Source organism: Passer domesticus, unplaced genomic scaffold (assembly GCF_036417665.1).
Source record: "Passer domesticus isolate bPasDom1 unplaced genomic scaffold, bPasDom1.hap1 HAP1_SCAFFOLD_130, whole genome shotgun sequence".
In the NCBI taxonomy this organism is placed as follows: Eukaryota; Metazoa; Chordata; class Aves; order Passeriformes; family Passeridae; genus Passer; species Passer domesticus.
In genome coordinates this window covers 59,409-128,039 of record NW_026989922.1, presented here as the reverse complement: position 1 = coordinate 128,039, position 68,631 = coordinate 59,409, and the positions used below count along the sequence as shown (strand labels likewise).

At 47.8% G+C, this 68,631-nt stretch overlaps 4 protein-coding genes and 1 long non-coding RNA gene across 11 annotated transcripts in view; all 5 read left to right on the top strand.

Moving 5' to 3' along the window:
* Positions 1-1,563, top strand: part of LOC135291837 (serine/threonine-protein kinase PAK 3-like) — a 12,697-nt gene extending 11,134 nt beyond the window's left edge. For all 4 annotated transcript variants that reach the window (XM_064406088.1, XM_064406090.1, XM_064406089.1 and 1 more), the window contains one exon: positions 423-1,563. In XM_064406088.1, coding sequence (XP_064262158.1) covers positions 423-467 — 45 coding nt within the window. In that variant the 3' untranslated portion in view covers positions 468-1,563. The remainder of the gene's footprint in view (positions 1-422) is intronic.
* Positions 1,564-9,625: 8,062 nt separating this feature from the next.
* LOC135291836 (serine/threonine-protein kinase PAK 3-like) lies at positions 9,626-22,992 on the top strand. 4 transcript variants are annotated; one of them, XM_064406083.1, is made up of 14 exons: positions 9,626-9,922; positions 10,731-10,862; positions 13,674-13,808; positions 14,086-14,293; positions 14,333-14,421; positions 14,817-15,108; positions 16,021-16,084; positions 16,777-16,825; positions 17,591-17,703; positions 18,373-18,490; positions 19,179-19,278; positions 19,728-19,924; positions 21,243-21,380; positions 22,754-22,992. In XM_064406083.1, the coding sequence occupies exons 3-14, from the start codon at positions 13,716-13,718 to the stop codon at positions 22,835-22,837; spliced, it is 1,545 nt and encodes a 514-aa protein (XP_064262153.1). In that variant the 5' UTR covers positions 9,626-9,922; positions 10,731-10,862; positions 13,674-13,715; the 3' UTR covers positions 22,838-22,992. The 4 variants fall into 4 exon arrangements, with proteins under 4 accessions (XP_064262153.1, XP_064262152.1, XP_064262154.1 ...); XM_064406082.1 differs by having other exon boundaries at positions 9,644-9,922; positions 14,086-14,421; XM_064406084.1 differs by lacking the exon at positions 21,243-21,380 and having other exon boundaries at positions 9,646-9,922; positions 14,086-14,421.
* A 17,172-nt stretch (positions 22,993-40,164) lies between these two features.
* Positions 40,165-44,718, top strand: LOC135291828 (maestro heat-like repeat-containing protein family member 7). The gene is made up of 11 exons (XM_064406079.1): positions 40,165-40,358; positions 40,543-40,691; positions 40,931-41,078; positions 41,293-41,480; positions 41,563-41,700; positions 41,981-42,095; positions 42,266-42,403; positions 42,604-42,780; positions 42,908-43,063; positions 43,222-43,323; positions 44,276-44,718. Exons 1-11 carry the CDS (start codon positions 40,218-40,220, stop codon positions 44,288-44,290), a joined length of 1,467 nt encoding a protein of 488 aa, XP_064262149.1. The 5' UTR covers positions 40,165-40,217; the 3' UTR covers positions 44,291-44,718.
* Positions 44,719-50,341: 5,623 nt separating this feature from the next.
* LOC135291829 (uncharacterized) lies at positions 50,342-52,585 on the top strand. The gene is made up of 3 exons (XR_010354508.1): positions 50,342-51,119; positions 52,029-52,066; positions 52,463-52,585. It is a non-coding gene; the product is annotated as an uncharacterized LOC135291829 (long non-coding RNA).
* A 10,456-nt stretch (positions 52,586-63,041) lies between these two features.
* The window catches only part of LOC135291832 (serine/threonine-protein kinase PAK 3-like), a 7,851-nt gene continuing 2,261 nt past the window's right edge, over positions 63,042-68,631 (top strand). The window contains exons 1-6 of the mRNA XM_064406081.1: positions 63,042-63,506; positions 63,734-63,914; positions 64,870-64,933; positions 66,745-66,793; positions 67,940-68,052; positions 68,576-68,631. The exon at positions 68,576-68,631 is cut by the window's right edge and continues 62 nt beyond it. Of these exons, the coding sequence (XP_064262151.1) occupies positions 63,908-63,914; positions 64,870-64,933; positions 66,745-66,793; positions 67,940-68,052; positions 68,576-68,631 (289 nt within the window). The 5' untranslated portion in view covers positions 63,042-63,506; positions 63,734-63,907. The remainder of the gene's footprint in view (positions 63,507-63,733; positions 63,915-64,869; positions 64,934-66,744; positions 66,794-67,939; positions 68,053-68,575) is intronic.

Here is a 68,631-nt window from a genome sequence, read left to right as displayed (position 1 = left end):
TTTCAGAGCTCTTGGGAGTCTCTTGAGGAATGCCTTATGCCCCACATCTCTCTTGGACACTCAAAGAGCCCATGTCTGTAGAAAAGAGGAGCTTGAATAAGTCTGTTGACTTTCCTGAAAGGAATAAATCCTTAGGACAGCAAGCAGCAATCCCACAGTGATAGCAGGACAAAAATCCCAGCAAGTGACGACACCATGAGGAATGGACTAGTGCAGTTCTGGGCCGTGTTTGCCTGTGACAGCAGCATGCTGGACATGAAGGCAGATGTGCTGCTGGTGCCCTCAGTCCCATGTCTGTGTATTTCTGGGTGCTGGAGGAATCCAGCTCAACCCTGTTAGGAACTCAGTTTGGAAAAGAATGGTTCCTTTTTCCTTTGTCTCTTTTAATTTGGTTTGTTTTGTTTCTTTTTCCCTTTGGGCAGCATCCATTTCTGCAATCAGCGGAGCCTCTCTTAAGCCTCTTCTGACAGCCTGATTGCTGCCATCCCTGCAGCAAGGGAATGCAAGAAGCAAAGGAGATGACAAGGTGTGAGAGTCTGTCCAAAACGTCCCTCATTTTTTGCCTCTCGATCGTCATGAAAGCCAAGACCACCGGGGAAAGGGAAAGATCCTGTTCTGAAAATCCAGGTCTGTCTGGTCCACCAAGCCAGATTATTGCCTACGGGTGTGTTTGCTCAACTCATGGAACACTGCACCCAAGAATGGGCAGTGTGCTCTCCTTCGCCTGCATCACCTAGCAACGCTAGTGCTGGAATTTCTCCACCCTTCTGACTTGGCTGGACTTTCTCTCTGGAATGACCTTTCTGGAGGTCACCACAAAAGGACCCTCCATTCACCGTACATCAACCACCGTGACAGATGGACTGAGATGGGAGAAGGTTCTCCCCTCAAGGACTGAGACGCGCGACCCCTACATGGAAAAGCTCCCCTCTTTTGCCAAAAGGACTAAGACTGAAATCCCCACCGTAGGGTGAGGGAAGGTATGCGTGGGGACCGGAGCAAGTTTTGCAAGCGACCACTGGACCGAGAAGACAATGGTTCCTGCCTACGACATCTGCTGCTGACGACGCCTGTTCCTGATGGACTACTGATGGACTCCTTGTACCCTTTATCAATAGACTATTTTGAAATGGGTCCCCTTCCCCCATTTCAAAAGGACTATAAAAAAGGTTAGACCTGACTGATACCTTTGAGATCTCCCCTGACGTGAAGACGACAGGCCTCTTCGTCGACCGGACTTCGAGGGACTTTGTCATCCGCACATCTGGTAGCTATATACCTCCTTGCCCTCCCTCTCTTCTTTTTCTTTTCCTTACTCTTTTCCCTTTCTTCATTCCCCTTCTCTCTAATGCATCTTCTCTATGGCTATTTAATAAAAGTACATGTATTTTGATTTTACTGCAAATCCCCTTGTCGTGTCAGTTTTTGCACCCTGAGATCAGTGAAAAAGAACCTACACGAATCACGTCCTTAGGACAGATCGTATCATAAATTGGATCTTGGGTCACGGATCTTGGGTTCTGGGGAACGGAGGAGTCTGCAGGTTACGTGTAGTTTGTAACAGGGGAAGGACGTTTCACGGCAGCCGCACCTAAACCATGAAGTTTCCTGAAAGGGGTTGAACGGATTTAGAAAGCAAGGGCTGTGATTCCAATTTCCCGCATACTGCACGAACCAAGGCGGAAAAAGCATTCTCCAAACTCTTTTTGAGGGTTCTGTCTCCAGAATATCACAAAAGACCTCTTGGTGCAAAAGGGGGAAAAAAAAAACCAAACAAAAACTGTTTCTGTTGTAAGAGTGTGTTTAACTGTCTGGGAAGGAAGAGACACCTTGAAGAAACTAAGCAGGGCCTCCCAGATTGATACTGTCTCTTCAAGTGTGTATGTGTGTGTTTAACTGTCTGGGAAGGAAGAGACACCTTGAAGAAACTAAGCAGGGCCTCCCAGATTGATACTGTCTCTTCAACTGTGTGTGAGTGTTTAACTGTCTGGGAAGGAAGAGACACCTTGAAGAAACTAAGCAGGGCCTCCCAGATTGACTCTGTCTCTTCAGCCACCCAGGGAAAAAGTTGAGTGAAGGGAAAACACAGTGTGTGATTGTGTAACCGAAAACACCTCCCTGTTGTGGTCCCTAGTCCCTTCACAAGATGAATGAAGATTTTGGTGCCAAGGCAAAAACTGATTTTTACACACTACTTGCTAAACACAATGCAAAACCTTCACCAGGCGGAGAGGCCTGGGCAAAGAACAATTGGTTTAATTTAGAAAATGTTGTTGGTAGAATATGTTCTCTGCAGCGTGAAACAAAATTTAAACTTGGTAAAGATAAAACCATCCTCTGCTCAGTTTTGGGAGCCTGCCTCACAGCAGCCATAGAAACTCGCTTTAAGCGAAGAAGTGAGGAAAATGCTATAATAGACTCCCTTCAAAACTTAGTTGGAGTTTTGCAAAAACAATTAGATGAAGAAAGAAATGAAAATAATTTATTACGGGCTGCCTTGAGAGAGGTACATGTTAAAAATTCACAGAACTTTGATTCCTCAAAAGAAACAGAGGAGAAGGAAACTTCTCACCTTAATCAAAATTACCCCCAAAAAGAATTAGTTCTGATGAAAAATTTTGGGGAACACTGTTGTTGCAATAGCATGAAACCTCAAATTAAAACAGAATGCAACTATATTAATGATGAGGATTTTGACCCACATATAATCACTAAAGAAACCCCATACACTGCTACTGAATTAACAAAACTTGCAAAGCAGTATGGGCTTCTCTCCCACAAAACTGAAACAAAATCTCTCACTGGGAAAGTTCAAACACATTTGTCAGAACAAGAAGCCGGTGGGTACTGGGGATATGGAGTGTTCTTACCAACGGGAGACAGACGCATCCCATGGTCCCTAATTCAGCATATAGCTTATTGGACAGAGGGGCTTAACCCCTCGGAAAGGGGAAACCTTTTAACCATAGCTGGTACCCCTGACCAACTCCTGGAAAACATTCACAAAGCTGCCTGCTTGCAAATAATGCATGAAAGAAAACCAACTACAAGCTATGAGTCACCAATGCAATCACCCGTAAAGTCTAAAATTATGACCTCTTTAATTCAAAGGTTTACAGAAACACTTAAACCTATAGCAATTTTCCCTCAAAAACCCATAGCAGCTATGTCCCCTATAGAAACACCAGATAAACTTCTTAGTAACCAGAATAACCCATTTGTTCCCTCTTATGACTTGCCGAGAAAAGGGATAAAATGGGATTGGAGTCTTTCTCAAGAGAAAGCACTGCAATCGCTGATTTTTGAAGCAACAGCTCACCAAGCACTGGACCCTATCCATCCTACAGATCCCTTTCAGGTAGAGTGGGGATTTGCCTCCTCAGGGTTATCAGTACACATTGGGCAGCGGGGTCCCGAGGGTCCGACAAGGCCTGTTGGTTTTTATTCCCATGGTTTCAAAGATGCTGAGAGAAGATACTCTACCTGGGAAAGAGGTTTGTCTGTGGTTGGCTTAACTCTCACAGGAGTAGAAAAAAACTTAGCAATACAAGAAACTGAGAGCTTGGGTAGCAGCCAAAACAAGCTTGCCTCTGTGATTAAAGCAACCCCTCCTTTCTTCCCCACTTCTGCTAACAGAGAGGGAGAAGGCAGTGCTCAGGTAGAGGAACCGTTAACCATTTGTAGTATTTTCCAGTGTAAGGGACAGAATTATTTTCTTGTCGGTATTAACATCAAGTCCTATGCCGCACTTGTATTTGTGTTGTTTCAGGCCGATGCTTTTAAAAGAGCTACAGGAAATAATACTGTTAAAGCAATACAGGGATGGTTTGGAATTTTCCTAACCCCACAGGAAATTCAGTCTGATAATGTTTCTCACTTTACGGTCAAAAGTGCGCAGGATTGGGCAAAAGGTGAAGGGATTGAATGGACTTCTCACACCCCTTACAATAGATGGGGGGCAAATGGGTGTCCTAAAATCACTGCTTTTTGCCTGACAGCTCCAAGCATAATTCCTTCACTACACGACCAGATGATTTCAAGAACCCAGCACATTACCCTGGACAACCTGTTTTTGGTGGCCACCCCCTATTGTAGGGGAAGTACCACTGGCGTTAAAAACCTCTCTGACAATCCCATTATTCTAACTCTTTCTGCCTCTTCGTGGCAGATTCTGTTGTGCTTATTTTTTACAGAAGAACTCCGTGGGACATGAAGACCTGAGAAACCATGATAACACTAGCATTATACAACAAATATAATGTTTTCCTTTCCCTTTATGATAACACAAAGTGATAATATTACACTTAACATGTAAATTAAGTAAACTTGAACAAATTGGCCGCTATGAGTGAAAATCTGACCAAATTACAGCAACCACTGTAATCATCCTTAACACATCAGTGGCTGCTATCAAACATACTACCAAATTGGGAAAAGGTAAATGTAAACAACCACAAATTGGTGATTGATGCACTCAATGCCACACAAAATAATGTTTCTTTGTCTCTCAGCTGTATTCAGGCTCAATTGTGGATGCAGTCAGTTGCTGCCTCAATTATAAAAGAAGGTGAAGAAGGCACTTTTCCCACTGAAATTTGAAAAGTAATCTGGGACAGTGCTACGGACTTTGAAAGAGAATTCCAATCCTGGTGGAATTTGGTGAATTTCACTTATAACCCCATTTCAAACACGGCAACAGCTTTTGTGTTAACCATACGTAGTGCTTCAGTACATTTGGGTTTTCCTATTATAGCATTAGGGATAAATCATGACGGAGCTATCCTCTATCCTTCGGAGCATAAGGAATGGGCCCGTCAGATTAACAACAAATGGCAAACTGTCAATCTGGAATCTTGTATTGTCCGTGAACAACAAGGGTTCATCTGTGAAAGCAATGCAATCATAGCCCAGGACATCTGTCTGGACAGAGAGCAGAATATCTGTCACTTTGAAATACATCCTAACAAGACTTCTGAAACGGTTCTCATATACATAGGCAATGGATGTGCATGCTTCAGAACTGCCTGTGATCTTGTATTTGTAGAAAATGTAGTAGTGGATACTAGGAATCATTCAAATTCCTGTGCTTGTAATTTTACCAGAATTGTAGGATGTGATTTCTCTTATGTAGCTCCAGTTACCTCTCACCAGCTTTTGCAATCTAATTACACCCTGATTCACAAATTAATACCTACTCCAATTGGGATGAACCTCACTTTGGTAAAGCAGTTGCTGCTCCACCAAGACTTGGCTGAGATTCTAGGAAAGATCAAGAAAGATGGGCAGAAGACCCTAGTAACTGTTCATCACAATGTAAAATAAATACACCGTGTCATGGGAAAGAGTAAAGAGAGATGCCGAGCACAAGTGGTGGGATACTCTTTTTGGGTGGTCACCAACTGCCACAAGTGTCCTGAACACCATGTGTCATCCTATTGTTGTCCTTTTGATCCTGGTTTCGATTGGTTTTGTTTTGTCAGCAATCTTGTTTGTCATGAATTGGAGAATGATGAAACGGTTCACAAGACTGACGTCCATAATTAATGCACACAATTTGGCTGATGTCCTTTTTCTATGGACGTCCCCAAGACAATTGACACAAGACGACTATGAATCAGTAGATGTGTTTGGAAATACCTTTTTATCTTCCATTTTGTGACTTTGTTAAATTTATATTCATTTGATTATTGCTTTTACTTTTGACCATTTGTGATTTTATTTTGATTATTTGATTACCATTTGTGATTTTTCAATTATTTAAGATAATAATTTGTGATTTTGTTCCAATTATTATTTTGATCATTTTCAATTATTATTTAATTATTTGCTAAAAAAGTTGTTTTGATTTTGTTTTGCTAATTGCTTCTCTTTTTCGCCCTTCTTTTATTTCTTCTTATCTTTTTTTTAATCTCTTTTCCTCTCCCTCTGTCATACTGTCCCTATTTTCTGAGGTATGCTACCAGCGTGAAGGAGACTTGAAGACCTGCTGATGAAGATCCTTTCAAGACAATCGTGAGTCACAGGGTCGTGTGAGAGTCTGTCCGAAACTTCCCTCATTTTTTGCCTCTCGATCGTCATGAAAGCCAAGACCACCAGGGAAAGGGAAAGATCCTGTTCTGAAAATCCAGGTCTGTCTGGTCCACCAAGCCAGATTATTGCCTACGGGTGTGTTTGCTCAACTCATGGAACACTGCACCCAAGAATGGGCAGTGTGCTCTCCTTCGCCTGCATCACCTAGCAACGCTAGTGCTGGAATTTCTCCACCCTTCTGACTTGGCTGGACTTTCTCTCTGGAATGACCTTTCTGGAGGTCACCACAAAAGGACCCTCCATTCACCGTACATCAACCACCGTGACAGATGGACTGAGATGGGAGAAGGTTCTCCCCTCAAGGACTGAGACGCATGACCCCTACATGGAAAAGCTCCCCTCTTTTGCCAAAAGGACTAAGACTGAAATCCCCACCGTAGGGTGAGGGAAGGTATGCGTGGGGACCGGAGCAAGTTTTGCAAGCGACCACTGGACCGAGAAGACAATGGTTCCTGCCTACGACATCTGCTGCTGACGACACCTGTTCCTGATGGACTACTGATGGACTCCTTGTACCCTTTATCAATAGACTATTTTGAAATGGGTCCCCTTCCCCCATTTCAAAAGGACTATAAAAAAGGTTAGACCTGACTGATACCTTTGAGATCTCCCCTGACGTGAAGACGACAGGCCTCTTCGTCGACCGGACTTCGAGGGACTTTGTCATCTGCATGTCTGGTAGCTATATACCTCCTTGCCCTCCCTCTCTTCTTTTTCTTTTCTTTATTCTTTTCCCTTTCTTCATTCCCCTCTCTCTAACGCATCTTCTCTATGGCTATTTAATAAAAGTACATGTATTTTGATTTTACTGCAAATCCCCTTGTCATGTCAGTTTTTGCACCCTGAGATCAGTGAAAAAGAACCTCCAGGAATCACGTCCTTAGGACGGATCGTGTCACCTCCTGAACCCCCATTCTAAAACCCCCAAACTTCTACCCTTTCACCCTGAGACAAATTATTATTCTGCTTAAACTCTCGTGACTTGTAGCTCTTCACGTAACATTGGTAATTTTCTCCATGGGTCAAAATCAAAGACACCTCAAAGGCACAGGTGTCTTTGCCTTCGTGCCAGGGTCTGTGAGCCCCCTGCCAGGGGCTCGAGCCACCCAGAGCTGCCAGAGGGATGTCCTGGGTTCCGACAAGGGGGGACTTTCCATCTTTAAGAACGAATGGCCAATTCAGAAGAGAACGTAGAGCCTTATTCCCTGACTGGCAAGGAAGGGAATTATCGCCCGCCAGGGGCTGTGTACAAATCAGGAACAGGACAGGACTGCTGAGGAACGCTCCATCCTTTTAATGACCTAATTGTCGGCAAAAGATCTTCCCATATATATCAATTTAAAAACTTTGGTTTTTATTTTCATTAAAATTTCACCTTTGAAAGTCCAATAGAGGGGATCTGTAACATAAGAAAACAAAACCCATGATTTTTCAAAAAAGCTCTACGAAACCAACAACTGGCACATTTATGAATAGCATAAAATCAGAGTTTGCAGGTTCCACTGATGAACAAGGAACGTCAGGCGTGACCTGTGATCCTTGTGTTTGGCTCACGTCTGCGTACTTGAATGAATTGTCATAATTGCTTTTAATAAGGGAGAGTACATTGGCTATTTTAGGCTTGGAAATTTTCCTTTGGTTTGAAGAGGAAAGTAATAAAGTCTCTTTGGCCACCATTGATTTCACTGCCACTAGGGCAGAGTTATTATTATCGTGGTGGGCGTTTTTATCAAGACTCCAAGGCCCCTTGCCATTATGATTGTGGTCTATTTTAGATGGATTCTGCACGCTGAGGTTTGAGTAGCTCCAAATCTGTGTCTCATGTTTCTAACTGACATCTTTCAAAAGCAGAATGAGCTCTCTCCCTCTGGCTTGTCAGCGTTAGAGCTTGGTTCCGCATGAACCACACTGGATAATGTTCATCTGATGTCTGGCCAAATTCCACTGTAATTCCTTGGCCTGAGGAATATCAGGAAGACCTGCTGAGCTCCATGAACACTGTCAGCTGCATGGAAGAGAACGTCCTTGACTTTACTGAAGAAACTGGAGCTCAGCTTAGGTTAGATGCTCTTGAGCAGGAGAAAGGCTGGAATCGTTCTCTCGAGGCCTGTGTGCCCAGAGGGACTGAGTTCTGGGGAGCAGCTGGCTGTTTCTGCACATGGATGTCAGGGGATTGCCAGGCAGCTCAAGCCTTAACACAGGCAAACACTCCCCAACTCTTCTCAGGCAACACTTTGCTTTGGGTTTCAAATTGTTCCCACTTGTCTGTCTGTGAAGATGCCCCTAAAACCACAAGGCAAGCCTCTCAGAACTGGTGTTACATTTCCAGCAATGAAGAAAAGAAACCCAAAGCCAACAAAGTTTCTAAAACAATGATTTTTAGAGAGGAACTTAATTCCCTGTGCAGTGTCTTCTCACTGGGAAACATGCTGGAAGCCTGGGAATGAGGGTGTAAATGGCTCAGAGTCTCTTCTGCTTCTTTTCCAGTGCTGCTGAAACACCTAGTGACCGTGTTTTTTCTCATAGCCCAAGCCATGTTCTCCTCATCACCAAGCCAGAGCCTGGTGATATGGAGAGCCTGCCAAAACCCCCTGTTTGTTTCCTGGCACTTTCTGGGATGGGCCTACCATTAATGCATTGACTTGAGTAGCCAAATGAGCAGAGAGTGACCATAGGGATGGCACCTCTCCTTCTTCTGACCATGGAAAGTTTTCTTTTGCTGCATAAGAGAAGCTGAAATTTTCCGACTGCTGAGAGACAGAGCTGCAGGTGTTTCCTGTGTGCCCAAGCAGGCATTTTCATCCCAACACATTTCTGCAGGCATCTTAATGTGTCTGTGTGGAATTTGAGATTTAAATGTTTGTTTCCTTACCTGAGGAATACCTGGTGGATTTCCTTTCTTTCCTTCCAATTACCATGGTTTTCAAGAACAAAGGAGAGAACTTGATGAGTTTTGTTTTATGGCAGCTCTGCTTAAGGGACCAAGAAGCATGGCAGAGATGTCTTTCTTGTACTAATCCTTGGAAATAGCAGAGTTAGTATAGCAAAGTCCCTCTTCCAAAAAGCCTATCAAGCTGGTGTGAATTCTCAGAGAATCAAACGTGCTTTGCTGATGTAGTTCCCACTTGTTAGGTCAGTCAATGAAATCAGCTGCCAAGTCAAGATCTGCAGGATGTTGGAAAAGATGTGGGGTTTGGGTTTTTTGTAGGTGAAGGAAAGTCATCTCTGGGTCTCTGCCAGGGCAGAAACTGCCACTGCAGAGTGGAGCTTAAACAATGGGCTCAGGGAGAGCAGTTACAGATGGGCAAAGCAGCAGGTGGAGCCTCCCTGTTTCCTTTTTCCCCAGCCTCAAATCCTGATAGGCACAGGAGGGAAACAAAAGCTGCAGGAGCCCAACCTGTTTTCACCTTGCTTGTGTGACTTCTGGGCAACTGTTTACAGCAAGTTAATGAGAATTACTGCATGCAACTGATTTTTTTTTTTTTAAACCACCTGAAGGAGAGGATTTTAGAAGCTATTTTAAGTGTTTACTAGAACAGGAGTATTGAGTGTTAATGAAGAATTTGTATTTTCTTGATCATGTTTGTATTCTTTTGCTGGCTAAAGAGGTTGAAGTGTAGGAACAAGCAAGAACATTGTCCTGATGTCTTGGTGGCTGTGTGAATGAAATGTGTCTCCTGGAGCGATGTTGTGAAAGGGAAAATAAGCTCTGTTTGGATTGACCTCTTGTGTGGGATTCACCAGCTCTGGAACTTTTCTCACAGCATCTGATTCATTTTCCCTGCCCACTACAGGTCACATAAAACATGTACTCAGCGGAGCTGCTCCTGAGGTGAGTGAGAAAGGAAGATTTCATGTTCCTCCTATTTAAAAAGTCAGGAGGAAGCTGTCACCTTGGCTAGTAGCAGAAGAGTATAGAGGGCCAGAAACGACGGCCAAAAGAAAATCCAGAGAGAAAAGCCCAAAGAAAATAAAAATAATTCCCATGATTAAAAAAAAAAAAAAAAGAAAAAAAAAAAGAAAAAAGAAAAAAAAAGTGGATAGTTCCTAATTTCAATCTCAGAAATCTGAAGAAGGAGAACTCAAGAATATCCATAGATGCCCATATGACAGTGCTCAGCACAAGGGCTGTTGCCCTGCCAAACCTGCCCTCAGTGCATCCAAGTGCTTTAGACACTGGAGTGGCTCACTTGCATCCTGGGGCTTGTAGGTGTTTTTGGTACGCCAGGAGGAGAAGCCCTGTTTTTTTCTCTTTCTCCAGCCAGCAATGGGGCTTCTGCACAACATTTCCAGCCCTTTTCCAGTCCTGGATGGGATTCTGCCCAGTTCTGGTTTTCCCTGTCTGCAGCAGCAATAGCAACAACGTTGCTGGCTCTTTGCTACTTGTCCATTTCTGAGCTTGCAAGAAATATAAGCTCTGTTTTGCAGATACAATGTTGCTTGCTGATAGCAGACAAGAAGGAATATCCAATTCATAGCCATATAGTGTTGAACTGGCCCATTTTAATGGGGATGGAGAGAATGCCATTGCTAACACAGTTGATAAGTTCTCCTTAGAAGATGTGGCTGTAGATGCCAGGAGAAATGAGGTTAGAAATGGTAGGTAACTGGCTGTCCCTCATGCTTCTCTCTTGCCACAGGAGACAAATGCAACAGCCATCTCTCCCCTGGCTCCCTCTGCTCCTGGAGAAGAAGGCAAAGAGGAGCAAAGGGAGCAAGACGACCACGAGACTCCAGCCGTGGTCACAGCCCAGCCTGATCATCCCAAGAGAGTAAGTGCCAGTTGTGGGTGCTGCTGTCTTTAGGGCAAGGCAGAGGTGCAAGTTTCTGAGCAGCCAGCACTTGCTGTTGCTGGCCGAGGAGGCGGAGTGCTGGAGTCCTGCAGGACGTAGCCATTTCCTGCAGGCAGTGCCAGCTGGAAATTGGCCTTTGCCCTGTCATGTCGAGGCACCGAAGAGCTGGGGGCTCTGGATGGGCTTTTGGCTGCCTGGCTCAGTGAAGCTCTGTCTCTGGGCTTCTGCAGTGCATTGGCCAAGGGCACAGGTGGTGGTGCTGGCAGTCCCAGGGTTTTGTTCCTTTGATTTTCCCTAGTGGAAAAGTGTTTGGCTTGTGGAAGTGTTCTGCAGTTTTCTTGAGCAGTTCTTCACTTATACAGACTATTTTGGTCCAGCTGTCTTTTGCCTTTTGATAAGCTGCAAGGAGATGAGTGTGCTGCCCGTGAAGCTGTGGGGGGCCATTCCTGTCCCGTGTGGCCAAGGAAAGGAAGCGCGTAGTTGTGAAGGCTTCTGGTGAGGCAAAAGGCAGAATGGGCGAGTTTCTGGGCATCACTTTTTCAGTGAAGTCTGCAGCTTTGGCAAGTGCCTTGGAGTCTGGGGTGGGGGTGAAGGTGCAAGTCCTTGAGTGCTGTTTTGTGTCGCTCAGAACAGGAAGGACATGTTGAAATGTTGGATGCAGTATTTGCAGTCAGATGGGCAACTTTGTGTCTAGGGAGCTGCATGGGCCAAAAGGAGCCAGGGCTGCTGCCGGTCCAGAGCAGCTGAGCAAGAGCCAGCCTGTGGCCAGGTGGCCAAGAAGGCCAAGGGCATGGTGGGCTGTGTGAGCAGCAGAGGGGCAGCAGGAGCAGGGCAGTGAGCGCCGGCCTGTGCTGGGCAGCGCTGCGGCCGCAGCTGCAGTGAGTGCTGTGTGCAGTTGTGGGCCCTGTGAAGCAGCAAGTCCTTGAGGGGCTGGAGCGTGTGCACAGAAGGAGACGGGAGCTGGGCAAGGGTGTGGAGCATAAGCCCAGGGAGGAGGTGCTGAGGGAGCTTTAGTCTGCACAAAGGGAGGCTGGTGAGCGACATTCAGATTTTGCTCACTCAATCAGAATATTTTAGCCACTTTTGGAATTTACTTTTTTTTCCTTTTTTTAAATTGTTAATTTTTCTTTTCTTGGAGGATGAGGCTTGTTCATTTTCTTTTTTTCTCTACCATGCTACTTTTCCTCATTATTTTCTGCCCTTTTACAGTACTTGTAGTGGGTCGGCTAGAATTTTAATTTCCAATGTGTCACTTCTGGGGAATTAAGTAGTTTTTCATGAGATGACATCATTCCGTACAAAGAGCTTGCTGCCGATGGATCTGTTGTGGTTCCAGGCCGGCCAGTATGGCATTAGAGATCACTTTCAGGTTATCAATGTCTGTTCCTTTTTGCAGCCCAGGGAATCAGAGTGTGTTTTGTTTGGGAATTGAGCAGGGTATCAATGGCCTTTCATTCCAACTGGTCCTCAGAGATCAGAGGAGCAGGGAGGGGCTGTGCTTTATTTCTGATTACAGCCACTTTAGCAGCACCATTGTGGTTGAGTCCAAGAGAAGAACTTTCTCCAGCACAGATGCACACAGTGCAGTTCCCAGTGCAATCTCTGGGTCAGACCAATTTCCATAAGGACCTACACACTCCAGGTTCCTCAGGGATGTGGTTTCTTGAAGCAACAGAACAGACACATCAGGATTGTTGCTGACTGGGGGCACTGGCTACCAAGTGTTGATGTGTGTAACAACAGGGAGGACAGTAATAACAGATTATAGTAGTGAGATCTATCTCTCTCTCTTTCTCTCTCTCTCTCTCTCTCTCTCTCTCATTAACATTTAATAACTGAATTTTCCCATCTCTGGTCCAAGGATGTCGGAGGTGCAAAGCTCACCTAAAGCATCCCTTTCAGGAGAGGATTAGTGACATATTCTGTCGACCGATTCTGAGCAGGCAGAGATGTTTCCCCCTCCAGGCATGGTGTTTTTCTCCTCAGAGCTGTTTTCCTCCTCTGGTCTTTTCTGCCCTGAAGTCCCCACTTAATTCTTCAAATTTCTGTCTGTCCTAGAGAGGTGGAACAATTCCATGGTTCAGTGGTGTTTGGTGACTCTGCTCATACATGCATTACATGACACATGGTTTCCTTCACTGGCATCCCCATGGGTGTGTAAGTGCATTTGTTAATGGGGCCTTATGAGAGTCTCTGTTACTGCTGGTCACAATTCTCAGCTGACAAAAGAGGGAGAAGAAACACCTTGGTCCTCTTCCATATACTGAGGTGGCCATAGAGGCTCTTTGACATCCATCAGAGGATCTTTGCAGGCATCCTTATCTCCTGAATGACAGGATTTCTAACAAGAGTGTAGATGTCAGAAAGGCAGGAATGCTGCTGCAGGCCTGAGGAGAACGTGAACTGCAGAAGTGTCTCTCCCAAGGGCTGAGCTCAGCCAGGAAGCCACCTGCAGAGCCAGGATGGAGCTGTGGGACAGGGCTGGGTGTCAGTCACTACTGAAAGACAAGAGGACATGGCAGGAGCAGAGGGAGGCCCTCACCAGAGCCTTGAGGAATGCCACACCTTCCCTGTCAGCTGCCTGACAGGCTGTTGGAGCTTCAGTGCCAGATGGCCCCTGATTGTAGTGCCAGGCTCACTTTGGAATCTGTGCCTCCCCTCGGGCAGGGAATGACCCAGGAGAGCAGCAGCACAGAGCTTTGGGAATGTGTGAGCCCATCAGCCTTTGAGTCTTGGCCCACAAATATCGTATGGCAAGTCGAAAGCCATCTTCTCTTGCTTTCTGTGCAGGTCTTTGTAGAGAAACAGCAGGAGCAGACTGCTTTATCAGAGATGCCATGCCAGGCTCAGGGAGAGCTGTTTCCAGCCCGAGAGCAGGAAGAGCAGCTCAGGCAGCAGGTGGAAGAGGCACAGCAGAATGGCCAGGTAAGCCTGACTGGCCAGGTGACAGAGGGAAGGGCAGGAAGAGGGGCATAAAACAGAGCTCTTGGGCGTGAGGAGGCCAGGAGTACAACAGGCACTGAAAGCACAGAGCCTTGGAATCTGCAGAGATCAGCACTGGGACAGGAGGTTTGCAGTGGAAGCAGAGGTGGGTAGGGAAGCAGAAAGAAGTGGCTAAATAGATGTACTTTTGAGGCTGCAAGAGGAAAAAGCTGAGCCTGATGGCAGCTGCCAGTCACTTGCTGTGCATTTGTGTGTACAGAACATCAAGTCAGAGCCCCAGGCAGAGCTGCCTGAAGCTCAGAGTGCCATCATGGCAGTGAAGAGGAGGAACAAAGATGAGATGAGAAGAATTCAAGAGGAGATGAATCGCCATCAGCACAGGAGCGATCAACAAAACCAGGTAAGTGAAAGAGTGGCAGCCACTCCACTCATGAAACTTCCCATGCATTGTTGTTTACAGACCATCAAGGAAGATGTGGAGGCAGAGCTGCAGGAATCTGAGGACAGGAACAAGGCAAGGGAGAAGAGGCTGGAGGAAGAAATGAAAATCATCAGAGAGAAACTTAACCGCCTCCCTCAGGCTCTACAAAATGAAGTGAGTGAAGGAGGGACAGCCAGTGCAGTCACCAAACTGGTGTTTTCTGCCCTTCTTGCTTTTCCACTGCAGAGCAGCAGGGAATGGGGCCGTGCCTCTGAGTGCCATCCTGCTCTAGTGTAGATCACAGTCACTCTGAAGGACATTTCCTGCAGTGCTGAATCTCAGCTGCTGCCCTGGGCAGTGGGAGTTTTCCTTTGGCCTTTTGGCCAGCAGTCATCCAAATTGATTCTTGCTGGCCTGTTCCTGCAGTGGAGCATGGTGACCCAGATGGAGGACGGAATCCCTGTCTGTATCCCTTGTAAATCGGTTCTTTCCCTTTCCTCACAGTCAATGACTCTTGGCTGACAGGGACAAGCTGTAGTCTCTGACTGCTTTGTTCTCTTTGACTTGAGGTGCAAGTGTCGACACCTCACCTGGCAGCCTGCAAAGACTTCCAGCAAACAACTGGCAATGAAGGGCCCCAAGGTTGGTGTGAGGCACAGGAACTGTCCCCACCAGAAGTGCGACAGGTTCAGCACATCATGGGCTCTGGCATTAAACCTGCTGCTGCAGCAGCATTACCTGGAGGAAGATATACTGTTGAATCTTGGAAATCAAGCTCGGACAGTTCGTTCATCACCAGTTCTGACAACAGCATGGCTGCTCCAAAATGGGAGATTGAGGAGAAATATCTGCAGATACTGGGTATGTCTGGTGTATTTCTCATATGAGGGACAGTGTACTCTGTGCACTTTTTCATACCTGATTCCCACTCTTTCCCATGACTCTTAGAATCCTACTCATTGGCCCAAGCCCTGCTCAGATCACTCTCTAGGAAAACACATCAAGTCCTTTGTGATTCTGCAGCACAACCCCATCAATCTGCTTCTTGCCCACAACAGCTGCCAGTGCTGTGCTCTCAGATAAGACCTGGTGGGGCTGAGAGCAGAGCCCAGTGGATTCTGGGTCTGCCATCACCTGTTGGGACAAGAAGGGCATTGATCTGCACCTCGCTGTGTCTGATCTCAAAGCCCATCCTGCTGTGTCCTGAATGGGGGCAACAGCTTGTACGGGGCTCAGGCTGCCTGTGGCGTCTTCCCACTGCTTGTCAGTGCTCACGCTTGGGCTTTGCCAACCTTGTTGTGGTAGCTGCCCTGTCCCTGAGGGCTGGTGGGACTGCAGAGGCTGGAGCCTTCCTTAGATGGGAGAGGGGCGTCTTTGAGCTCAGCCTGCTCATAAAGGGTGAGGGTCCTCATGCTGAAAGCCCTGTCAGGATTGGTTATAGCTTGAGCTGCTGTGGTTTACAAACAGAAAGGCATTATTTTGGCAAACTGCTGAAAGATTGAGAAGATGTCCTCCTCTCCTGGGAATGCATCTCCCTGTGCTTTGTTTCCTGTCAAGAGAACTCTTCAAAGGACTGGACAAAGTCAGTCTCTGTGCCAGACATCTGCACTGCAGGGCTGCCTGTCCTGTTGCTGTTGTGGTTGTTGTGGTTGTTGTTGTTACCCAGCTGACCACAAAGGACTCAGAGCCCCAGAGAGTGGGGCTGCCTTTTGTATATCCTGGAAGCTGGCATCTCTGCTTTAAAGTGAGCATCTTGCACTTTGTTTCCCTCAGGGAGAATGGTGACCATGGAAAATCCCACAATGAAATACACGGAACTGGAACACATTGGCAGCAGGTGAGTCCAACTGCAGTTACTTCTGCACAGCCATGGGCCAGAAGTTTTTCTGGTGGAATGTCTATCCAGCATGAAGTCAGGCCAGCTGCAAACATGTTCACACCCTTTGGATAGATTGTCCCATCTTTTAGCGCTGCTCAGAATTTGTGAGTGTGCTCAGAAGGCTTTGTCAGAGACATCTCCGTGCTGCCGAGGTCTTGCCTGCATCAAGGGACAGAACCTGGAATATCTTCTCTCTCAAGTATAGGACAGCATTGTGTTAGTTTCTTTAGCGTTTTTGTATGTCTCAAAATCATACTGACACACTAATGAACAAAGAAGAATCCTGCTTGCATGAAAGAGCAACCTACCCCCTATCAAAGCTGTCAGGTTACAGTTCTCAGGAACATTTATTTCCTATGGTTTGCTGAAGGAAGTACTCTGTGGTTAGGATAGGAACCACACAGTTTAGAAACTGAAACCCAAGATGAAAGAACAAACTCCCTTTAGGAGCTGAGGCAGTGAACCCCAATGCTTCAAGAACAGGCCCAGTGCCCATGCACTTGAGAGGAAAATGCATCATCTGCCTTCTGGCAGAGCCCTCCTGCATCCTGCAGGTTTTGGGCATTTACAGGAGACATCTCCTTTGTGGGCTGGCTTTCACTCCAAGAGCTAAACAGCTTCTCCTTTCTCTGCTTCTGTTTTGTTTCTAGGTCTTTTGGAGATGTGGTTAGAGCACTCGACAATGCCACATGGGGAGAGGTAAATGTCAACAGCCCCCAGAGATTCTGCTGCACTCGAGGGCTTTCCCCTCTGCTGTGAGCTGTGGCTGGAGCTTTGGGTAGAGCTGTGCTGAAAAGGCACAAGAAGCACAGACTGGTGCCAGCCTGCAAAATACATCTGGGGCTTTGTCCTTCTCAGCTGCCAGAAGGAAGGCACGGAGGGCAGCGGTTCCTTTCAGAGAAGGACGCGCTCACTCGCTCTCCATGGCTAAAACAAAGGTGGTGCCTTAGAGCACCTCACTGCCCTTTGGGGCTACAGCTTCAGAGTCCTGAATTCTCATTTCTGGCTGCCAGCAAATACATCTGAAAGTTCCTGGCAGTTCCTTAGCCACCTGCAGTGCTGCACTTGGGAACTGCACATAGGGAGAGATCTGCAAGGCATCCCTAAAAGCCCTAAGCTCTGCCCATAGCCCAAGATGTATCCACAGAGTATCAAGGCCTGGATTACTTCTTCTGAATCCCATCCAAAGCAGCAGAGAGTGTGGTCAGAGGTTTGTGGCTGATAGTTGACACACCACTGATACCAAGTTGTCAAGGCAACATCAGTGGCCCCACATGTCCTGTAACTGCCCTCCAAGGGAGCAGAGAAATGGGCTGTTGGAATGTCAGTTCCTAATTACTGCAGTGCTAATCACAAGGCAGTTTGGCACAGCTCAGCTGTGTCATTGCAAAATCCCTCACTCCATATCTGTTGTGGTCTCTTGCCACCAACTTCTCAAGTTATTGGTTTTCAATGTCTCTTTAGGTGGCTATAAAGAAAATAAAGCTTCGAGGACTGAAAAGGAAGCAGCTAACCGTTAATGAAATCATGATCATGAAGAGGCATAGGAGTCCCAGTGTTGTGAATTATTTAGACAGGTGAGAGGTCATGGTCTTATCCCGTGAATGTGCATTTGCATAGAGCAAACATGAGAGGTTAAAAACTCACTTTGGTCAGGGGCAGAAAGTGGAGCTGTTAATTATTTATTAATATTTCTCTTCTCATCTCCAATAGATGAGGCAAGAGTGCATCTTGTCTGCATGAGTCTTCCCTGGCACACATAGTTTGAAAATTATTCAAAAATATTCAAAACCTGGATCAGCTGTATCTTACTAAGTCAATACCCTCAAAGATCACTGTCTCCACAGTTTTTCAGGATTGATTTTTTAAAGTTTCTTCAATGCTGATGAACCTTCCTAAAGTGGATTTGTGGATTTCCCTTAGATCCTTGCCTCTCTTTGCCATTGCTATGCATGCCAGGAAGACTGGGTCCTTATTTCCAGAAGCACCATGCCTGACAGGCTTTTTGCCTGGGCTGTTACTAAACTGCACTTTTTGCTTGCAGGCCATCTAAGCCATCTCCTTGTTCACATCTGTGCCTTTCTCCTTCAGACTGCATAGACTGTAAACAATGCACAGCCAAGAGGGAATGTCTATTCCTTTGATTCTGTCCTCGTCACAAAGGCACTTGGAAACAAGAAACCTGGAAGGAAAATATCAACGTAGCCATGCATGTTTATCTCCACGCCCTTGTTTCCTTCTTTCAGCTACCTTCTGGGTGATGAACTCTGGCTGGTTATGGAATACATGGATGGAGGCACCCTGAGCGATGTCATCAGCAAGAGCTACCTGTCTGAAGAGGAGATGGCAGCCATCAGTCGGGAGGTCAGCAATCCCATCTGTGCTGCCGAGGGCTTGGGCAGGATTGTCTGAGAAACAGGGGTTCAGGACAGGAGAGGTTTCATGTGCCAAGCTTTGTTTGTGTGTTGCTGCTACGCTGTGGGCAAGTAGAAGAATCTCAAGTGAAATGCCTGCCAGTGCCCCTGCACTCACTGAACTCAGTTCTTGTACTCTTATCTCCTGCTGTTGTGTTCTCACTCTGCCTCTTGTATTTGCTCTTCTCCATCTTGCCTCTCTAAACTTTTGCCTGTCTTCACTGCATTCCTTGCCTGTAAAAGCAAAGGTGCTGGTGGCAGGATTTGAAAGGAACAGCAAAGGAAAAGAGAGAGACTCGTTTCTCTCAGTCCTCAGCTAAAAAGGATAGGAGTGCAGCCAAAGCGCTGTTTGCTTCTGAGGTGCACATCCCCTGCAGCAGCAGTCATCCTGGCTGGTGTGCAGGGGACAGTCTACAACAGCACGTGCTGTTGCTCTTTCAAAAGCTGACAAGCCTTTCCTTAGAAAGGTCCAGCTCTGCAAGTGTTGCAGCAGCAAGCCCTTCCTCTCAGTGGCACTGTCTTCTGCCATTTTTTCCCATTCCCCTGGAGAGGGAATCTTTTTGATTCTTTGTGCCCTTTCTTATGTGATAAAATCACATCACTTAGTTTTGCCTTCTTGTTTCTGTTTCCTTTCTCAGTGCCTGAAAGGACTGGATTTTCTTCACTCCAACCATGTGATCCACCGAGATGTGAAGAGCAGCAACATCCTTCTCAGAACCGACGGCTCTGTCAAGCTGGGTCAGTATATTCTTGGTCAGGTGCAGCATTCCAGGGATGTGGGTGTGGGGCTGCTTGGAGTGACTGCCAGCTCCTCAGAAATGGTGCTGGTGGCAGTGCAGGGACATCTGCTGTGAGCTGGTGACACGGCTGCAATGTGCACAGAGGCATGACAAGGAACAAGCAGCCAAGAGTGGTGTTGCTCTGTGTGTCCCTTCCACAGGGAGGGAGCTACAGGTCTAAAGCTTCCAAAGAACAAAAGCCACTGCTGGAGGTAGTGTAAAAAAATGTGAGGATTTTTTAAGTCGCCAATGCCATATTTCCTTGGCTAAAGACCTGAGAAAACAGAGCAGGGACAGTTGTCCAGGAGATTCAACAGCACATTCTCAAACTTCTACTGAGAAATTATTTTGCTTGGTTTCCTAATTGCACAGAATAAAATAACAACAGTTGTTTTGCTTTCTCCTCAGCCGATTTTGGCCTGTCTACTCAACTCACTCCTGAGAAGAATATACGGAGCTCGTTAGCAGGGACTGCTTGGTGGATGGCACCTGAAGTGGTGACGTGTCAACCATATGGCCCCAAAGTGGACATATGGTCTTTTGGAATTGTGGGAATTGAAATGGTGGAACAAGAACCTCCTTACTGGAACCAAAGTCCTGCCTCGGTAAGGAGCAAATCCTCACTGATCCCGCTGTCTTTCTCACCTGTCCCATGTTCTGTGTGCCATTGGACAAAATCCCATTGCCATATGCTGGAAGTACTTTCAGCACAGTGCCGTCCTAAAAATGTCCCTGCAACACATCAGCGTCTGCTGTAGTTTTGGTTGCATCAGTGGGGGAACTCAAGCCTTACCACATTCAAACAAACTCCATTCTCAGGCAGCACTTGCCTTTGGGTTATAAGTGGTTCCAGTTCTTTTGTCTGTGTAGATGGCCCCAATAGCAGGAAACAAGCATCTTAGAACTACTCTTATTCTTCCAGAAATGAAGGAAGGAAACCCAAACCAAACAGAGTTTCTAAAACTGTGGTTTTTAGAGAGGGACTGCATCCCCTGTGCAGTTTCTTCTTGCTGGGAAGCTTGCCTGAAATCTGGGCAGGAGGGTGTAGAGGCCACAGAGTCTCTTCTGCTTCTTCTGCAGTGCTGCTGAAACACTCAGTGACCATGTTTCTCTCATAGTTGAAGCCACGTTCTCCACGTCACCAAGCCAGAACCTGGTGATGTGGAGAGCCTGCCAAAACCTGCCAGTGTATCCTGGCACTTTCTGGGATGGGCCTACCATTAATGCATTGACTTGAGTATCCAAAGGAGCAGAGAGTGACCATAGGGATGGCACCTCTCCTTCTTCTGACCATGAAAAGCTTTTCTTTTCCACATAAGAGAAGCTGAAATTTTCACAGTTGAGAGACAGAGCTGCAGGTGTTTCCTGTGTGCCCAAGCAGGCATTTTCATCCCAACACATTTGTGCAGGCATCCTCATGTGTCTGTGTGGAATATGAGATTGTAGGTGTTAGTTGCCTTACCTGGGGAATAACTGATGGATTTCCTTTCTTTCCTTCCAATTACCATTGTTTTCAAGAACAGGAGAAAAAGCTTGATGAGTTTTGTTTTATGGCAGCTGTGCTTAAGGGACCAACAAGCACTGCAGTGATGCCGTTCATGTACTAATCCTTGGAATTAGTATAGTAAAGTCCCTCTTCCTAAAAGCCTGTCAAGCTGGTGTGAATCCTCAGAGAAGCAAACGTGCTTTTGTTGATGTCGTTCCCACTGAGTAGGTCAATGAAATCAGCAGCCATGGCAAGATCTGCAGAATGTTGGAAAAGCTGTGGCTGCATCGGGGTTTGGGTTTTTTTGTTGGTGAAGGAAAGGCATCTCTGGGTCTCTGCCAGGGCAGAAACTGCCACTGAAGAACAGGATTTAAACAGTGGGATGTGGGAGAGCAGTTACAGATGGGGAAAGCAGCAGGTGTTTCCTTTTTCTCCAGGCTAAATTCATGATAGCCTCAATAGGGACCCCACAGCTGCTGCATCCCAAGCTCCTCTCAGCTTGGCTGCGTGACTTCCTGAGCTGCTGCCTGCAGGCAGACGAGGCGCGGCGCTGGTCTGCCAAGGAGCTCCTGCAGGTAAAATGCAAAGGGGCTGCAGGTGAAACAGGGTGCGAGGGATGGGCTCCTCCTCTATGGAAGTCCAAGGCATCAGATGAGCCCCCTTCCTCCTCACCTCCACTCTTGGTGCTCTTCAAAGGAAAACAGTGAGGAGTCCTAGACTGGGCTGGGCTGGCAGGGCCCTGTAAAGGTCATCAGGTGCAAGTGTCCTGCAATGAGCAGGGACATCTTTAAAGAGATCAGATTGCTCAGAGTCATTTTCCACCTGACCTGGAATGGTTCCAGGGACAGGGCAACTACAAGCTCTTGGGGCAACCCATGCCAGGGTGGCACCATGCCATGAGGAAACAATTTCTTCCTTCGACCTACTCTGACTTGATCCCCTGTGTGTTTAAAATTTTTCACCCACATCCTATTGTAACTTGTCCCGTTCAAAAAGGTGTCCCCCAATTTCTTCAAAGCCAATCTGAAGTTTTGGAAAGTGGCAATAAGTGGCTCTCTGGGGCATGTTTTTCACACAACTGAATAATTCCACCTCTCTCTGTTTTTCCTGAGAGGAGAGGTACTCTGTCCTCTGACTGTTTCTGCTGCCCTGTTTTGTAATTTGGTGATGTGCTCCATTTTATCCAATGGCAAAAGAACTGAAGTAGAGCAATGCAGGGTACAGAGACATGCAAAGGTGGTGCAGGAACCCAAGGAAGCCAGGCCTGGCCGAGTGGTCAGAGATTTGGCTGTGGGCAGGAGGGACTGTGGGGGGCTCACTGTGAGCCTCTGAGGGGCCCTGGTTTGTGCCCCCACCCCACCCTTGGAGGTTTCTGGCCGGCAAACAGGGAGAGCTGAGAGGGACTTGTCCCAGCCCCATCTGCTGCCTGGCATGCTCAAGCAGACAGGAACTGCCCCAGGGTTACTGCCAGGTTGTGTGGCAGAGAGGGAAGTGCAGCAGCCAGTGCCACTGGGCTGTCCCTGCTGGGAAGGAAGGTGCCATCCAGCACAGGAGGGGCAGGGCATGGAAAGGTAGACACTGCTCTGTCTCCCTGTGGAAATCAGCACAGTGCCTGTTGTTCAAAGAGAGGGACCAATGTGATTCATTGGAGTTTCCTGAAAGGAAGAAACTCCAAGGACAGAAAGCAGCATTTCTAGAGCATTGGCAGGGCAAAAATCCCAGCAAGATGAAGACATCACAATAAACAGATGAGTGGGATTCTGGGCCAGGGTTGCCTGTGATGGCAAGGTCCTGCACATAAAGATGGAGGTGCAGATGGTCCCATTGTTCTACTTTGTGGGTCTTTGTAGGAACCAGAGGAATCCTCATGGAGCCAGTGAAGCACTGAGCTTGGAAAGTCATGGTTCACTGTTCTTTGTTGTTTTTTTTTTCTTTTTCCTATGGACAGCATCCATTTGTGACATCATCCAAGCCAGCATCCATCCTGGTACCACTCATCATTGCAGTGGAGAAGAAGAAAAAGAAGAACTAGGTGACGAAAATGTAACAATAATTTGAAGATGTTAACTTCATAAGAAATTTAAAGTAGAATTGTAGAGTTGGATTCTAGAGTAGGGCTGTTGAAGAGTTTTGTAAAGTAGGATTATAGATTAGGATTGGAATTAAATAAAGTTTTGGAAACATGTACTCATTTGGAAGACTCCCCTCCTTCTTACCCCCTCAGAATATTCAACATTTCCTTCTTGTTTTTTATTGGTGCTGAATCACACTTCAGGCTTCTTTTGTATGGTTTGTAAGTGGGGAAGGTTCTTCTTCATCCATCCTCTCCAGACCAAAATGCCTTTGCAATATGACCCACTGGCCTGTTTTTGCCCAGCTGTGGTATTTCTAGTGGAGGCAGAAAGGGCAATGGTATTTGCAGGAAAACCAAAGGAGTGGGGCAGCCAAGACTTCCTGTGCAGATTCAGGCCTGCAGCTGTGACTCGAGAACATTTGGGTTCCTGCCACTTGGATTTGTATCCCCAAGTGCAATGTCTTTGGCGGAAGGAGAGCCTTGCTCAAGTGAGAAAGCAGAAGGATCAGAGAGGGGGCTCTGAAAGGTCTCCTCTGGTGCAGAGCTGGCAGCGCCTGTGAGGTGAGAGCGGGCCCGGCCTTGGCCGGGGTGCAGCCCCAGCAGAGGCCTGGCAGAGCCCGGAGCAGCCTGAGCCTGGGCAGAGGCAGGCTGGAAGGAGGCCCTTGGAGCTGCAGGAGGCAGCAGCCGGGCCCTGGGTGCCTCTTCCTGGCAGCGGGCGAATCCTCCGCTCTCAGAGCCCAGGTGGCAGCTGGCTGCTCCCGAGGGGAAGTGTAGCCGTGCTGGGCACAGCCCAGACTGGAGGCATTGGCTGTCTGGAGTCTGCCCAGGAGCAGAGGAAGGCCAGGGTCAGCCCAGGGCCGGTGGCCTGGCTGAGGATTCCTACTCTGCTGCCAGCTGCCCTGTGACTCCTGGCAAAGGGCAGCAGTGTGTGCAGCACTCTGGGCAGCGGCGCAGGGAGCCGGGCTGCTGGGCAGGCTGGAGCACAGGGCAGCGTCCTTCAGGCACGGCACTTCTGCCAGGGCAAGCCAGGCCAGCCTGAGGCACTGACAGCTTGGCAGCTCCCATCTGCAGGAGCCAGTGCCTCCCACAGCTCTGCCAGGAAGCGCCTGCAGGCCTGCAGTTCTGCCCTGAGCCACAGCAAAGGTGTGAAATGCAGAGTGTTCTGCAGAAATATTCAGGGCCACCAGGCCAGCCTGCTTTGTGCTCTCTGGAGCACAGCAAGCACTGTGCAGTGCCGCTCTGAGCTGCTCGGAGAGAGGTGTTAGAAATAAACAAACTCTTAGTTACCATTAAGTGGAGACAAAGTCATTAAAGCAAACGAGAACCTTCTTCCTAGTAGGGATTCAACTGAGCTGGCTGTGTATCTCTGTCTCCTGAGAGCTGAACATACACACACACCAACACAATGCTGCTTTTGACTGCTTTTCCCAGCTTCGGGTGATCCCTGTCCCCTTCCCCTTTGGCTGGGTGCTAGGCAACTTACATTCTCTCCTGACAGCCTACTTTTCTGTCCCCTCTCTCTTCTCCTACTTCTCTTCTCTTCTGGTGTTCAACCCCTTTTCCAGCTCACAGCAACACCCAAGAAATTAACTGGAACAAATGCAAACCAGAACTAACACCACCTAGCTGGAAATCGGTGTACAACCAGATTACAAGCAGCATAAGATCTGGGAAATGGTGTGGGAACCAGATTACAAGAGCAACAGTATCCAAATCGGTGTTTGGAACTGGAGAAATACAGCCTGGGAGCTGGGAATGGTGACAGAGCTGATATGGTGAAAACCTGGGACTTTGCTAAGTAGCATAAAGTGCTGCGAGGTTTCTAGTCCTGTTTTTGTGGACTGGAATCACTTAGGAGACCATGGGAGCTTGGATGTCAGGACCAGAAAACTCTGTAACGAAAGTACTGATTTTCTTCTTTCAAAGAAGAGGGATAAACTATGATGAGCGAGCTCTACAAGCTTTATTCACATGGCGCGAAAACCATGAGCTGCACATATCAAAAGGGGATGCTTTATATTTGCCCTTTTGGGAGAGGGCTGGACAAAATATATTTGAGGCAGTCTCATTTGGCGATGATGCAGCCATCGGTATTATAAAACCATGGACACTTGTTCTGGACTTATTAAAGAACTGGATTATGAAAGGCAAAGGGGGAAGGGCAGCAGTGCAACCGCCTCTTCCTTCCACCCTGTGTGCGAGCTGGCATTGCCGCGGGAGCTGGCAGGCCCCGGCTGCTGTGAAAACGTGCTCTGCTACTGGGACTGTGGCTGACCAATGTGGAGCAGCTGTGGGAACCAGCACAGCCCCAGGGAGTGGGGGAATCCTGGAAAACAGAGACCATCCGGGGCCTGCCGGAGCCAAGGACACCGATGTCATCCAGAGGGCCGGTGGCGCCGATTGCACAATCCAGACACGTGGAGAGACGGCGGCCGCCACAGCCCCGGCAGCCGACCCGGGCGGGCACACCACGCCGCCCTGCCCTGGGGGAGCAGACCATGTGGGGAATGCTTCTGCTCCCCCCCGGGGACACCATGCCATGCAGCCGCTCCGAGCCCTCCCGGGTTACAGGGGAATTCCGCAGCCATTACACCGTGCCACGTGGCTGCTGAGATCACCCCCCACCATTCCCACCGGGGCCGCCGCAATTCCCATCACCACAGAAACCGAGTGGGCTGGCTCCAAATTCACACCTCCGTGGAGCCCGGCGTGTCTGCATCGGGAGTGGCCCTGCTCCCGAGCCTGCCTCCAAGGTCGGATCTGAGAAGAGCTGCAGACACCAAAGCCAGAAGCAGAGTGTGGGAAAAGCCCCTGCGGGGGCCCAACCAACAAAATACAGTGGAAAGAAGCGTGCGAGGGTGTGGGGCCGTGTCAGCAATAGCAAGCAAGCCGTCCTGAAAAGATGCTGCTGGCCACATGCCACGGCCATTTCACAGCAGCTGAGAGAGGGCCACTTTCTCACCAAGTCCAACAGAAAGCCAACATTGCCCTACAAAGCTTTTCAAATCAAGGCTGTCATGTTCCAAAAACTCTAATAAACACACTGAAGGGTTATCACACAAAAGTTAGAAAAATGTACAACTGTTTGTAAAATACGCCTTAGAGTTCATAGTACAATACTCATTATGACTGTTTGCAATTGTTAGGACCAAAATCAATAGGCCTATAATTGGGAAAATGTGCTATTTCTTCTTCAGGCAATAACTGCTGTGCATCAAGGAAACCTTAGTGTGTCTATTAATATGTGTTTTCCTAGTACTCCTACTAATTATTATTGCCTTGTTTCAAGAAGGATGGTTAAGATCCAAGGGATATCCACTAAGATACTCATTTAAAAAAATATATAAATTTGTCATAACCAAATTACTGTTGCAAAGTTCTTTCACTGAAGTTCTACCACTTGTCATCATTTTGTCCTAGATTGCAAGGTGATGTGTGTATTCTATTTGCCATCTGTTAAGAGGTGTGGCTCTGTTATGTTCTCTTAATTGGGCAGTTTTCTTTATCTCTTCCACAACCAATCCTCCCTCTGGGGACACATCTGCTGTTAATGGGCCATTGAGTGCCACAGCATGACTGATAAAACCACATCATCCCACATTGTGAGAAGCTCTGCGCAGAGGGAGCAGCCAAGCATTCCTAACTGGATATCATCTGAGATTTTGGACACCAGGACAGCCTTTTCCACTGGATTCCCAGAGGAGCAGCTGCCTTTTCCACGGGATTCCCAGAGGAAGACCAGGCCCATCTACACCACCACTGGATCTTCAGAGGATGACTACACCTTTCTACAGGATCGCTGCTTCAACAGAACCACACCTGACACTCCAGGAGGACGGCAGCCACCATTCCAATTGGACTGCTACCAACCCCCTGACCAACAGGTGTCTGTTGGAGTGTTGGAGGACACAAGGCAGAGGATGGACTTTGGACCTGGTTAACATAAGAGATTTGATAACAGGATGCCTTGCCAAAAGCAAATGGAACTTTGAAAGATAGACTTAGATTGCAAGAAAATTAAATCAAAGAGGTTTACCAGAAAAAGAAAATCCCATTAAACTCTGCAAACAAGAGATGTTGTTATATGCATAAGTTTGTGTACGTAATTTTAACCTAATCATTGTAGTAAACATTACTAGTCTTCCTGAAATAGTATATAAGTGTTTGTATCCCACAATAAAATTGGATTCTGATCACCGAGTCAGCCTTCCCCGTCTCTCTCCATCGCTGACAGGTGTCAGGTTGTATTCTGATCCTGGCAGTGTTGTTTTGTATTACTGCATTGTTTATTTGACTTTTATTTTCTTCCCTAATAAAGAACTATTATTCCTGCTCCTGCATCTTTGCCTGAGAGGCCCCCTTAATTTCAAAACTATAACAATTTGTAAGGAGGGGTTTTACATTTTCCATTTCAGTGGAGGTTTCTTCCTTCTGCCTTCTTCTATTCCCCATTGCCAATCTTTCCAGCTCCCATCCGTCAGCGTGGGAGCTAACCCCCGGGGGCTGCAGAGCTGTGAGGTGTGGCAGACAGACGTCACCCACGTTCCTGAATTCGGCAGATCTAGATATGTTCATGTATCTGTAGATACCTTCTCTGGCGCGGTCTTTGCTTCCGCCCACACAGGGGAGAAAGCAATTGATACCAAGAAACATCTTATTTTGGCTTTCTCCGTGCTGGGCATCCCAAAAGTCTTAAAAACCGACAATGGCCCAGCGTATAAATCCAGGGAGCTGCGAAGCTTCCTGCAGCAATGGGGAATAGAACATAAAACCGGCATCCCCTATTCCCCGACAGGCCAAGCGGTAGTGGAGCGGACCCATCAGAGCCTCAAAAGGGTCCTTCAGCAACAACAATCGGCAATGAAGATGGAGTCCCCCCAGGTCCAACTCGCCAAGGCCTTGTTTACCATTAATTTTCTAAACTGTTCTTTTGAAAATCTAACCCCAACAATCGTCAGACATTTCGGGCATCACAATCGGTTGCAGCCGAAAGAAAAGCCTCCAGTTCTCATAAAGGACCCTGAGACCTGGAGGATGGAGGGGCCCTTTAACTTAGTCACCTGGGGGAGGGGATATGCTTGTGTGTCCACTCCCTCAGGCCTGAAGTGGGTCCTCTCCAAATGGGTCAGGCCTTTCACTGCCAAACATCCAAATTTGGTCAATAAGGTGGCGCAGGTCCAAGAAGCCTGCTGGAGGAGGAGGAGAAAACCCTTTGGAGGGGATTTAGATCTCCTCCCTTAGCAGACACCTGTCTTTTCAAACCAAGACACATTTTAAAAGTTAAAAGTCATCTATTAAATCACTAACAAAATGTATAACTTTTGACACGGGGAGAAGGGTGGATTCCTTGCATTGTTATTCATGTCTAAAGTTTTCGTGCACTAGATATTAGTAAAAGTTTGTTTCTAAAGTATAAATACAAAAAACCTCCCCCAACCAAGCTCATGATCCTGATCAAGCCATGAACTTGGCTGGTAAAGAAAAATATATTATTAAACCTAGATTCTCTTTTTCCATTGAAAAAAGCCTCATCCAGAAGAGGTTTTTTTCAAGTTCTCATAGTGAAAAAGAGACCCAGGCAGAGCTCAAAACCCATGTTTTGCCCTTATTTTTATTTATTATACAAAGAAAAAGGGAGGAAAGGGGGTTGTTGTGAAGGTGCATCTTTGACTCTTCAGTAAATAATATAACAGTATAATAACCCTATGATATTCAGCTGCCTAAAATACACTTCAGTGGAAACCACAGACAAGCATCCTGAAGTCTACTTACCTCATGGACAGTTCATATAAGAACTTGATTTGTTTACAATCTGTCCCTCAAAATATTAGACCACATCCTATTGTAAGTGGTCCTGTTAAAAAAGCTGTTTCCCACTTTCTTCAAAGCCACTCTGAAGTTTTGGGAAGTGGAGCTAAAGTCTTCCTGGGGCCTGTTCTTCACAAAGCTGAATAACTCCATGTCCCTCCACATTTCCTGAGAGGACAGCATTGCTGGCTGGGGGTCTGTGTCAATCCATGAACTGGACAGGAATGCTGAGGAACACGCCTCGAGCTGTTTGTTTTCCAGCTGTTTGGTTTCCACTCTCATTAGATGGTTATGACAATGGGAAGATGCCAGCAGCTCACATCCCCGGCAGAACACAAAGAACTTGATGTTACCTTACCTTAAAAAGGTAAACTTTTTTGACCAATCCCACAAAGCAAAAGCATATTGACAGTAGTTCTATCCAACCCCTAGAAGCACAGGTACCTTTTGTTCAAACAATGCTTGCTTTTTTGGAATACAATACCCACTTGTAAGCCTTAAAATACAATGCACAGAGCTCCATTATTAAGCTTAGAAGTTCCTAATATCTCACTAGATATACTTTTCTGCATCTTAGGAAGTTATTCTAGCCAAGTTTTAATACAAAGACCATTGTTCTATTTACCCTCACTTTTTTACGTCTTATGTAATTTCGCTGCTGACTTATCTCATGGCTGCTGCTTAGCTCTAATCGCAGTTCCGCTGTCTTTGAGCCCTGCCTTTTGCAGCTTTCCCAAAACCTTCTGATTTTAAGGATTCCCATAATTTGCCCTCTTGGTTTTTCTAAAAAAACCCTTCAAAACCGTGTTGTTTCTTAACTACCTTGTGTATCATAGCTTTACTATAGTATATCTGGTCATTACTTGCTTAAAACATCCTTTATGCTCACATTAAGCCTTGCTATATTACAGCACAGCAATTTTAATGCTGCAGAAGTCCAGTCAGTTCAAAGGGCATAAGTCATGTCTGATAGCAATTACAAGTCATCGTCAGAAGAAGTCTCACCTGTTCCAAGGTCTTAATTCAAAACCTTCTTCTATGTCAATACCTTCAGCCACCATCTCTGTGAGATTTCGAGAACTCTCTGTGAATCCATTTCCTACCCATGTCTCTTATATGCTAAACACTTCTTTGATAGTTTTGTCCATCATTTGTGACACACACTGAGGCGTGCAAGTTATTACTACAGTATCACTACCAAAACACCCAACACATATAGACCTATCTTCCAAAGTTCTCTTTATCAAAGTGCAAAGCTCCATCCCTGGAACCAACCATCTAACCAGGACCCACCATCTTTTTTAATTGGAGCTGTCAAATCTTTCAGCTTTTGTATACATTTGTGGATGGATTCAGAATGATCAGACAGGTTCATGCAACACAATCCACAAATTCCTCACAACAATGTCCATGTGCCAGTAAAAAAAAATCAACAGCTGCTCTATTTCAAAGGGTAGCATGCCCAACAATGTTAACATCTGTTTAACAGTGACATTGGCATTAGTTTATTAAATTGTTAAACAATTAAAACCAACCAACATCAGTGTATCATTCAATTTTGCTCCATTCTTTTCGTCAGCTAATTTTTGGCAAAAGATCCTCCCATATCTTCCTCAACTTAAAAACTTTGCTTTTGACCATTAATAAAAACTTCACCTTTGAAAACCCAATAGAGGGGATCCATAACATCACAAAACAAAAACCACACTTTTGCCAAAAAAGCTCTACAAAACCAACAACTGACACATTTATAAATAGCATAAAATCAGAGTTTGCAGGTCCCAGCAATGAACAAGGAACGTCAGGTGTGACCTGTGATCCCTCTGTTCAGCTGACGTCTGCGTACTTGCTTCTACAGTCTTGGACTCATCAACACCTTCTGGGGTGTGATATGGTTTGATGTTTTTCACTGGGACCCACTTAATTCCTGCACCTGTAGAGACAGAAGCATACCCTTTGCCCCAAGTGATTAATCAGAAAGGACCTTCAATTTGTCCTGTCCCAGGGTTTCTAATTAAAACAGGGGAATTTTCTTTTCGTTTTGCCTGAGTGTTATTTGAAAAATGCCTAAAAATTGGTGGATCAGGTTCTGCAACAGAGCAGTTCAAGAAATTAAAAATATATAAAGCTTTGTTCAATCTCATCTGTGGTGTGATCTCTACCCCACCCCCCATTCTTGATCAAGAATGTGTTCTAATGTCTGATGTGTCCTCTCAACAACTGCTTGACTTGTGGGAGAATGGTGACAAACAGTCCAATCCTTTAAAAATGTGGCACATTTTTGAGATATATATGCGGGACCGTTGCAGACTTTTACTTTTTGGGGCACACCCAATGAAGCAAAAGCTTGCAAAAAATGTTGACAAGCATGGTTACCTGTTTCACCTGTGTGAAGAGAAGCAAAAACTGCACCAGAGAATGTGTCTACTGAAAAATGAGTATTTTTAAATTTACTAAAGGAAAGGTATTTAGTGATATCCATTTGCCACAACTGCAGGCTCTGCAAACACCATGGGTTGACCGCTCCTGTAGAAACAGGAGGCTGCGCAAGCTGGCACTCAGGGCAAGTACTGATGATAGCTTTAGCCTGACTTTTAGAAATTGGAAACATTCGCACAAGTGCTTGCACATTTCAGTGAAAAAAGACATGACTCAGTTTTGCTTGTTCAAAAATGTTTGGCAAAGTGTTTGAAATGACCATTGTCAGTTTGTCTGCTCTCGCATTTTCTTCCACTAAAAATCCAGGAAGTGAAGAATGAGCCCTGATGTGAGAAACAAAATATGGATTAGTTCTATATTGCAATGATGTATAAAGACAGGAAAGCCAACAATATAAAGTGTCATTACTAACATCTTTTAGAACTGATCCTTCTAATCTTTCAACCACATTAGCAACAGAATCTCTGATTAAATTAAAAGGTTTTGGGAAGAGCTGAAAAGCCTGAACCACAGCAGCAAGCTCAACAATCTGAGGAGATCCTTCTATTATTTGAAAATCTGATTCCCAGGTTGTAGATGTTTAGTTCAACCAAATTACAACTGATTTATGACTTTTCCCAGATCCATCAGGGAAGAGAGTTATTGCCTTTAAAGGTTCCTCACTTAACATAGGTTCCTCTCTAAAACTCAATTTTGCTTGCAATAATTTGTGAGCCACGTAAGGAACAGAACAAATACCTGGAAAATTTAACAAGGCATATTGTAAATCATCAGAATTTTGCATTGTCCAATCAAGAGAATCTTTTTTTCAGTGGTAAATAGATAACTACAAATTTTGACTTGCTAAACTGAACAATCTTGTTCTGGCCTTAATGACAATTTGTGCTATCATCCCTAACACTGTAAAACTAGTCTTTGGAAACCTGTAGGGAAGAAAAACCTATTCTATTCTCAACAAAGGATATCTCTCAGAAAGGTCCCATTGAAAAATGAGACCACAAAGTCACATTTTTAATGTGACATTTTTAAAGAAAGAAGTCCAGGCTGAAGAGGTCCCATGTCTTCAGTCACTGCATTCATCTTCCTCAGGTCATGAAGCAACCTCCAGGAGCCCGATGTCTTCTTGTGGATGAGGAATATTGGTGAATTCCCGGGACTATTCATGGGTGTGATGTGATCTTGGACCTGTAATTGCTCCATTACCAATCTCTTAAGGATATTTAATTTTTTCTCTGTTAAAGGCCATTGATCAATCCTTATAGGATTATTCTGTGGCAGGGGGCCCTCGAACGGGGGGAATAATGTGCATTGACTCCATGATTGCAGAAGGCTGAGCAATTGCTTTATTGAGCTATACTATATTATAGTATAGTACAGGCTGAATAATTGCTTTATTAAGCTATGCTATATTATATTACACTACTACACTATACTACTAGGAAAAACCCATCTCCATTCCCAGCCAGTCCAACACACTGGATCCAATTGGGCAAGGAATCCAACACCAGCACCAGAGTCCAATTAGGAAACTACCTTTTGGTAAACAACCTCCAGAACACATTCCACACGTGCGCAACAACAGGTGCAGAGATTAAGAGAAGAATTGTTTTCTCTGAGCTTTCTCACAGCTTCTCAGGAAAATCCTGGCAGAGAATGAAGTCTCTTTCTGTCCACAGAATATGTGAATACCACAAGAGGACCATTGCGTTTCCAGTTCAGGTTTAAAGTGGTAGGTTTTGATGTGGTTTCCATCACAGGCCTACATTCAGTTTTGCTCCCTTCCCTGACGGTGAGAAGCTTCTGAACAACAAAAGGACACACTGTGGCTGTCCCTTCTTCAGGAGCTCTGCTTTACACTGTGTTTTATTATTTTCTCTCATCACTCCTGTATCTGATACAGAAGAACAGGTAGTGTTGGCACAGTAACCAGCTGCCCCAGGAGCCCTGCCAAGAAAGGCGCAGGAACAGAGCTCCAAATTCTTGGCAGTAGGGTTATAAATAAAGTTAGCTTTTGTAGGTGGGGTCATGATTTGTTAATTAATGCAATCAATTGTTATACTTAATTTAGGTAGTAAGTTATAGAGTAGTAAGTTATGGAATTAAATGTTCTGAAATAGGAATGCATCCTCACTAGAGAGGGGGTGGTGAGATCTGGGTGAGGGAATTTTCTAGAAAACGCCTCATGAGATGATGACATTAATATGAAACATGATTGCAAGAGCAGCCAGCCAATGAAGCCTCAGAACTCTGGAATGATTGGCCAGAGATGCACCATCTTATGGAGCAACCAACAACCAAGACAAGGAGCATGCAACAGGTGGATTGAGAGCGCACCAATCCTGTGGCTTTAAGAGACTTTAAAAGCCCCGGGTGCTGAGCACCTGGGTCCTTCTGCCCAGCCCGTGCCCAAGGAAACACCCTGTGCAGCACGCAGCATTGTTAGCTTGGAACTCGGACTTGCCGCCCAGGTCCCAGGCTCACCCTGGGCTCTCCTCTGCGCTTGTCTTGACTTTCAATAAACAGGCCCGAGCCTTTGGAAAGATCTTGGCTTCATTTTGCCAATTTCACTCAGGAGTGAGGCTCTTAAGACAGGGTGGCCAAACAAACTTTCTGCTTGTGTTGGGTTTTCACCAGCTATCAGTCATGCGAGTTTTTCAAATAGAAAATATTTTCTGCTGAATCATGACTCCTGTCACAAAGTGTTAACTATCCAAATCTAGCACACAAATTCCACACTGAGAGGAGCTAGAAATAAATTTATACTTCTTGTATTAGAGGAATTACTTTCATCTATACTACAACACTTATATTTCAGCCAAACGAGGCTGCCACATCAAGGAAGGAGGTCAAGGGCTTCTCTTTTCTTGGCTACTTTTTTCCTATTCTTTTTGCTTTGTTTTGCCCTGTGGCCTCATCACAAACTAATATGGAATGAGATTGGTTTTCTGGACAGCAAGCTGGCACCTGATGAAAATAAACTAAATAAATGTGGAAAGCGGAAAATGGAGTGAAATTTCTTACATGGAGAAATAATTCAACTGTGTTAACTGTGCTATTAGACCTCTTTTAAAAAAAAAAACAAACCAACAAAAACCCAGCAGATGAAAAAGTCACTATGGCTTTCAGAATCCATTATGATACAGAGTTGGATATATAGAAACAAATAATGTAAAGAAAAAACCCTTTTCTTTGATTGCATTAAACAAATGTTAGTGGTGGAACATCAGTTACTACATTCACCTACTACATGAAGAGAGCTGTCACATGCATGTGATATAGAAAACACCCACCCACTCAGCCTGAAATACCCACAGGCCCACTTTTGAGCAACTAGTGACATGTGCTCTGTATGCATGACCACTCTGCAGTCAGGTTTCTTGTGTGCCATCAGGATGCCTATTAAAGATGGATATCATAAAAGAATTAAGGAGTCTGTCACATGCATTGTTTTCTGCTCTATTTCCTAGCCTGAGGGATTAGTCAGTGTAAACAGCTCAGGATCTTCACATTTTCCAGATGAGTCTGTGAACAGAAAACAGTCATGAGAGCATCCAATATGAAACTTGGAAAGAAACGTGATTGAAGGCTGTCCTGACTTGCAAAATGATTGGTGCTGGTTTGCACTGTTGGAAACTCCTTGCTCTATGCAACCTCTTGTTTTCCTGACAATGAAGTCTGTCATTCCGGAGTAACAGCAGGCTCACACTTCCATAGCAAAAAGGAACCATCACAGCACCTAGGTGTATTTCCAGTCAATCACAGTCCATTTATACCTCACTAAGCCATTCTGAAAGCTTCCTTATACATTTTACATCTTATTAAAAACCTATAGTATTTGTTTAAATAATTTAACCTTGGAGACAGGAAGTTTTAGAAGTGACTCTCACAGCTGATGTTCTTTAAGTTGCTTGCAGCTGGTTACTGCATAAAGCAAGCTGCCGAGATGGATATCAGGTCTCAATATCCCTAAAGATTAGTAGATGATCTGGGTCCCAAATGCAAAATCAGCATTCAAATGTCATGTATTATTCAAAGCATCAGATATTTCAAGTATGAAGAGACAGGGTTAGCTGCTTCTCTAACAAAAAGAGTTTCCTATCTTATAGGCTGGAGATGATTTAAACAATTTAGAAGTGATTTAGAAATCACTTGGGGTGATTTAAACAGAACTCTCCACAGCTCTCCCACAGCTTTCTGAAATATAGAAATAGTATTTAATTTATGCAAACATTTGTAAAGAAAAAAAGAATTTGTTTTGTTCAATAAACAGAAAATCTTGTATTCATAAAAGTCATCCTAATTTTACAGAACAATGAAAGTAAAATCAGAAAAATATGCTTCTATTTACAATGCAATTTTTAGAAATCCTTTCTCTGCTAAGTCATATTTGATGGGATTTTTTAACTCTTTCACCTGCACTTTCAGAATGCAGTCTGCTCAGAATAGTGAGCAAGTTTCTCCTAATTCAAGAAGCTGTTCAACTGCAGAGCATTGACAACTGCCTTTGTGAAATCCAGTATGAATTCACTTGTGAAAGTCAATTAGAATTTGGTATTTGGTTAGAGATTCTTATGCACAAAACATCCAGACACCTCGCCAGTCAGTGTCTCAACATGGATGTGCGCAGATTTATTTTACCCACAATTTGTTTATTTACTTTATCACACAATGAGATCCCTACCAACTTAGGGACAAATTAAATCCCTTGCCCTTCAGCACTAGGGATATTCAGCTCTCTGCTGTAGTTCTTTCAGCAGCCTGCTGATTTCCTGCTTGTAGATAATTGTATTACAATATGCCAGAAATCCATCGCAGAAGTAGTGTAAAGCCATCTCAGTACTTCTGTTTCTCTTCTTTCTAAGGAATGCAAATTGATTCCTCCACCCCTCCTTGCACTCCTTTGACATCCACTACAGCTGCTCCTTGTCACACCTTATGGGCACACAAAGAGCATGACACAGCTGACACAGGTTCCAGCAGTGCAAACACAAAGTGCATAAAGTTTTTGTTGTCTGGTAGTAACTTACCATGGCAGTCATGATGTAAATAACAAACAAACAAACAAAACAAACAAACAACAACAACAAAAAAAAAAGCTGAGAAGATATTATAGATTTCCGTAGATCAGAAAAACAAATAACCGAAAAAAAGAAATGTAAAAAATAGATAGACTGGAACTCTTAAGCTATCAAGAGACGAGAAAATTTTAAAAAACAAACAACAAACAAATCAATGCTAGTCAAGACTTTTTTATTCTCTGTTCCTCCCTTTTCGAGCCCTTCAAGCCCTGAGCGAATATGAGTGCCCCTCCTTCACAAAGCAATTTGTCCAGCTGATGTTCAGCACAGGATCTGCCGAACTTCATCTGCAGGCTCAGAAGATCCAGTGTCCTTTGGTCACTCCCAGTTCCCACTGAAGATGGGAGCACCTGCAGAGCAGAGGGGACCAGCTGCAGCTCCAAGCCCAGCTCCTGCTGGTCACAGCTGAGCCTGTGGCAAGCTCCAGGAGCTCCTGCCATCTCCCTCCCTTTTCGCAGCTCCCTCCTTCCAGCCCCCACACCCTGCCCATCCACGTTTTTCCCTCCCAGTTCACCCCTTTGCTTTGCCTTCCCTTAATAAACATTTTGGCTTTTTCACTTCACCCGTGGTTCCCTCCGTGGAGCTGAAGCAGCACAAATCCTGAGCCCGGGGACACACAGGGCCCTGCTGCCGTTCTCTTCCACGCCATCGTCTCTGCACGGGCAGAGAGGAACAAGGGCAGCTCAGGCTGCAAAGGTCCCTGTCCTGCTGCTCCAGTTGCACAGCACCGTGGAGTTGAGGGTCGTGCTGAGCACGCTGAAGGGAACAAGGACCCTGGGTTTTAGAAGAGCCAGCTTGAGTATGCTCTTCCATGGCAAACATCCACCGAGGGCAGAGGAGCTTGCCATGCTGGAAGTTCTCCCCAAGAGCTTGCTGAAAGCACAGCAATGCTCCATGCATACACAGGGACAGGAAGAGGGCAGAACCAGACACCATGATGGCATAACAGTGAGCTCTGGGTGTGCCTCAAAGCAAATGAAGCAGCAGCAGCAGCAGCAGGGCAGTGGCTGTGACTCAGAGGCGCGAGCGTCCCAGTGGCCGCAGCGCTGTCAGGCAGTGCCTGCAGGCTGGGTGTGCTTCCGGCAGCTCTGCTCTCCCCACAAGTGAGGAATCGCAGCCCCTGCCTCAGGCCCAGTCAGAAAGCCAACCAAGTGAGACCAGAGGCAGGTGACCCTTCCCAGCTGTCTTGGGCATGGCTGCAAAACAGCCGCTGCGTCTTCCTGTGCCCGTGTTTGGGGTGTGCTGAGCCCAGAGCCGGCCAGCTTGTGCTCTGCTGTGCCAGGAGCGTTCTGGGCGGGCAGGAGAAGTGCTGCGTGCACAGCGGAGCGTCCTGCAAGGGGCTGACCAGAGCCTCCTGCGGGAACAGGGCTCCGCTCCCTGGCTGGGAACAGCCTGGTTTTGCTGCCGTGAGCGCAGGCAGGAGTTCAGGCACGTGCAGAGGCAGCGGGCAGCTCGTGTTTGTAGGGGCCCGGGGCTGCGCGCCCAAAGCGACACGTGGGCGTGGGGAAGGAAGTGACACAGAGCTGGGGGAAGGAAGATGAGCTCGAGCTGGAGTGCCTGTGCTGCAAGGAGCAGAAGGAATTCAGCCTTGCCAGGGTTTCTGACGTGTGTGTTGGTGTTCTCTGGGAAATGCAGACATTTGGGGAAGTGTCTTTGGAGCTTGATTCTCAAGGCAACTGCTTCCCCAGGTCCCAGGGTCAGAATCCCACCTGCTCTACCCTGGCTAGATGTTTCTTTTCACCAGATGGAAAGAGGGAAGCTCGAGTCCTGGATAATTTCAACTGAGTTATTGCAAGGTCCAAAAGTGATAGGAAAAGATGGAAGATAAACTGAGGAACGGACGGTGAGTCAGAGGGACAGCAGGATCGGGTAACAACCATTTAGAAGGACACCAGGGTGAGTGCAATGTCCTTGGGTAAAGTTACCGTTTTTAGGCACAGCAGCAAGCAAGAGGGGTTAGGCACAAAATGACCCAACTCGTGGGTCATTGGAAAGTTCGTGGGGAGGGCAAAGGGTGGCGTGATACATGTTGAGGGGGATGGGGAGGGGAAAAGTTTTTACAGGAGTAGCTAATGAAAGATACAAAGGGTACAGATGTGAAAGGGAGTACAGCATTTGAATCAGCATTTGAATCATGGGAAAGGAATGAATTTTCCCTAATGTAGACAATGGTGCTTTCCCACGTTATTCCTGAAAATCTGGCTTTCTCGCCCCCAATGCCCACGCCCAGGAGCCCCCAGTGAGGTAGGTGCAGCTGTCTCCCTTTGGCTCCCTGCGCTCCTTTCAGTCCTTGAGGCCCCTTGCACTTGGCAGAGGAGCAGGGAAGGGGGAAGGATGTGAAGAGCAGCTTTGACATCTGCCGGGCTTGTGGAGACCAAGCCAAGCACCTGTGGTAGGGTGTGTTCCCCCGCTTTGAGCACAGGTCTGAGACGGATCGTCTCTGTCCACATGAGAGCCCCAAAGCTTTCATGGAGAGCTGTGAATTCAAAGGCCTTTATGCACACACTAATGCCACGTCCCTGTCTGCTGTGTTTTAACTCTTGGCAAGATGCATTCACCTCTTGCTTGCTGGAAGCTGTTCTGCTCCAGGGTCAGCACCAGGCTGGGCTGTGCAAGCCAGGCACTGTGGAGCGTCCTTCCCTGAGCACTTGGTTGATTTTGGTGTGTCCCGGGCTGCCTTAGACACTTGGGGCAACACATTCCTTCCAATTGGAGGCACTTTGGGTGGGGTGGGGGAGGCCCCAGGGCACATGGCAGCGTGTCTGAGGGCCCTTTGTGACACGCTGCAGCACGGTCACTGTGGAACGGAGTTGGACAGGGTGTGCCAGCAGCCCTTTGTGACACACGCTGACATAGGTGCTGGCGGCGACGCAGGCAGGCCCCAGTGCTCGGTGCACACAACGGGACAGGACGGGAGAGAGCAGTGCTGTGAGGAGACCCTACACAGCCGGCTCGTTCCTTGCTGACCCGGAGCTTTTCCGAGGCGTTACTCCTGTGGCTGGCCTTGCGGCCAGACTGCAGGACTTGGTGACTCAGAGCTTTCCTGAGGCATCTCCCATCCCTGCGGCCGGTGCCCTCGTGGCCAGGCCGTGGGACTTGGTGACTTCCATCACTCACAAGGAGTCTCCTGTCATTCCGACAGCAGCCCTTGAGACCAGAGTGCAGGACTTGCTGTCCTGTGGCCTTCCTGAGGCTTCTCTGTCGCAGGCACCTGGAAGGCGGGACTGCAGCACCCGCTGACTTGGACCTTTGCAGAGGCATCTGTCTCGAACGTGCCCTCGAGGTCAGACAGCGGGATGGCAGGCAGAGTGCTCAGCCTGTTCAGGATGCTTCGGGGGAAGAAAAAGAATGGCCCTGCAGCTGCCCCAGCGCAGCAGCCTGCAGAGCCAGAGCAGTTGCAACCACTGCAGGGCGGTGAGTGGCAGGGCTGGGCCGCAGGGCTGGTGCCTGCAGTCAACCTGGCCCCATCCCATCCCTGCCCCTCTGGACATACCCACGGACAGGATGGAAGAGGGGTCAGGGCTGCCCTCTCGGTGGCCGTGCTCTGTCTCTTGGGCATCCCAGGGCTGTCCTTGCCTGGGGATCATAGGGCTGGGCTGTGTTCTCCAGCCTTTCCTGCAGCCCCTCAGCTCTGGCTGCACTTGCTCTTTGCCAGATGCAGGAAAGGATGGGACACGAGAACAGGATCCCACCCGCGGATGCTTCCGCAGAGCAGCACAGGTACCTGCGGCCATCCCCGCCTGGGCCAGGCCTGCTGGCACTGCTCGGCACAGCCCCGCGCTTGGAGCAGACCATGGAACGTCCCTCTCTTCCCGCCCTTCCTTCTGCTGCAGGCACTGCGGAGGTTCCTGTGTGTTCGGCGCAGAAAGACCAGCGCCACCGCCACCGAGGGCAGGGCCGAGCTCGGCTCCAGGCCCGGCGAGCTGCGGGCACGGCCTGGTGCCAGCGCGGCGTCCTCTGAGCACGCAGCAACCTTGGACAGGGCAACAGCTGCGGGCCAGGCGAAGGCTGTCATGGCCCTCACTGAGGGCACGGCCAGCACAAACAGCCACAGAAGGACACCAAGGACTCGGGCCATCTCAAAGATGAACAGCACGCCCACTTGGACTGGGATTCCTGCTCCCATTCTGGATATTTTTTCATCTCAGCAGCAGGTAAGCAGCCTGGGGCCAGGGCTGCAGGCCTCCCAGGATCGTGTGGCCCCTTAGGCCACGTCCCCTGGGCCCCCTCAGCCATTGAGGCCAGCACAGTGGGGTGGGAAGGCAAGCACTTCCTGGGGGAAGGTGGGCAAGTTGCTGCCTTAGACAGCACTCCAAGCTATCCCCATGCCTCCTCCAGGTGGCAGCCAGGGTGGGGGACATTCACCAGAGACTCGTGTCCCGTGTCACTGCGGACACGGGGCTGGAAACAGACTTTCTGAGCCTGGCTGAAGAGCACCCTGCTAATGTGGTGATGAGCCTCCTGCGCTGTGCCCCATCCTGTGACAGGTACGGGGCACAAGGGCTTCAAGAGCTCGGTGCTCACCGGCCCATAGGACTCCTCACCCTGCACAGCCTGTCCAGTGGGGTCTGCCAGAGAGACAGGCAGAGAGCTCCAGGACCCTCGGGCCCCTCTGTTTCCTGAGCTGCTGCCATGCTCCCCCCTGCCCCTCAGGGCACCAGGGCTCTGTCACCCGGCCCCACGCAGCTGCACAGGGCACAGTACTGACGTGCAGCTCTGCTCCCAGGGCTGCTGTACTGATGTGGAGAAGCATCGGCACGTCAAGACCCGCAGTGCAGAAGGTGCTTCCAGCATTGTTCTCTGTGATAGAGGACAGGCCACTGTACAGCATGTTCTTCTACAGTGGGGATAATGAGGCCGTCTTTGCCCTGGCTGTGAGTTTCTGCAACTGGCCTTTGCTCACCCTCCGGGTTGCCTCTCCATGCTCTCCCCGCCCTGCAGTTCCCTGCCTCAGCTGCTGGGCTGAAAGCTGGGCTAGGGGCAGGCTCAGGGCCAGCAGGCCGGCTGCTTGCCCTGCGTTTCCCCTTGGGCCCTGCCACATGCACAGCTGGGTACTGAGCGCTGCTTCGGGCTGCTCTCTCCTTGCAGGCAACTGTGGTGCTGTGGAAGATTGCCCACATGCCCGAGTGGCAAGACGCAGTAGTCCTTCATTCGGCCCAGCTGTTTGTGGCTCTGCTCTTCCAAGTTTTCGCCACCACAGAGCAGATACCAGAAGAGGTTGAGAACTTCTGGAGAGCGTGCCAGGAGGAACACCGCCTTCCCACCAAGCCTAACAGGTGCCAGTCACCCTGTCCTTCCCATGGCCCTGTGGCCAGTGCCAGCGCTCCCAGTGTGACCTGGCCTTTGCTCGGCACACAGGTTTGCAGTGCAGGCCGTGAAGGCTCTGCTCTGCCAACTGGGCTTTGAGAACAAGCTGGTGGCTCTGGAGTGCAAGCAGGTCTGGGACACCCTGCTCTGTGCCGACACCCAGCATTATGCAGTCGGTCTGCTGGCCAGGTGAGAGCCCCTTCTCCCCGCCACCACCACCAGCATTTGTGCCCTGTGCCCGGAGTGCCCCACACAGTCCCCGTGGTTTTGGGCCAGAGTGCCTTGTCACATAGGGGCACCCAAGCAGACTGGAAAAGGCTGGCAGAGGAGGGTGCCCGGGAGCAGCTGTCTCCCAAAGCACCCACGTCCCCTGGCAGGGTGCTAGGGACAGATCAGACCTCTGTGAGTCAGTCCCGGGAGAGGTTTTCCTGCCTGGCTTAGGGCTTTGGTGCCTTTTTCACCCTGCCAGGGAGATGCGCCGTGGCTTGGCCCCCTTGTGTTCCCGCATCGCCTTGCACCTGCTCAGCCTGCTCATCGGGAAGCAGCCACGCTGGCATCTGCCTGCCCTGGCGTTCTTTGTGGAGGTAAGCCTGATGGCCAGCGCTGCCTGGCTGAGCTGCCTCCCAGCTCTCTGCCCTCTGGTAGTTGCAGCCCCTGGGACGCTGCCCGCGCCCGCTGCTGCTGCCTGGGCCCGGCCCTGTGGAGCTCCGGGCTCCTGCTGGCCAGGTCCCCATCACTGCCCTGTGCATTTCAGCTCCTGGAGTGTCTGGACTTGAGCAAACACGGTCACAGTGCCCTGTTGGTCGTATCCAGGCACCTGCCCAGCGAGTGCAGGGACAGGCTGCGCCTGGAGCTCAGAGGCCTCGTGGTGCTCAGCAAGGAGCCCTCGCTGGTGAGAAGGGGGCAGTGGCTGAAGCCGCGCTGGCAGCGTGGGGCTGGGGAACACAGACCTTTGGGCTTGGCTGGCCTTTGGCACCAGAGGCAGCTGCTCCCAGCTCTCCTGCCTCCCGCTTCAGCTGCCCGAGTGCCCCAAGCAGCTGCTGCTGCTGCAGCTGTCCTCAGCTTCACAGCACAGCCTCGTCTTGCACACAGAGTGGAGGAATACGTGGCCTGTATCAACACCTGCTGGAGCAGCTGGCTGATCCCGATGCAGAGATGGTCGGGATGATCCTCTCCGTGCTTACATATATGCTCCAGGAGAAAGACCTCAAGATACCCGGCATCACCGCCCTGAAGCTGGCTGAACCACTCCTGCCACACTTTGAGAATGTAAGGCTCTGTGCCCCCAGCCAGGAGCACTCCAGGCTGCCTAGAAATTTTGTATCTTGTGCAGTTTTAGGCCTCTGCCCTGCTGGGCCTGGAGTAGTTGGTGCTGAGGTCTTTTCCTTTGTTCCAGGACAGCAGCCATGTGCAGCTGCTCTCCATTCAGCTCTTCAGCAAGGTGATGGAGCTGGTAGTGGAAGAGGGCAAAAAGCCTTTGACAAGAATTGTGAGCCGCAGCCTGCTTCCTCTCTTCTTGCGCTGGCATGATGAGAACCGGCGTGTGGCCAAGGTGAGGCTTTGTGTGATGCTGCTGCATCCCTGGCAAGGGGTTCGGCTGCCTCCAGCCCTGGCAGCCGGCAGGCTGCAGCCTTGCATGGCCTTGGCACAGGGACACAGGTCCTGTGCCCTGGGCTCTGGTTCCACCTCTGGCTGTGTGCTGCTCTCCAGGCCTCTTTGAAAACACTGCTTTGTGCGGCCCGGTTCCTGAGGAGGAGGGACATGGAGGAGCTGCTGAGGAAGGAGCAGCGGATGAAGTTTGCCGAGCACCTGGTAAGGAGAGCCTGGAAGCGCCAGCCGCGGGCTGGAGAAGCCCCCTGGCCCCGGTGCTCAGTGTGCGGGGCTGGCAGCTGTGTCCCTGCCCAGCGCCGCCCCCGGGGCCGCCAGCCCGCGCCCCGCACGCCGCTCCCTGCCCTGGGCCGTGCGGGCCGGCTCGGCCGGTGCTGGGCGCAGGGAGCGCCCGGCCGAGGGGCAGAGCCCGCGCCGAGCCTTCGCTCCCCGCAGCTGCTGCAGGACGAGAGCCGAGCGGCCGAGCAGCTGCGCTGGGCCCTGCCGCGCCTGCAGAGCCCGCAGAGGCCCCTGCGAGAGGCGGCCGTCAGGATCATCGGTGAGCGGCGTCCCTCCCCGCCTCCCGGCCCGGCCCTGCCCCGGCAGCGGGAGCCGCGCCCGGGCCGCTGCAGCCCCGCCCGCCCTCGGCGCTGCCGCCGCCCTCCCGCAGCCGTGCCCTCCCTCGGGCGGCAGCGAGCGGCAGGGCCCGGGCTGAGCCCTGCCGGGGAGGAGGGCGTGCGGCCCCGGGGCTGGCAGCGCCCGTGTCGGGCAGCTGTGCCGCCTGGGGCCGCCACAGCCTCTGTGTTGCCAGGGGTGGCCGGAGTGCTCCTGATGGGGCAGAAGGAGGAGCTCCAGGTCCTCAGTGAGGGTGAGTGAGGGCAGCCGTGTGCCAGCGGGGACCGCCGGGGGCAGCTGCACATCCTGGCCCCAGAGCTACAATCCTTGCCCGGGCTGCCCAGGGCTCTGCTCTCTGTGTGGACCAGGGACAGTGGGGCCACAGCCCGGAGAGCTTTCAGGGACACGTAGGGGATGCGAGGCCAGCGCCTTCCGGCCAAAGCCCTTGTCTGCCGCTCCCTCCTGGCCATGGCAAAGCTGGGTGGGAAGGCCCTGGCAGGAGGCTTTGCTTGGATTCCAGCAATCAGGCCTCTGACCGTGGCACTGTTCCTTTCTTTTCCAGCCCTTCAAGCTCTGAGCGAATACGAGTGCCCCTCCTTTATAAAGCAATTTGTCCAGCTGACATTCGACGCAAGATCTGCCGAACTGCGCCTGCAGGATGGGAAGAATCAGTGTCCTTTGGCCACCCCCACTTCCCACTGAAGATGGAACCACCTGCAGAGCAGAGGGGACCAGCTGCAGCTGCAGGCCCAGCAGCTCTTGCTGGTCACAGCTGATCCTGTGGCAAGCTTCAGGAGCTCCTGCCTTCTCCCTCCCTGTTGGCAGCTCCCTCCCTCCAGCCCCCACACCCTGCCCATCCACGTTTTTCCCTCCCAGTTCACCCCTTTGCTTTGCCTTCCCTTAATAAACACTTTGGCTTTTTCACGTGACTCGTGGCTCTCTCTGTGGAGCTGAAGCAGCACAAATCCTGAGCCCGGGGACACGCAGGGCCCTGCTGCCGTTCTCTTCCACGCCGTCGTCTGTGCACGGGCAGAGAGGAACAAGGGCAGCTCAGGCTGCAGAGGTCCCTGTCCTGCTGCTCCAGTTGCACAGCACCATAGAGTTGAAGGTCGTGCTGAGCACACTGAAGGGAGCAAGGACCCTGGGTTTTAGAAGAGCCAGCTTGAGTATGCTCTTCCATGGCAAACATCCACCGAGGGCAAAGGAGCTTGCAGTGCCTTTCACTACGCCCATCCTGTACTGAAGTGGCTGTTGTGAAAAATACAGCCACCCCCATGAAACTTAGCAGTGTGAAGAAACTGCTGCACAGCAACAGCTGAACTTCAGTGTGTCTGAGCCAGTGCTGCTGGCTCAAATGCTGGGAGCATTATCTCTGCACCCTGGGACACTTCCCGGTTCCTGTGCCTTGACACTGCTTTCCCATGGGGCTGGGGAAGGAGTTTGGCTCTATGAACTGCCTGGTGCTGTGAAACAGGTTCATTTTTGTCAGATGAGGTGATGGTGTGCACGTGTCCACGTCTCCCTGCCTTAGTGCCCTTTGTGAGCTTCTTACTTGAGCTGGAATTTGTGGAGTGGTTAAAGCTTGCTGCCTTTTATTTCTTTGCTCCTATTCAGAGAAATGAGTTGTTGAAGTCTTTGAAATGTTCTGTTTTCATCCTTATGCAAGATAGTGAGGAATGCGTTCTTTTCATCCCTTAGGTAATTCTTTGCTTTATTATTGCATGCAGTGAGATAGGATTAGTGTGGGTTACAAGCAGTAAGAGAATATGGAATAAGACAACAATAAGCACAAGAGCAAAAGATAAAAATAGTCTCAGGAATTAACCTAGTAGTTTGATATTTCTATGAATATATAAAACATTTGCAACAATGCTTAAATCTCTTTTTCTTTCTGATAAAAAATGTGTTTTCAAGTATTTTGCATACAGGATTCCCCTGGGATGTAAGAACTTGAAGCATTTCAAGTCTGCAGCTTCAGGAATGAAATAAACTTTTGACTCAAGTTGTCAACCTGAATAAACTCTTAATTACCCCACAGCAATTGCAAGTTATAGCTAATAATGATGGAATAAAAACACAATTGCCCTTTTTCTCTTATAATTTTCTCCCTGGCCCTATAAAATTTGGGTTTGTGCCTTGTTCCTTAGTTTGCTTTCCAAACCATTCCATGTCCTCAGTAGATCTGGAGAACTGTCTCATGCGTAGATCTGAAGAATCAGTTTTGAATCTAGGAAATTAAAGGAAGAATCACATTTCATAAGCTTGGGCTTGGATTGAAAGCTTGAGATCATTGAAGTAGACATTGCTGAATGTTCAACCTGGTCTGGCAGGCTCCTCTCTCTGAAAGGTGGGCAACTGAAACTTCTGTGCTTGCACAGAAAGGCAAATTATGGGATAGCTGGGAATTGGCTCTGGCCAGCTGGTGTCCCAGGTGTCATCTTTAATAGCTGTTTTCTTATGTTATCAGTAACCAGGCCTTTAGGCCAAGCACCTGTAGTGTTTGGGTTTTTGGTTGTTGGTTTGTTTTTTTTTTTAATTTTTAAAAATTATTTGAGGGTTGGTCTGTTTGGTTTTGCTTCTGTTTGCTTGTTTTAGTTTTGGCCAGCTGCGTTGGCAGGTGGCTGTGAGTGCACTGTAGTACCCCCAACTGCTGCCCAGCTCTGCTCTATTATGTTTCTTTTTCTTAGCCAGGTCTCATAAGCCCTCAAAAGAAATATAATACACCCAAGGACAGCTTATCTATTACTCTGGGGGCATAAAATTAGCAGGATGACTTCTGCTGCAGTGTTAGAAACAAAAAGGTTTAATAAAAGGCATAATAACAAAGAGAAAAACTCGAGCCAGGTGCAGCAGTCCGCTCCTGGTAAAAACACTTCACAAAAGCACTTAGCTCTTTTCTTCTCTTCTTTTTCTCCCTGATGGATCAAGCGGCACTTTTTGGCTTCTATCCAATTAGATGTCCTCAAGTATTTGCTGAAGTCCCCGAGGTCCCATGAGGTGGCTTTTCACCTAATCCTTGAGAGAAACTTCTGGCCTTCTTTCCTTTTCTGGGGGACAAAGGCTAGTTTTGCCACTCTGCCATTAGGGTGCACACTCCTATAGACATGGCTCTCTTTTCTTTCTTGGTCTCTTACCCCTCTGGCACTCAAAGCTATACTTGCTATTGTAGTCATTAGGTACACGGTCCTGCTAGGATGGTTGACTAATTCAGGAACAAACAGCCTTGCTGCCATACCAGGGACACTGCTCTGGAAATGGGCAGAAAGAGAAACCATTTAATGTTTTTCACTTTAGAAATGTCCATTGCAGCTTTATTTGCAGCAGAGTTACATTTACTGGACTGTCCAATACAATTCCATGTGTCCAGAGCTAACTTTAATCACATAATTTAGGAATGTCCAGCTGTAAATCTCACAGCCATGGGATCAAAAGTCCTTTCCACTTCTGGTTAAGTGGCTCTCCATTCCGGGTCTGGATGTACACCCAGTCTCCTGACTAGTGAGGACATTCTTGAACATTCAGGCTTATTAGTGAGACCAAAACAACAAACTTGCACGATGATAAAAGCATTTTCTCCTAAGGGTTATGCTCTAGCAGCAGCATTTTGGCTTCCAGCCTTTGGTGGCAGAGAAGGCCCAATAGCCAGGGCTGCCAGAAGGAGGCAGGGCAGGAGCAGTTTGCAAAGCTTCATTAAGAATCCAGGGAAACTGAGTCCCCATTTAATCCCCATTTTCTTTCCAGAGAGCCTCTAGGGATATTTCAATCCACCACCTTCTATCAACAACAATAACTTTTTGGAGGTGGTGCCAAGATTTTGTTTTCTCAGTTTTGATCCTTGTATGTTGAAATAACTTACAATAACACAGAAGAAGGTCAACAGGCATCAGCTGTTTCTCATGCATGGTATGGGGTTCCCCCCTCTGCAAGGGGTCCAAACGTTTCATACCACAAGTTGTTCCCTGAGCAAAAGACCAGCGCTTTTCACCATGTGCTTCCTTCTCCAAAAGTTCTATTTCATTCCCCCAAATCCAAATTCGCAAAACATTCTCCATTTCCCTTTCTTTGCGATCATTGCTTATTTTCCAGTGTAGTTCAACCACTTCTGTTGCAGAATGAGGTATCACTGCCAGACACTGCATCCTGGTAAGTGAATTCCTTCTTTATCAAGTGAGCAGGGCTTGGGATGAGGAGGGAAGAAGATTGGCTTTGCAGAGCTGAACCTCTCCTCCAGGGAGCAGAGGAAGGTGACATCATCTTTGGGGCATCCTGCCTCTGTATTTTATAGGGGTGGGCAGAGTTTAGGGTGAGGGGCGGGGTTGGACTTTGAGGCAGTAAAGCCCTCCCAAGGGCTGTGGGGCTGACCTTGCAGTCAGGAAGGCCTGGCTGTTCCTGGACTATGGAAAACACTGCTTCCAGGCCTTCCCCAGCAGTGTTAAATTGCAACTCTAAAGCTCTTTGGCTTTGGAAGAGCGTGTTTCACTGGTTTCTCATGGTTTGGGGGCTGGCTTCATCCTGGCATTCAATTCCTACTCTGGTCTGAGGCTGGCTATTGTTTCAGGCTCAGCAATTTGCAGCTGATGCAGCTCCTTTTCCAGCTGATGGGCACCATACAGCTCTGAGTCAAACCTCCATGCATATGGATACCAGGCATGGTCCTTTACTTGGAGTTTTTAATTTTCTTCTACCAAATTTCATCTTTCTCCACAAGTAACTGTGGATGGTGCTAGTTTCTCTCCATCCCCATCTCTCTTTAGGGCTGGACAAGCTTTCTATATAAGCTTTTAGCAAGTGCGTCACTGGAGAGCAGTTCAGATCAGTTTCTGCGTGGGATTCTATTACTTTTCTGCCAGAAAAGAGCAGCTTTGACTGAAAATTTATTTCTCCTTTATTATGTCATGAACAGTTAATGCTGTATAAAAGGCCCATATCACCTCAAGAGTACCCTGCTTGCTGTGCCAATTAAAATGCAAGCCTCCAAAAACGTTGCTCTATGAGATACTTTAAAAGGATTTAAACTTGTTCATGTACTCTAAGTTAGAAAAGCAGGAGAAATACTGACGAGATGTTCTCAAGAGTTCGGAACAACATCAAAACCCTTCACTGGCAACATTTGAAAATCAGAGAACTTTAAAGCCAAAAATAATTTAGAGCAGGATTCAATCAACATAAAACATTCTATGAAGCATTAATTTAGCCCATTCAACTTGTAATCTTAGTAAGTTAATTTACATTTAGATTACTAAACCTGTTACATTTTAAGTTATTTTCAAAAATCTGATAGGAGGGAAAAGGGAGAAGAAAGAGAAAAAGAGAATGACAGAAAAGAACCAACATAGCTATCACTCCTGGTTCCAGTGGTGTTCAGCTGATAGAAATTCCAAGAAGAGGTAGGGTCAAGACATATGGTGGCCACATATCCCAAGGTAAATAGCCTTTGGCTCTCCTGGGGCCTTCCCCCACATGGGGCTCCCACTCACCTGGCCATTTAGGAGCTGGGTTAGGGGCTCCAGACACAGGTGTGGGGCATTGCCTCTGGTGTGCCAGGGATCAGTGGCCGCTGCTGGGCTGGGATAAAGGCCTGGGGGTGTGGGGCGTGCCGAGTGGGGCATGGCCTCACCAGAGCAAGGCTTGATCTGCCCCCTTCCCCACATACAAGCCCCTGAAAAGTGTTGAGCCAGCAATCTCCTCTAGTCTCTCACAACAAGGTGTCCAGGTTCCTGTGCTTCTTGGCTGTCAAGACTCCACAGATTTGTGGCTGGATATTAAGAAACTTGGACATTTATTCCTTGCAAAAGCGGCAGCATGAGGGTTGTTTATTCTTTCGAAGGCCTTCCCTCCATTCTATGTCCTCTTGTTGAGGTAGTCCTTGTAAAGCCTCTCCTCTCTCTCCTTCTCCATGACAATGGAAAGGGACAATGGAGAAAACAATAAATGAGAGGTTAAAACTATTAGAGTTATAATGTAGTGAGGAAATAAAAAGCAGTGCACAACAATAAGAAGAAAATAATGCAAAAGGAGTAATGGCTTAAGCAACAAAGGTGAAGTGTCACATGGGGCCCCTGGAACAAAGACAGGATGGCAAGGGCTTACAGAATGGTTCTGATGGTAGATGGGGGCTGCTGGTGCTGCCTGGAGCAGCTGTGCACCTGCAGTGGCAGTTTCCTGCTCCCTCTCTGCAGCAGGGATGGTGGCAGTGGCGATGGTGATGGGTGTCTCTCTGTCCCTGCAGAGCTCTGTTTGGCACCGCCACTGCCATCAGTCTGCCACGCTGGGCATGTGTGTGGGAATGGGATCTGCCACTTAGCTGCCTCTTCCTATCACCCTGCTGGGCTCCACTTGGCTTGGCTGGACTCACTTGGGATCAGTGTCACCACTCTGGCTTGCCTTGTTCTGTTGCAGTGGAAAAACAGTCCCACATGCCACCCTGGCCCTGATGGTTTCAGCTGTGTGTCAGAGCTGCCACTTCCGTGCCACCCATTTCAGCCCTGCCTCCTGAGCAATATTGTGGAAGGAGAAAAATGGGGGAAAAAATGGTGGTGGTGCTTTGGTCCCAAGGCCTCCCTGTTAGAGTGAGTCAGACAGAACGATCCTCCTTACATTTTCTGTCATGGCATTTCCCTGCTGTGGGAATGCCATTTCCCATAGCTATGATGTAAAATGTTTTGAATATATAGTATTCAATAATATAATACACATACATATATATAGATATATATATGTGTATATATAAATAAAATATATATACAGAAAGATCCATGACCATGTCTCTGTACCTAGGAGAAACCTCTAAATGTAATTAAAGCAGTGCTTCTTCTCCTTGTTTTCTGATTTCTACCACAAAGGAACAAGCCTTCTGATTTTTGCTCAGCAGAAATAGTGGCCAAAGACTACTAATGTGGTTCCTCACATCCTGGTCCCTTCTCAGTGCTCAGCTTCTCAGTGTGGGCTCTAGGGGCTCAGTGTGTTTCTGCTCTTACATGCCTTGAGCAACAGGTGATGGACTAGGAGGGCTTTTTGTGTTGCTTTGTAGCAGAGGAGAACTTTGCAGGCTTTTTTGGCATTAGGTGTAGAGCAGGTCTGGTTCTATGCATGAATTCACAATCCAGCCTAGGGCGGCTGCTATTGTGATGTCAGCGGCCGCATCCCAGCTTTGTCAAGGCAAAGTTGCTGTGCCAAGGCCTGGAAGGGCTCAGTGTGCAGAGCAGCTCTGTGGCACGCTCACTGCAGGTGAACCTGCTGATTGACGAGGTCTCTGCCAGCAGGACTCAGAGTATTTTTGATTTTCCCACAGGCGTTGTCTGGTGCAGACTTGAGCAGTGCTGCTCGAGCCATGGAGGGAGTGTGTGCTGCAGTTTGCACGGCTTTTTCCGTGGCTTATTCTGGGTACTTTCTCACCCACCTGGCACGTAAGTAGATGTTGCAGCATATGGAAACCAAAATGCCACAAAGAGGCCTTTGGTTGGGTCAAGCCGCTGTCAACAGCTCCAGCTAAGAGAGGGGTGTCTCTAGCCAGTGGGGAGTGGGCAGCATTTGTAATGTGGCCTGCAGGGATTCCACTCCTCCCATGGCACAGCCTGTGGCTATGGAGTTTAGAGTCTCCTCAGTTTGCTGGCTCAAGGAAGACAACTTCCAGGACAGGAAGAGTGGGAGAGCTTGTCAACAGTCCTTGTAAAAGCTGTGCACTGCTCTCCAGGACTGAGGGAAAGTCCCTCAGTTCAAGTCTTCTTGTCTATATTCCCTCATCCCAGCATGTGCCTGTGGACCTTGACACTTCCTGCACGCTAAAAGAGCCATGTGTTCTGTGATGAAGTCACAGAATCAGCTTGGAAAAGGCCTCTGAGATAGACATTTCAGAGGAGTTCTTGTATGCTCCTGAACCCTAGAGCTGTTCCTGTGCTGTGTCACGATAGAACTGCCACCCTGGCTAAGGGGCACTTGGGTGGAGCTTTTCTGGGGAAAGGCTCCAGTGAGCTCATAGCAATTGCTGCATGCAATCTCTTGAGAAAACTGAAGCACAGGAAAGGGAGGAGCTGTAGCTCCTGCTGGGTGGGGTGGGGCAGAAGCAATGATTGTTACAGAACCACTGGGCCTTTCTGAGTCTCAAGTTTCTATGGGTTGAGTGGCCACAGAGGACAGAAGGTAGACACCAGGCAATATTTTGTGCTGTTGCCTTGCTTGCTATGTGACACAGGGGTTGCAGCTGGAGTGATGTAGTGAAAGCAGAATGCTCTGTCTTTGGGTTGACTTTTTGTGGGCTTGCCCAGCACAGGCAGTTTTCTTACAGCATCTGGTTGTTTTTCCCTTGTGTGTTGCAGGTCACATCACCCGTGCCTGGAGAGAATCCGGTCTTTGGGTGAGTGGGAAAGGAGCCTCTGGCCTTGGTAGCATTTGACAATTGTGGAGCAAGCTGTGAGCTGGGCCTGTTGCAGTCCAGTGCCAGCCTGGTTGGATGAATGAAACTACAGTCCAGACCCTTTGCAGCAAGAGCAGCAGCAGCAAGAGAAGCCCAGGCTGTTTTCTCCAGTTTCTTTTCAGAGCTTTTAAGCAGCTGGAAGTGGGGTTGCTTGCTGCTTTAAGCCATGACAGAATTTCTCCTGCACAAGAAAGTGCAGTCCCCTCTAATTGTCCCATTTTACTTGAGCTGGAACAACTTAGAATCCCATTTCTCTGCAGATGATTTCTCCTTAGTGCATCTGGGTCTAGAATATAAAGAAGGTCACTTGTCCCTCACGCTGCTGTCTGTCTGCAGAGCCCAGCACCAACCTCGGAGGATCCTCTGGCTGCGTCTCTTCCTGCAGAAGAGGCCAAAGAAGAGGAAGATGCTCCCCAAACTGCACCTGCTGCCACTGCAGGGCCTGAGCATCCAGCATCAGTAAGTGGCAGCTCTGGGTCGTGCTGTGGCTGGAGCAAAGCATAGCTGCAAGTTTCTGATCAGACAGCACCTCCTGTGCCTGGCTGAAGATGCTGTGGGCCAAAACCTTTCCAGTCCTTCCCTCAGTCAGTGGGGCTTGGAAAAGGGGAGTGGAACTTGGATTGTTTAGGCAGCAGGTTCCTACTGTAATGGACAATCCTGTAAGTTAAGGCCATTGAAAGTGTTACTGTTAAATGTGAAGTTTCAATAAGTTAAGTGTGTTAATTATGTTGTTGTTAAAATGTAAAACTTCTAATGTTACTGTTGATTTGAAGTTGTAATAAGCAAAGTTGTTGTTACAAGGTTGAACCTGTTAGTCCCTGCAGTTCACACCCACCCTTGTTACCTCCGTCAAGTGCTGCCTCCACTGCTCTCTAAAATGGCGCCGAGGAAACCTCCCTGGGAAATATGCAAATCAAGAGGAAGTCAAGAGAATCTAACTAAAGACCCTGAAACCAACAAACTAAACTAAAATTTAAGAAACTAAGTGAATGGTTCTGCTGGCAAAAGGTACTCTTATTCAATTAGTGAGGTTTTAGAACTCACTGTAATTTCAACAGAACAGAGATGAAGTGAGGACCCTAGACTTCGAGCCAGACAGTTGTCTTCCTGGGCACGCTCGTGAGGACGGAAGCCCCAGTTCTGCTGTGCAGCAAAACTGCGTCACCTCCTCCTCTGCGTCGCTACCGGGAGCAGTGGCGGTGTGCGCGACCCCTCGGGCCCCCACCCAGAGCTGATCCTTTAATAAAGGCACTGAAAAGGAGAAAGATCTCCTGCCCATTTTTATATCAGTTGGGGGCTCGTCCGGGGTAGCCACGCCTGAAGAGGACACCAGGAACGGGACGGCCGCCCGCCTGGACCTCCAGGACAGCTGGCTACTCGGACCCAAGAGATCAGCCTGGGACCAGCGACGTCAAGGAGCGCCGAAGGAGTAAGTAATCCCGGCGGCGGGCGTAGGAGGCGTGCGATTGGTGTGTGAGTGAGACGAGGGCCGGCAGCTCGGACCCTCGAAGCGAGTGAGGACCCCCTAGTACCGCGGTTCCGGACTCCCGCGAGGGGGCCGGCCGGGAACGGGGGGAAGCAAGAGGTACTGTTGAGTGAGGCGTCTCCTGGGGATAGTGTGGGCCCCCTCCTGGGCGTGCAGGAGATAGCTAGGTGTGAGTGGCACGCATCAGGGCCTGGTCTCCCTTGGTAAGACCATTGCAGTCTAGGTAGGTCCGGGCGTGTGGAGTGCCTAGATATTGAGTGAGTCACACGCATCACAGGGTGCCCCCAGGCACTGCCAGTACCAGGTGCCCACGAGGGTCCTTGCTTCCCAGGACCGGGCCAGACGTACTGTAGGTGGTGTGCTGCCGCGATTTCAGGGAGGAAATCGTGAACCCACGGCCCAAGAGCACTGGGGTGGGGAGTCTTTAGATTAAGGCAAGGACAGGCACCACACATTCTTGCACACATCCCTTTCGCCTAGGCTATTCTGCTGGGGAGGGATAGCCAAGCCGGATGGTGGACGGCAAAGGGGTCGGGCCCCGCTTGGGTTGATCCCAGATTCTGGGAAGGGATACCCCCGGGTAACCCCACGGAGTCTCCTGGAACCTTCCTACCTCCATTCAAAAAGTGAGGAAGGCAGATACAGTATTAGAACAGGACAGTCTAGTCCGGGGTTAGGACTTGAGGTCCAGCTTGGCGGGTGGCTAGACAAGGGAAGGTCCTGGTGCCCAGGGAGGGGATTCTAATACTAGGGACCCTGGCTGCGTCGAAAAGGGTGCTCAAGAGTCTCTAGGGTAGAGGCAAGGCGCGGGGGTACATTTAGGTGGTGTGAATGTAGTTAGTTTACCCGGGTAAAAAGAGAGAGAGAGAGTGAGAGGGAGAGTGATTGAGAAAGGGTATAAGTTATAAAAAGGGGGGGAAAAAAAGACTTAAGTTAAAGTTATTTATTCAGTTGAAAAAAGACGAAAAATACTTGATTTACTTGTAGATTTGTGTTGCCCGTCAGTAAATTTCCGTTTGGGTAGGGGCACATTTGGGATCTTAGTTTAGTTATTTAAGGATGGGTCAGTGTGTTAGTAAAACAGGGATCCCTTTCAAAGGAAAAAAGAAGATAAAGAGTATTCCATTAGATAGTCCACTTGGACAGTTATTAGACCATTGGGATTCTCAAGAAGCCACTAAAACCCTTGACCAAGTTAGAATGATTTATTATTGTACAGAGATTTGGCCAAAGCTGAAATTACAAGGAAGGTGGCCATGGTATGGAACTCATGATCCATGGATGTGTTCCCAACTGAACCAGTTTTTGCGAACTCAGGAGAATCCCGATATAGAACAACTAACATATGCCGCCTGTTGGCAAGGTGGGGTTGTGAGTGAAGGGAGCGTGAAGATCTGTAAATTAAGGAAAAAAGAAGAAGATAAGGAGGAAAGTGAAGGGGAACAAAGAGTCACTAAGACCTGGGATCCCCTAGATCACCTACCACCTCCTCCTCCAATTTACCCAGTCCTAAACCCCAATTCTATACCTGCTCCCCCAACAGTAATTCCACTGCCACCTCCTCCTAATGCCCCTATGCAGGACCCCCTACCTGCTCCCCCAACAGTAATTCCACTGCCACCTCCTCCTAATGCCCCTATGCAGGACCCCCTACCTGTTCCTCCAACAGTGATTCCACTGCCACTTCCTCCTAACGCTTCTGGGCCAGATCCCAATCCGGTACCTACTCTTCCAGCAGCAAATCTAGTCCCTCCTACACTCTATCCCTCATCTTCAACCGCTCCTTTAACTTCACCTCCTTCCAACATTCCTACCCCTAGACTTGAGCCCTCATCTTCCCCTATGGTTACTCTTTCATCCTCCCCCAGTCATGATACATGTATGCCACCCTCTGTACATCCTCCATTATTATCCCCAAATATAGCTCCTGACGTTCATACTATGAATTTACCTCCTTCCCCCTCACCCATATCTATTCCTTTACCACCCGCCAATTGGAAACTGAGTTCGTCCCCTTTGTCCAGTAACGAACAAGACTCCGTTTTCCAGGTGACCACCCAAACTGACCATAGTATTGAAGGCCCTTGGTGTAACACTAGGTCAAAGACATCGAAACCTGAAAAAATGATGCCTCTCAGGGAAGTCCCAATGGGTGGGATGATAGGAGGGGTAGGATTTGTAAATGCACCACTCACAGCTTCGGAAGTCCGAGGGTTCAAGAAGGAGTTAGGAAATTTAGTAGAAGACCCAGTGGGCATTTCAAACCAAGTGGACCAGTTCCTTGGACCCAATATTTACACCTGGGGAGAACTCAATTCTATACTCAATATCTTGTTTTGTCCTGAGGAGGTTAGGATGATCCGAGCAGCGGGAATAAGGATTTGGGAAAAGGAGAATAGAGTTGGACCCCCTGGAGACCTTAAGATGCCTTTGGTAGATCCAGGATGGGATCCAAATCGGGAGGAGGGCAGGAGGAATATGAGAGATTACAGGTCTCTGATAATTAAAGGTATAAAGGAGTCTGTCCCTCGTAGTAGTAACACTAAATTGGCTTTTGAGGGTACCCAAGAGAAAGATGAGACTCCAGCGAGTTGGCTTACTAGACTGAGGAGGAATTTTCAGCTATACTCTAATATAGATCCCGATAGTCCAGAAGGACAAGTACTTTTAAAAGTGCAGTTCGTTACCAAATCTTGGCCCAACATTAGAAGAAAGTTGGAAAAAATTGAGGATTGGCAAGACAAATGTATAAATGACTTGCTAAAAGAGGCTCTGAAGGTTTACTTAAGAAGGGAAGAGGAGAAGGCCAGGGCAAAAGCTAAAATAATGGTAGCTGTGGCTCGGGAAAGCATCGGGGCGGATAGTAATTCACCGGTACGGTCCCCGGGAATAGACCAAAACAAGCCACCTCCATCGGTGGGACGATATTGGGAAAAGCCAGGATTTAGAAAGGATGGAGAAAGATCAAGGAAGATAGAAGGAGTACCCAGTGATAGGACCTGCTATTATTGCGGGGAGGTTGGACACTTTAGGAGATATTGCAAGAAATTGCGACTAGATGAAGAAATTGTGCAAGAACAGGAAGCATTAGAACGGGTTTTGAGGGGTGATGACTAGGGGTGTCAGGGGCTTTATCTATTAGGGGATCCAATAAGACACCAAGAAGAGCCCCTGGTAAATTTTAATGTGGGTCCCCAAGATGAAGACTTTGAATTCCTTGTGGATACAGGAGCTGATAGATCAAGTATTAATAGACTGCCAATGGGGATGACTCCTGGAAATAAGATCTGTGAAATATTAGGAGCAGAAGGGAAACCGTTTTTAGCACCAGTTGTTGAAAATGTAGAAATAAAAGGAAATTCGAGACAATGTACAGTAGATATTATCTATTTGCCAAAACTAGAAACCAATTTGTTGGGAAGAGATTTACAAGTCCTGTTGGGAGTAGGGATTGTACCAGATAACGGAAAGATGGTCGTTAGACTCATGAGGTTAACTCAAAAGGACTTAGAGGAGATTCACCCCGAGGTGTGGGCTGAAGAGGGAAAATATGGATATTTAAACATTCCACCGATAAAGGTAGAAATGCAAAAAGACATTCCTCCCATACGGGTAAAGCAATACCCCATATCATCAGATGGAAGGAAGGGACTGGCACCAGTGGTTGAACATCTATTAAAGGAAGGCATCCTCGAACCCTGCATGTCCCCCCACAATACCCCCATACTAGCCATTAAAAAGACCGAAGGAAAATACAGGTTAGTCCAAGATCTGAGAGAGGTAAATAAGAAGACTATTGCAAGATACCCCGTAGTGCCTAATCCTTACACGTTGCTAAGTCAAATCCCGAGAGAACATGCTTGGTTTACTATCATAGACCTGAAGGATGCTTTTTGGTCTTGTCCCTTGGCAGAGGATTGCCGGGATTGGTTTGCATTTGAGTGGGAACATCCAGATAGAAACCGGAAAATGCAGTTAAGGTGGACGCGCTTACCACAGGGATTTACTGAGTCCCCTAACCTGTTTGGGCAGGCACTAGAAGAGCTATTAAATCAATTCCATCCTAACGGAGAAATAAAATTGTTGCAATATGTAGATGATCTATTAATCTCTGGGGAACAGAAAAGCGAAGTCAGAACTGCCAGTATACAACTATTAAATTTTCTAGGGGAAAAGGGGCTGAAGGTATCGCGAGATAAGTTGCAATTTGTAGAATCGGAAGTCACCTATTTAGGACATGTGATTGGAAGGGGGTATAAGAAATTAAGTTCTGAAAGAATTACAGGAATTCTTTCCATCCCAGCTCCAAAAACTAAGAGAGATGTAAGAAAACTCCTGGGATTATTTGGGTACTGTAAATTGTGGATAGATAATTACACACAGAGAGTAAAATTCTTGTATAATAAATTGGTAGATCAAGAACCAATCAAATGGACAATAGATGATGACCGGCAATTACAAGACCTAAAGAATAAATTATCTTCAGCCCCTGTACTAAGTTTGCCCGATCTTAGTAAGGAATTTGATCTATTTGTAAGTGCAGAAGAAGGAATCGCCTATGGGGTACTTACCCAAGAATGGGGAGGATCACGAAAACCTGTAGCATTTCTGTCCAAATTACTAGATCCTGTAGCCCGGGGGTGGCCAACTTGCCTGCAAGCGATTGCAGCTGCAGCAGTCTTGATTGAAGAGGCCCGGAAATTAACATTACAAGGAAAAATTAAAGTGCATACACCGCATGATCTCAGAACTGTTCTTAGCCAAAGGGCCCAACAGTGGCTCACGGATTCTAGGATTTTAAAATATGAGATCATCCTGATAGATACTAAGAATCTGGACCTTGCTACCTCTAAGTGCCTTAATCCTGCCCAATTTCTTTTGGGAGAACCCGTGAACAACCTAGAGCATGATTGCCTAGAGTTAATACACATGCAAACAAAGGTGAGAGAAGATCTTGGGGATGTACCCTTACCTTATGGGAGAGTCTTGTTCACAGATGGATCCTCTAGAGTAGTCTCTGGGAAAAGAGCTTCTGCGTATGCGATAATAGATGGTAAAAATATGGAAGTTGTAGAAAAGGGGAAGCTGTCTTCGAATTGGTCAGCACAGTGCTGCGAAGTATTTGCATTAAAAAGGGGACTAGATCTGTTAGAAAAAGATAGCGGCACTATATATACTGACTCGCAATATGCATTTGGCATCGTACACACCTTTGGCAAAATCTGGGAAGAGCGTGGATATTTAAATTCTAAAGGGAAAAATCTAGTACATACAGAACTAATAAAGTTAGTATTAAAATCTTTACAAAAGCCAACAGAAATAGCAATAGTGCACATCAAAGGACACCAGAAAGGAGATAATTTTGAGATAAAAGGAAACAAACTTGCTGACCAAAAGGCTAAGGAGGCAGCCTTAGAAATAGGAGAACCAATTAAGATCTTCAAGCTAGAAAGGAAAGCCAGACAACAAGAAGACGAAGTAAGGCCAATCTTTAGTGAGAAGGAACGAAAAGCGATAGAGGAATTGAAATTACACCAAGGGGAACGTGGTGAATGGTTAACTCAAGATGGGAGGAGGTTTCTAAACCAGGCATTAGCACGGAAGATATTAACAGAAATCCACAAATTAACACATTGAGGAACCCAGGGACTATGCGACCACTTCTTGAGAGAAAACATATGCATTGGAGTGTATGAATTAGCTAGGACAATAACCAAAGGGTGTGTAATCTGTCAAAAAGTTAATCAAAAAGTAATGAGAAGAATAGAACCTGGTGGAAGAGAATTGGCTTTAAGACCATTCCAAAATATACAGATAGATTTCACTGAAATGCCCCTAGCACAGGGATATAAGCATCTATTGGTAATAGTAGATCACCTCACCCATTGGGTGGAAGCTTTCCCCACCAAAAAGGAAACTGCAGAGGTGGTCGCAAAGATAATCCTGGAAGAAATCATTCCCCGGTATGGTTTAGTAAACACGATTGATTCTGATAGAGGGCCTCACTTTGCTGCTCAGGCCTTACAACGAATAATTGAAGCCTTGGGGATGAAATGGAGACTACACACTCCATGGCATCCCCAGAGCTCGGGCAGAGTTGAAAGGATGAATAAAACACTTAAAAATGTGTTGACAAAGTTAATATCTGAGACCAAATTAAATTGGCTAAAGTGCTTGCCCTTAGCCTTATTACGTATTAGAACAAGACCTCGAGCAGACATAGGGGTTTCCCCCTATGAGATGATGTTTGGGCTTCCCTTCTTATTGTCCCCCTACAGTACTGGAAATTATCTAGATGGAGAAGAAGCTACACGGAAGTATTTAGGAGTAATTGGGAAAACGTTGGAGGACCTCAGAAAAAAGGGATATATACCTCAAACCTCTCCTCATGATACAAATGTTCATGATATTCATCCTGGGGATTGGGTACTAATTAAATCATGGAACAATACGCCTCTAATGCCTAAGTTTGAAGGTCCCTTTCAGGTGTTGCTGACCACTCACACGGCGGTATTGACTCAAGAAAAGGGTTGGACACATATTACTAGAGTTAAAGGGCCGGTAACACCTCCCAACGCAGGATCCAACTCCCTTGATCCATCTACCGGACCAGTAGAAGGAACCTCATCTACCAGTTCGCGGGAATGGACTGTAATCCAGAACCCGACAGATCTAAAGATAACTCTTAAGAGAAACCCGAGGACTGACAAAGACTGAAAGTGAAATCAGAGAGTTATGTCTATAAAAGTTCAGAAATTTGTTGTAATGTTGTTAGTGTTCTAAGAGTTAAGAAGTTAAAATTATTCCCTATGGAAAATTAATGAAAATTAAATTCTCCTACTGAGCTTTCCTAAAAAGGGGCAGTGAAAATTAGTAATTAGAGAGTGAAACAGCTAGTGTAAAAGGACTCTTATCAGACCTCTAAGAAGACCTTAGATCCAAGAGGCAAGACCGGAGGGAGCAAACAGGGGAGAAATGGCCCCTACCGGACTCTTGGGGAAACTGGTACTGGTGCTAGTGATGAGTGCTGATGAGTGCTGCTCTTAGCAGAGACGATGACCCTTGCACCAAATGTTATCATCCTATCTATGATGGGGAAGACCTGAGGTCCTTCTTTAGAGTCCATACCAACATAAACCCGAGCTGTTTTAATCACTCTCAGTTAATTACCTGTCGAGAAGATGGGAAAGTATATTGGACTACCAGGAATACAGCCACTTATAGGCAACGCCTGCTTGGGGAGTGCCCAGTAGGAGAATCCTGGTTTTGTTTTGAACATGAAGGATTGAAAGACTTGGTAAAGGAAAAACAGCTGATAAGGGAGAGAGAAATCCCGGATGCTCCCTTAGAGAGAAATTTATTTATAGATCTAGTGGAGAAAATAAGCAAAGAGTTAAACTTAACTGAATGCTGGGTTTGCGGAAGTACTCAAATGACAGAAATTTGGCCATGGGAGGGAATTAGCCTAAGCCCACTAGAAATTCTAAGATGGAAACAAACAAAATTAGATTATGAATCTTTGACATCCCGTGGAAAAGAAAAATGGAATTTAAAATCAAGAGTAGTAGGTGAAGAATGTATACTGAGAATAGGAAAAAGATACAACACCCCTGTAGGAAAAATGGCATGTAAAAGGTATATAATGATAAGGGAACAAGATTCCAAATGGGTCCCAAAGGAACCCAATACATATTGGGCTGTTGGAAAAACTGAGACAGGATGTATATATCATGAAGGATATAAGCTCCATAAATGTACAGGAAAAAGAATAAATCCCTTCTGGGGGATTAGGGAACTATCAAAATTCTGGGAATTGCCAGGTGAAACTGAGGATGAGTTCTGGCAAGCCCCAGAATATTTGTTCTGGATCTGTGGAAACACCGCTTACACCAGGTTACCTGGAGATTGGATGGGGAGTTGCACCATAGGGATCATTAAACCAGCCTTTTTCCTATTGCCTAAGAAATCAGGAGCACACTTAGGAGTCCCGGTATATGATGACTTACGGAAAGATAATAGAAAGAAAAGAGATGTAATTGACATGGGAGGTACACAAGTATGGAGAAGTAAAGTATGGACTCCAGAAGAAATTATTCAAACATATGGGCCAGCCACATGGGCTCAGGATGGATCCTGGGGCTACCGTACCCCTATCTATATGTTAAATAGGATAATCAGGCTCCAAGCAGTACTGGAAAAAGTTTCAAATCGAACAGCGCTAGCATTCGAACATATAAGTGACCAATTGTCCCAAACGAGAACAGTAATTTATCAAATTAGGTTGGCAGTAGACTACTTATTGGCAGATGAAGGAGGGATATGTGGAAAATTCAACTCGTCTGAGTGCTGCTTGGAGATTGATGATAAAAGTACAGTAATAAAAAATATCTCTAAGGAAATCCGCAAACTGGCCTATGTTGGAAATCAGGAATGGACACCTCTAATAAATAGTAACTGGTGGGATGAGTTCTGGTCCTTTAAAGGAACATGGTGGAAAAAGGCTGCGTTTATAACCATCTGTTCAATAACCGGTTTGGTGTTTTTACCTTGTCTGTTCCCTTGTCTAGTCAAAATACTAACTTCCACAGTACAGGCAAGTATTCGACGTCTTGAAGTAAATACTCAAAAACAGGCAAAAATAATGTTGATGGAAAGCCAGAGGCCAAACCACGAGACGGCAAAAGAGGTATATAATAAATATCAAAAACTCAGGAAATTTTATTTCCAAGAGCAAGAAACAGCAAATTGATGCGGGCATCAGCCCGATCAAAGGAATAGAGGGGGGAGTTGTAATGGACAATCCTGTAAGTTAAGGCCATTGAAAGTGTTACTGTTAAATGTGAAGTTTCAATAAGTTAAGTGTGTTAATTATGTTGTTGTTAAAATGTAAAACTTCTAATGTTACTGTTGATTTGAAGTTGTAATAAGCAAAGTTGTTGTTACAAGGTTGAACCTGTTAGTCCCTGCAGTTCACACCCACCCTTGTTACCTCCGTCAAGTGCTGCCTCCACTGCTCTCTAAAATGGCGCCGAGGAAACCTCCCTGGGAAATATGCAAATCAAGAGGAAGTCAAGAGAATCTAACTAAAGACCCTGAAACCAACAAACTAAACTAAAATTTAAGAAACTAAGTGAATGGTTCTGCTGGCAAAAGGTACTCTTATTCAATTAGTGAGGTTTTAGAACTCACTGTAATTTCAACAGAACAGAGATGAAGTGAGGACCCTAGACTTCGAGCCAGACAGTTGTCTTCCTGGGCACGCTCGTGAGGACGGAAGCCCCAGTTCTGCTGTGCAGCAAAACTGCGTCACCTCCTCCTCTGCGTCGCTACCGGGAGCAGTGGCGGTGTGCGCGACCCCTCGGGCCCCCACCCAGAGCTGATCCTTTAATAAAGGCACTGAAAAGGAGAAAGATCTCCTGCCCATTTTTATATCACTACTGTTCTGAAAGGGGCTGTGAATTTGTCTTAGCAAGAGACAAGAGGTAGCATTAGGATGTCTTTGGATGCTCCTGGGGTACAAGTGAGGCCCTTGGTGGCCAGTGGCTGTGCAGGCTCCCTGTCCCCTGTGAGGAGAGCAGTGCAAAGATGCAGTTCACAAGCTTGCAGGACATGAGGAGGCACTGTCCCCAGCAGGGACCTGGCCCTCCCCACAGAGCAGCTAAAGTCAGTAGCTAAAGGAAGAGCTGAGCTGCAGCGGGGCCTGTAGCTGAATATAGGTGAGGTGGTGAATGACAGGTTCTTCCTGTCCCTCATGCTGCTGTCTGTCCACAGAGCACAAGGGCAGCGTCAGCACCTACTCTGGCTGCCTCTGTACCCGAGGAAGAGGCTGAAGAGGAGGAAGGTGCCAATGAACCTGGCCCTGCTGTCAGCCCACAGCCAGAGCAAACAACACCAGTAAGTGCCTGCTCTGGGTAGCAGCGTCTTTGGTGTCATTTTGTCCGTCATATAAAAGCAGCCTTTGGATTTTGTGCCTTGAGCTGTTGAAGCGGGCTGCACAGGCTGAGAGGTGAAGAGCCCTGGGTGTGGCCAGCAGCATCTTCCTAGGGGCTTGCATTTGAAATAAGATGGGAGGGGCATCTCTGCCAGGCACATTTGTAACCCAAATTCATTTCTTGTCCCAGAGCTCCATCTCCTCTGTCCTGGCACCTGCACGAGCTGCAGCTGAAGGCTCGGGAGAAGGCTCCAGTGCCCAGGCTGGAAGCTCAAGCACGAGCAGCTCGTGCACCTGGAGCACGACCAGCTCGTCTGGCAGCAGAGAGCAGCAGCGAGAGAGGACAGAGGACAAGTGCCTGGCCATGCTGAGTAGGTCCTTTGTGATCCTTGTGTGCAGGAGCAGTGCCTTGTGTGTGCGTGTGTCGGCATGAGCTGTCCCACCTCCTGCTCCTGCTCAGCTGAGTGCCAGGTCCTGAGGCCTCCTCCACACAGGCCCTGTTGTTGTGCTCTGAGGTGGTGAGGGATCAGCGGGGTGTTGCTCCTGCCTCTGACAGCAGCTCGGCCTGGTTTGGCTTTGCCTGAGCTTCCCTGTGGGCAAAAGGCCAGGCAGAGATTGTTTCTGGCTGAGCAGGAGGCTGTGACCTCGCGAATGAGTAGGCCTCAAGGAGCTCCTGCGGGGCCCAGCTGCTGTGGGCATGGCCAAGGTCATCTCCAGCACTCAGCCTGTCCTAAAGGCTGAGGGACCTCATTCCTGAGGCAATCACAGTAGCTTATAACATGAGCTGCTGCTCCTGAAAGGCTGAAGGGCATTGTTTAGGCAAAGTCCTGCTTAAAGCTGGAGATCTGGGCTCTGCTGGAAGCACTTTGCAAATATTCTTCCTGTTCTGGAGAAGGCAGCTGATGACAAAAATTGATTCCAGAACCCAAGATGCCTTTGATGTTTGCAAGGATGAAAGCTTGTGTTGAATGTTGCAGAGTGTTCATTGCCAAGAACAGGAAGGCTTTGTTTTTCCTGCTGCCCTTAATGTTTATAGACAACAACCACTTCTCTTGGTTAGAGTTTTCTGATCCCTGTCTCCTCTGACTGTTGCTCTGTGTGCTTAGATTTTACTTCAGACTTTTAGTTTTGTGCAGGCCATCTGTGCTGCAGGGCTGCTTGTCTTGCTGCTGCTGTTTTTGAGGTGGTGCTGGTGTGGTGGTGTTGTTGTTTCCCGACTGACTGAGTTGAAAGGGCCCAGTGTCCCGGAGAGTGGGGCTGCCTTTGTGACCTGCTGCAGGGTAGGATTTCTTTTGAAGTGAGCATCTTTCCTTGGGATTTTTACAGAGATGCTGGTGAGCGAGGGAGATCCTGAGGCTAAATACACAGAACTGGAAACTATTGGCAAAGGGTGAGTGCAGCCACAGTTCCTTCTTCAAAGGGAGGGGCAGTGTGTTTTGCTGGTGTCCCATCTCCCCAGAGTGACATCAGGCAAGCTCCAAAGCTGTTCAGACACTGCATTAAGGTGATGCCAGGTGATCTCTCAGTGCTGGCCAGCATTTATAGCTGTGTTGTGAAGGCACAGCAGAGACACCTGAATGCTGGCAATGTCTTATCTGTGGCAAAGAGCAGCACCTGGCAGACCTCCTGTCCCTCAAGTGTGTTCGCACCTGTTTGCCACTTTTTGTAGGAGAAATAATTTTGGCATGTCATAAAAGAATACAGAGTACGTGGGAATGAAAGGAGGAGAAACTTCATTGCCTCACAGGTCAAGTTAGCAGCTGACAGCTGTCAGGAAACAGCTCTCAGTAACATTTCTTTCCAATATTTTGCTGCAAATAAAATTCAGTGGTCAGGATGACCACCACCAAGTCTAGAAGCCAAAAGCAGAAATGAAAGGAGCTGCTCTCTTTTTTGGCTAAGGTTGCAGAAGGCAAAGATTCAGGGGCATGCCCATTGGCAATGCACTCCAGAGGAAAAGGCATCATCTGCCTGATGGCAGACCCCTCGTGGATCCTGTGGGCTTTAGGCCTTTGCTGCAAAGAATCCACCAAGCTGTTCCCTTTGAAAGCCAGCTCTGCTGACTGTAGATGGGATTGATTTGCAGCATTTTCTCTGTACCAGGTGTTCTGGTTTAGGGTGAATTTTGGAGGAAACCTCCAGAAAGGGCCCCTCCCAAAAGCAAACCCACACAGCCACTGCCCCCAGCCGGTTTGGGAACAATTTCCTTGGAGAGAAGTGGAAAGAAATTGTTTATTTAACAGAGAAATCACTCCCCAGCACACAAAATGAACAATCATGGATGACAAAACTCAATTCCTGCTCTGAAGAGATGGCAAGTTCAGAAAGTCTCTCCTGGGGGTTGTCATTCTCCAGGGCTGGGAAAGGCTGCAGAGTAGGCCCTGGTGGGCTACAAAGTGTGAGCTCTCGGTGTTTTGCCAGGTCCCAGTCTGGAGCAGGTTCGAATGACTCCAAGAAAAGGGAAAGAAAAACAGTAAAGGGAAAACTCAGACTGCCTTAGCTAGCTAAACTAACTAAAAAGCAAAAGGAGTGTGGTGTGTGGCCCCATCTGTGCCCAGACAACAACACTGGAGTTCTGTGTTCCAGCAGACTGCGGGGGAGAGTGCAGCTGATAACAAAACTCTGTGCTCCCTCTTCTCCCGGCCCCTATAGTCTGATCCAGTCTTGGAGGCACAGAATATAACATCCAGCATAAACAGAACAGGTGACTGGGGAAACAAGCATCATAACGTCACCCTAGAACAGAAGCCAAATGTACAAGAAGTCGCCAGAAAAGTGGAGTCCTTCCAGTGTCTGGTGCACGGAAGAGAAGCAGCTGCCAATGGCTCTGGACCCAGAACACAGCTGCCTAAGGATCCTGTGTTTTGAGGACTTCTCCATTTGTGTATGCAGCAAGGGAAGCCTTTGCCTGCTCTGGCTGTGGCTGGACACTACTTTCCTTGCAAGCTGGAGAAGGGATCTGTGTCTGTTTGAGTTTGGCAGACAGACTCCAAGGAGAGGTGTAAGAACACCCAACCAGCAAATTCCTGTAAAAATCCGACACATGCACAGCTAGAGAAAGAGAAAAGGGAGAAAAAACCCAGAGAAGAATCTGTGGTGTTCCATTTACTGTTTTCCCCAGGACTTTGTTCCTGTTGGACTTGTTTTGCACTTGCAGGGACTAAAGGACTTCTTCTTTCTCTGCTGCTGTTTTGTTTCTAGGGGTTTCGGCACTGTGTGCATGGCAGTGGAGACTGCCACAGGAGAAGAGGTAAGCCTCAAGCAGCGCCGCAGCTTCTGCAGCTCTCGAGTGCCCTCCCCTCTGCTGTGAGCTGTGGCTGAGCTTTGGCTCGCCAGCAGAGCTTTGCTGCAAAGGCAAATGGAGTGCAGAGCAGCGTCTGCCTGCCAAATACAGTGGGGACAGATTTTGTCCTTCTCAGCTGCCCCAGGGGATGCAAGGAGGCCAAGCGGTGTCTTTCAGAGGAGGACACAGGGCTGGGTCTAAGTGCCCAGGTGGTGTCTCAGAGCATGGCACTGCTCTTTGGGGCTGCAGCGTTCCTGAATTCTCATTTCTGGCTGTTAGCCAATACATGGGAATCGTGCTGGTAGTTCTGCAGCCACCTGCAGTGCTGCCCTTGGGATCTGTGCTTAGAGAGAGAGAAAGGTCTGCAAGGAGTGTCTCAAGGGCCTGAGTCCTGCTCAAAGCCTGGTGTACATCCCTAGAGGATCGAGGCATGGCTTATTTCTTTTTACAGTCAGGCAGTAATTGCAAATATCAGTGGTGTGAAGTAAAGTATTTTAGTGGAATAATATGCAAATTCCTGAAGTGAGGAATTGCTTGGATTGTCTATTTTGGAGGTGTCCTTAATGATGTTTTCATCATCACGGCATTTTTTCTGTGAAATATGTAGGGTTGTATTTCTTAGGGGGAATAACCCTCAAGATGTTTTTAGGACACAATTTTATCTGTCATGTCTGTAAGGGTTTGCTTTCTAGTTGTGCAATGGAGAATGCCAGTGGTTGCTGGAGTAATGATCAAGCCCCTAGAAGTGCCCAAGGTTTCCCAGCAGTTTTGCTCCATTTTTACTGGCACAGAATCGATTCCTTCTTGCAAGAGGTGTGTCAATGTCAATGGGAATGATAAAGGAAGGCCCTGGGGAAGACTGTGGGCACAGTGAGTGTTGTTAGAGCTTTGACGTGGAGAGCTTAGACTGTGTTTCTCCCAGGTTTACAAGGCAAAGGATATCTGTCACTCTGTCCTGGGAGGTGCCCAAGCACGGGGTCTGATGTCCAGTCACAAGGCAGTTTGGCCCAGCCCAGCTGGGGCTGCTGTCATCCCGTAATCACTGTCTCCATCATCCCCTTGAGCTCCTGTGCCACAGACTTCTTTGGTTCATGGCTTTCCATGTTTTTTTAGGTGGCCATCAAGAAAATTAGTCTCCTGCAAGAGAGCAGCAGCGAGCTGTGCCTGAATGAAATCCAGGTCATGTGTGGCACTAAGAATGCCAACCTTGTGAACTATGTAGACAGGTGAGTGGTTCTGCTGTTCTGCCATGAAAGGTCATTCACATCCTGCAAGCCAGAGGTGCAACCACTCTTTTGGGCACTGACAAAAGAGGATGGAGCTGTTAATTCCTGTTTCTGGGCTGATCTACAGCATCTTGGGAAAAGATTGCATTGGGGCTGCTTTCATCTTTCCTGGCATACCTTGCTTGAAGGGTGCTTTCAAAGACAGGACTGGGCCCTGTCTTACTGAGTCAACAGCCTCCAAGTTCCTGTTCTCTCTCCACATTGTTTTGTTGTGTTTGGGGTTTGATTTTTCCCCTGGGTCTGAAGTGCTGACAAAGCACTGTCTATTGTATTTCCCTTGGCCTGTTGCGTTGGTGTGGATACCGAGCAGTCTTTTAAACTGCACAGAGTTCAAGTCCTGCAGAGCGTAGTGAATGACTACTCACTTCCTCCTGTGTTCCTCTGAGAGAGACACAGAAACAAGAATCCATCAGGTTGTGTAAGTGCGTGCGTTCATCTCCAGGCTGTTGTTTCCTCCTTTCAGCTACCTGGTGGATGAGGAACTCTGGCTGGTGATGGAATACATGGACGGAGGTTCTT

Bases quoted from the DNA above. Each gene is read 5' to 3' on its own strand.
- LOC135291836 (XM_064406082.1), top strand. From the start codon at position 13,716: ATGCCATGCCAGGCTCAGGGAGAGCTGTTTCCAGCCCGAGAGCAGGAA. The intron at 16,085-16,776 runs GTGAGTCCAACT...TTTTGTTTCTAG, and splicing joins CTGGAACACATTGGCAGCAG to GTCTTTTGGAGATGTGGTTA. The intron at 16,826-17,590 runs GTAAATGTCAAC...ATGTCTCTTTAG, and splicing joins ACAATGCCACATGGGGAGAG to GTGGCTATAAAGAAAATAAA.
- LOC135291828 (XM_064406079.1), top strand. From the start codon at position 40,218: ATGGCCCTCACTGAGGGCACGGCCAGCACAAACAGCCACAGAAGGACA. The intron at 40,692-40,930 runs GTACGGGGCACA...CTCTGCTCCCAG, and splicing joins TGTGCCCCATCCTGTGACAG to GGCTGCTGTACTGATGTGGA. The intron at 42,404-42,603 runs GTGAGAAGGGGG...TCTTGCACACAG, and splicing joins TCAGCAAGGAGCCCTCGCTG to AGTGGAGGAATACGTGGCCT.